Source organism: Chionomys nivalis, chromosome 7, assembly GCF_950005125.1.
Source record: "Chionomys nivalis chromosome 7, mChiNiv1.1, whole genome shotgun sequence".
Lineage (NCBI taxonomy): Eukaryota > Metazoa > Chordata > Mammalia > Rodentia > Cricetidae > Chionomys > Chionomys nivalis.
The window spans coordinates 11,779,645-11,840,592 of NC_080092.1; the positions used below are offsets into that span (position 1 = coordinate 11,779,645).

The following is a 60,948-nucleotide window of genomic DNA, read 5'->3' on the forward strand; positions in this document are numbered from 1 at the left end:
TTCCAATGGTAAAAGGAGACATCAGAATACCAAATGTTTTAATTGTGGCAAAATGGGTCATATGAAAAGGAATTGTAGACAACGGATTTTCAGAAATAATAATAATGCATCTTCTAGAAATAACAGAAATAGGAGGACTCAGCCTTCAGGTTTGTGTAGAAGATGTGGAAAGGGCAGACATTGGACAAATGAGTGCAGGTCTACAAGAGATAGACAAGGCAACCTGATACAGACGGGAAACGTGAGAGGGGGGCCTCACAGGCCCCCATGGCAAACATGGTTCAGTCATTTCCAGTTGCTACAGAGAATGTGACTCGTCAGGACAATTAGAAAGCCCCATGCCTACTGTTACAAGCAATAATGATCAGAAAGATGAGTTCCGTGTGTTTTGGCAAACTTCTATAAATGATCAAAGACCAAAGCTGAGAGTGTGTGTAAATGGCATTTTTATTACTGGCCTGCTGGACACAGGTGCGGATGTAAGTATCATTACCCCAGAATCTTGGCATCCGTATTGGCCTCTTCAGAATGTAAATATTCAGCTCCTGGGAATTGGAACCCTATCTCAAGTAAGGCAGAGCACGATATGGGTTGAATGTATAGGACCAAAGGGACAAATAGGAAAATTAAGGCCATATGTAGCCAATATTGCAATGAATTTATGGGGTCGTGACCTATTACAACAATGGAATACCCAAATTAACATTCCTGCTACTTCTAGAGCCTATATTTCTGGGGATAATATTAAAAGATATTACAAATGGGGAAAACCGGCCATTCGGGCTGTACAAGAACAAGCAATTGATGTCCCTTCAGAGATACCAACAGCCTTGCCTTTAAAATGGTTGACTGAGAAACCAATATGGACAAAGCAATGGCCTTTAGCTGAGGAAAAGTTACAGGCTTTAGAACAGTTGGTACAAGAGCAATTAGATGCTGGACATATAGAAGAATCTACCAGCCCTTGGAATTCTCCTGTATTTGTGGTTAAGAAAAAATCAGGTAAATGGAGAATGGTGACAGATCTCAGGGCTATCAACAAGGTTATTCAACCTATGGGCCCTCTGCAATCTGGAATTCCTTTGCCCTCTTTATTGCCAAAAGGATGGCCTCTCATAGTTATTGATTTAAAGGATTGATTTTTCACTATACCTTTACAAAAAGAAGATAGAGAAAAATTTGCCTTCACAGTGCCTACTTATAATAATTCTCAACCTTCGAGGAGGTACCACTGGGCCGTCCTCCCCCAGGGTATGTTAAATAGCCCCTCCCTGTGCCAATATTTTGTGAATCAACCATTGCAAATAATACACAAGAAATTTCCCAAATCAATAGTATATCATTACATGGATGACATTTTGTTATCCAATTCAAACATGGATACCTTGAACAGACTGTTTGAAGAAATAAAAATACTTTTACCTAAATGGGGATTGCAAATTGCTCCTGAAAAGATTCAGAAGGGAGATTCTGTTAATTATTTAGGTTATAAAATAGTTTGGAAAAAATTAAGACACAAAAGGCACAAATTCGGAGAGATCGCCTACGGATTCTTAATGACTTTCAAAGACTATTAGGGGACATTTCCAGTCTACGGCCAGCTATTGGGATAACACTTGATCTAATAATTCATTTGAACAAAACCTTGGATGGTGACAAAGATTTAAACAGTCCCCCCAGAGAATTAACAGCTCAAGCAGAAAAGGAACTGACGATGATTGAGGAAAAATTACAACAGGCACATGTGGACAGGGTAAATCCAGAGCTCGATTGTATTCTCGTCATACTACCATCAAAAATTTCCCCTACAGGAATTTTAATGCAGAGATATGATATTATCTTGGAATGGATCTTTTTACCACATAAACCAAGTAAGAAACTGAAAACTTATGTGGAAAAAGTCTCTGAGTTAATTATAAAAGGCAAGTTGAGACTTCGTCAACTAGCAGGCATAGACCCAGCAGAAATTATAGTGCCTTTCACTGCTGATGAACTAAAGAAATTATGGGAAGATAATGAACCATGGCAAAGAGCTTGTGCTAAATTTTTGGGAGACATTAATAACAACTATCCAAAAAGCAAGAGGCTTAACTTCATAAAGAGAACTTCTTGGATCCTTCCTCGAATCGTCCGTGATACTCCAATAACTGGAGCCCATACATTCTATACTGACGCCAATAAATCAGGGAAGGCAGGTTACAAATCAGAAGACTTGGGTAAGGTGGAACAAAGTCCTTATGATTCTGTCCAGAAGGCAGAATTATATGCCATTCTTATGGTGATAAGGGATTTTAAAGAACCTATTAATATAGTTACTGATTCACAATATGCAGAAAGAGTTATTTTACATATTGAAACTGCTGAATTTATACCTGATGATACAGAACTAACCTCTTTGTTTATCCAGGTGCAAGATTTGATTAGGGACAGGCTTTGCCCTATGTACATAACACACATCCAATCCCATACGGGTCTGCCAGGCCCTCTAGCACAAGGTAACGCAGAAATTGATCAATTATTGATTGATAGTGTGCTACAAGCCTCTGAATTTTATAAAAAACATCATGTTAATAGCAAAGGTTTGAAGAAAGAGTTTTCTATTACATGGCAACAAGCTAGGGAGATTGTAAAGAAATGCCCTACTTGCTCTTTCTATAACCAAACGCCACTGCCTGCATGGGCTAATCCAAAGGGCACCCAAAGGAATGAAATCTGGCAGATGGATGTGTTCCACTTTGCAGAATTTGGCAAATTAAAATATGTTCATCACACCATTGACACGTATTCAGGTTTTCAGTGGGCAACAGCTTTAAGTTCAGAAAAAGCTGATTCAGTTATCACTCATTTATTAGAAGTCATGGCTATCATGGGTATACCTACACAAATAAAGACGGATAATGGTCCTGCTTATGCCTCTAGGAAAATGAAACGGTTTTTTGATTATTACAATATCAAGCATGTTACAGGTATACCATACAATCCTACAGGTCAAGCAGACATAGAAAGATCAAATCGAACTATAAAGGATATGTTGAACAAACAGAAAGGGGTGGAAAACACCCCCAGAAATAGGTTACATAATGCTTTGTTAACCTTGAATTTTCTCAACGCTAATGAGAAGGGAACATTGGCTGCAGAAAGACATTGGATAATGGAAAAGTCTACTGAACTAAATCAACCAGTTTGTTTCAAGGATGTGCTGACCTCACAATGGAAGCCAGGAGATGTGCTGCGTTGGGGAAGGGGATTTGCTCTTGTCTCCACAGGTGAGGAAAAATTGTGGATACCGTCAAAATTGATAAAGCTTCGTTTTGATGAAGAGAAGCCAGTTGGGAAAGATAAATAACAATTCAATCACATGTATGGCAATCATACTGATGGTAAGTAATACAGATAGGTTGGGGGCAGGGTTCTCTTCTTATCTCCACAGGAAAATACCCATCTTCAAAGAATTTAAGGGACCCCGAATATTTAATTACTGATGGAGGGACATGGTCTGTAAGTATTAATTTTATATATATTTTAAACTTTCTTTGCTTTTCCTCATATCTGTGTCTTTCTTTATATGTCAGTATATGTCCTTGTTGTTAATGTTTAAATTTCCCATAACAAGCAACAAATTTTCCTACAGTAATCTTTGAAGTTTCCAGGATGAAGATGGGGCCCCACGACATCAACTCCATCTGGTTTTTATGACGTCATGAATTTTTTTTTTTAAAGCGCTAATATTAGACCTGTTTTTGGTACCAACTACATGAGACAATTTCGAATGGTGCACATTTTTGACAACGCTCTGGCCGGACCTTCTCAGAACGTTCTGAGACTAGTTACAATTTTCTTAGGTCAAAGGTTAATTTGGGAATTTTACATCATTTGCTTTCACAGGACCCCCTAAGAAGAACGTCGCCCCCATGTCAGCTAGAAGCAATCTTAGAGGACAACATCCCCTCTCCCAACAGAGTTTGCCCTCAGGGTTAGGGACATCTTTTAGTGGTTGGTTTAGGGTTGAGGGGATGGGGTGATATTTTTATGGACTTAGGGGTATTAAAAAAAAAAAGAAGAGAAAGAAGAAGGGGGATTAACTGGTTTTATGGGATGATTGGTATTTGTGAATTAGTGTTTATAGAAAATTGTATTGGTACTGTTTCTTGTATATTGATATATTGAATATTGAATGTGAGTGTTCCTACCTCTATTTTTGTATGAGTGTGCTTATAACTTTGTCTATATTGTATTGATACATCTACCATATTGCAATGTACATTTCTACCTCTGATACTATGACATTGTTTACAGTTGAAGATCATTGTCTTCATATATTGCACAGTTGTTTATTCTTTTAGTTTTCAAGTTAGATAGGTATTGAGAATTATATGTTTGTCATATTTATTTTTAAGTTAATCAGGTCTTTTAGTTACATAGAGATTATATTTAGTATAGATAGTATGATCTTCAGCCTCTTCAAAGAACTGTAGAAAATGGCCTTTAATCTAACCTAAAATTTCTGTGCCAACGAGACACAATTACTCCTGGCAATGCCACTCTACTCCCGAGAGAACGTTGAGCACCAAAGACACTCCACTGGGAGTTTGTCTTCTTGGCAGAACTGGCCTTTGGGTTAAGAAAAGCCCATACCTCAACTTCTGACAAAGATACAGAATATCCCTAGTGGATGAAACAGGATTGTCTTATCCTGCCAAGACAGGGTAGGATAGTTCTAAAAATGGTATGCCAGTTATATTAGGCCTTAGCCAAAGTTGGTTGACTCAACATTGCAAACGAGACTTTGGGTGATTGCCCAGGTAGTCAGTTGTCTCTGTCAATTGTTGCACATTTTGGATATCTCTCGTTTGTTAAGTAATATTTATTCCCTTCTCAGATCTTTGACGGAGTCAAAGATTATATAATTGTAGTTACTCTCTATGTTATTTAGACTCCTTGAGATAGAATGTTTAGCAAAACTTTTGTTCTCAATATTGTTTGTTATATTTATTATTTGTTATTATTGTATATAGTTGTATTTGGTTTAGTTCTATCTTATTTAGACAAAAGGGGGAGATGTAGGGATATAGCCCCACCCATTGGGGGCGTGTTCGCCTTGGGCTAATGTTTACTGATAAATCTGCCAGGCGTGATCCCAGCAGCCCCTTTTTTTCTCTGCTTTTCCTGTTCTCCGCGGGAACCTGTGGTCCTGTAAGTCTATTTCCTTATTAAAGCTGTATATATCTTTATAATCTGTCTGCATTCATTTACGCCGCCACATACAGAGCTAGTTCCAGGACAGGCTCCAAAACCACAGAGAAACCCTGTCTCAAAAAACCAAAAAAAAAAAAAAAAAAAAAAAAGTCTGCGAGCCTGGCCTCAAACAAGCATAGGCAAGACCCAGCACACAAAGGTTGACCTCTGATCTTCACACAAGTGCCATGGTGACACACACGTGCCTACACACCTCACAACACACACACACACACACGAGCCAGGTGTGGCCACACTTGCCTGTAAAGTTGGCATGGGGGGGCATACAGATAAGAGGATCCTTGGGGCTTGCTGCCAGCCTAGCTCTAGGCTTAGTGAGAGATCCTGTTTAGCCTGTGTGTACATGTGCCCTTCCCTCTCAAAAAAGAAGACGACCATGGATGGACCTTTTCATTCTGTTCATCCATTTTACAGATAAAAATGAAAAACAAAATTTCAAAAATCCAGAGCAAGGGACTGGGGGATGCAGTTCACTCTGGAGAGTGTTTGTCCAGCAGCCATAAGGATGAGGGTCCAGATTCTACCCACATGAACTAGTCATGGTGGTGCATGTGATCGCATGTTTGTAATCTCAGCATCTGGAAGGAACAGACAGGAGTTCAATGTCATTTGTTAAACGGAGAATTCGAGGCCCACCTAAACAATAAATAAAGTGTGGCTTTAAAAAAACAACAAAACAAAAATCCTCAGAGCGGAAACACCCAGCCTCTGAGTCATCCAGTCAAAAGGAGATGTGAGGTGAGGCACAAGAAATGGCCAGGTGTTCGTTTCGAAACTGAAGCGAGATACAGTGAGGTCAGCGTTACCACGGTGCCAGCTCCCATGGTTTGCAAGGGGAGAACTTTTGTCCCGGGGAAGGGGCTGCCCTGTCAACAGCCCATGAGCTCACACCTTTCCTGCCTCCCCAGGAGCCCCAACTCACAGCTGCCTCACCCAGTTCCTCAGACTCCAAGTTATGTACTTTTTACTTCAACAGTTTGTGGGCACCAACCGATAAAGCAACCAGTCCCAGCAGAGGGTCGGAGGGACAGCGGAGCAGGTCTAGCCATGAATGAGTTGCAAACCTGCAATGACATCCAGCCAAAAGCTATGAACATACGGGTCAACTGGAACTGGGGTGTTACTCTGAATAAAGAGAGGGGCAGGCTTTTATTAATTGGGGGGAGGGGCTCTTATAATTTCCTGCTGGCCAAGGCGCAGTGGCAAAAGATGTTTTCCTTCTTGTGTGAGGCACGGGGGTCAGTTGGAAGAATGGTGAGCGCGTCGGAGAAACTGTTGCGTTCCTCTTGTTGCTGAGGCCGTTGTCCTTACAAACATCCTGGCCCTGTGGATCGTCTGGGCCTGATGACAGGTGAGAGACAGCTGAAGGATTACACACCAGGGCGGGGTAGAAGACACACACTAGCCCCGACCTGCAGTTGTGTGTCACACAGCCTTGAACAAAACATTCCACCAGTGATCCACACATCCACATACATTTAGGCTGGAAGGGAAAGACACGTCGTAGAGGTGGCCATGTCACCATCAGACCTCTGAAAAATAAACTGAAGTCTCTGCTGTCAGGAAAAAGTGACTTGGGTGGATGAGAAGTAGCCAAAGCCACGGTCACTGTAAGCCATTGGCAAAGTGGAGAGTTAGCAATGTGCTTCCTGGATGTGTGGCTTGCCGTTTTTTATAAGGTTTGAGACAGGGACTCACGTAACCTAAGCTGGCCTCAAACTTGCTGTGTAGCTAAGGCTGGCCTTGAACTTTAGCCCTCTCTCTCCACACCCTGAGTCTAGGGGTAACAGGCATGCTCGGCCACACCTGGCTTGGAATGAGAAGGGTTTTTAAGGTTGACGGAGGGCAAACGAAGCTAATAGGTTTTTTGGTTAATTTTTACCTTGGTAACGAACACCTGAGTTGATGTGTTTCTGGAGGGCCTTTTACAGGGTCGGGTATTTTTTAGTTGTAAGCAGACAGAGACCAGATACTGACCAAGATAGTGAAGCTGAACTAAAGGAAGAATAGCTCTGTGGGCTGAGCATGAAATGTACTCACAGGTTTACATTTCACTAGTTCTGTGTGTGTGTGTTCGCCTCTGTGTGTGTGTGCTTGTGTGTCTGTGTGTATCTGTGTGTCTGTGTATGTTTGTCTGTTTCTGTATATGTGTCTGCCTGTGTGTCTGTCTGCCTGTCTGTGTGTGTATGTGTGTCTGTGTGTGTATCTGTGTCAGTATATGTGTGTGTGTCTCTGTGTCTGTGCCTGTGTATGCCTGTGTGTCTCTGTGTCTCTGTGTTTGGATGTCTGTGTGTGTCTGTGTCTGTATATGTGTGTCTGCTTGTGTGTCTGTGTCTCTGTGTGTATCTGTGTGTCTGTGTCTCTGTGTCTGTGTGTCTATGTGTGTGTGTGTGTGTCTGTATGTGTCTCTGTATGTCTCTGTGTGTGTATCTGTGTCTGTGTGTCTGTGTGTATATCTGTGTGTCTATGTATGTTTGTATGTCTCTGTATGTGTGTCTGTGTGTGTCTGTATGTCTCTGTGTATGTATCTGTGTGTCTCTGTGTATGTCTGTCTGTCTCTGTGTGTGTCTGTCTGTGTATCTGTACATGTGTATTTCTGTCTGTCTGTGTCTGTTTGTTCCCGAGCACACATATGCCACAGTGTACACTAAAGGACAGAGAACATCAAGTGTCAGTTGAGCCTCGTGGGTCCCAGGGATCAGGTTAGCAGGCTTGTCAACAGATGCCTGGTGATTCTCCCCAGCTTTAGAATCTTAGGTGGTGGGGCTTAGATGGAGGGAGTAGGTCGCTAGGCGTGGGGTCCTTGGGGTGCACTGTCCTTAGCACCTTCCTGCCATGCTGTCTTAGCTTCCAAGATGAGTCTAGGCTACACGTTCCTGACACCGTGAACTGTGCCATGGAACTACGAACCAAAATAAGTCCTCGTCCCTTTCGGTGTTTCTGTCCAGTAGATTGTCATGGCAACAAGAAAGGTAACTGGTGCAGAAGGGTCTCCAGTTCCCACAGGGAACCCAGAATTGAGTCTCTGGACCCCGTCAGCCCTTGGAACACTTTTTGGATTCCTGGACAAAGTAGGGAGGTCTCAGCAGAAAACGAGTTTCTGATATCGGGTGAGAGAAAGTGAGGTTTGTTGTGGTAAAAGTAAAATGCCACAGGTCTCCGGGTGGTGGCAGCAGGCAGTGGGCACGAGACCATAGCAGGCCAGGAAGGTAGCCAGTCCCAGGCAGGGAGCTGCGCGGCAGGTGAGAGACAGAGATGCGCCATGCAGAGAAAGTGGGTATTTATTTAGTGGGTTAAAGGGGGAAAGGGATAGGGTGGAAGGGGAGAAGGGGAAAGAGCAGAGAGAGGTGGGAGAGGGGAGAAGTGGGGAGAAGGGAGCGAGGCAGAGGCTGTCTCTTCTGGGAGAGAGACTGAAAGGAAAGACTCAGGCTGGAAGCAGAAGGAAGATCTGTTTCCTCAGCAAGACTCGGGAGTGGGCAGGGCTTCTCTCTTAAAGGACAGGACAAACCATTACATTCCCATCTCTTTTTTTATAATAAAAAGGAGGGAGGGTTAGGCACAGCAGGTTAAAGGATTTGGGGCAGTGGATTCTCAAGACTGCTTCCTGCTCTTTTGTGGGTGTCATCTGAGGGGGGACTTGAAAAAGCTGGGTGCCAGCCACATCCTGGGGTAGCTGGTCTCTTTGCTCCCGTCCAGTGTTTGTGGTATGGAAATGTCTGGTGTTTCTTAGACCTGTTTAAGTTTTGGCAGAACAGAGGACAAAGTTAAGTTTAGGGAAAAAAATTAAGACCAGGGAATTGAGAGGGGTGTATCTGACCAGTTTAAGGTGGATGCTTCAATTCGGCTCCCTGGAACTCACAAGAATTTTTTGGGTTTGTGAAAACAGAAGTTTTAAACAGCAGCATATTTATATCAGAATGAAAGTATTTTTAAGACTATGAAAGGCAACATGAGAGAGAAATTTGATAAATTGTATCTGTCTTCACACCTTTATAACTTGCCCACACCTTAATAACTTGTATTTGTGTTTTGCTGAAATTTGTTTGGTGAGGTTGTCCTATTAGATTGACAGAACCTCTCAGCTGTCAAACTGCATCAGAGATCTTTGAGAAGGATAAAGTTTTACTTGAGTCATTGATTAAAAACGACAGAGAACTTACTTGGTTGGCACCCAGAGCTGCTCCTCAGCGTCCTCCATGGTTGCTGAGGGTCATATTCTTTTTTTGCTGTTTAGCACAGGGCCTGCCAGGCTCCAGAAGGTCCTGTGGGCTAAGAAATCTGTAGGAAGATAAACCTACCTTGACCTAAGCAGCTAGCCCGTCGATTCCAGCCATTCTGTCCACTGTCTGGAGATCTTCAGTTTAGATAAAAGGCAGTTTTACCCAGTGGTCAGTGCTTGGCGGTTGAAGCAAATTGCGGATAGACAATGTTCTGAGCCCATTTGTCTTCTGTCTTTTTTATTTTTTAAATACATTTATTTATTTATTATGTATACAATATTCTGTCTGTGTGTATGCCTGCAGGCCAGAAGAAGGCACCAGACCCCATTACAGGTGGTTGTGAGTCACCATGTGGTTGCTGGGAATTGAACTCAGAACCTTTGGAAGAGCAGGCAATGCTCTTAACCTCTGAGCCATCTCTCCAGCCGCTTCTGTCTTCTTTGGAGGAAACAATGCTGCTGCTTTGAGCCAACCTGTCTCTTTTTGTTATGAAAAGTTTTCTTTTTTTAATATTTAAGCATTTAAATGCCAGATTCCCCAGATCTCTGAGCAGTTGAGGGCTGTTTACCGGGTATAGAAAAGTTATAACTACAGTAGAGAATCTGCCTGGAGAGCCGGGTCTGAGCTTAACTGTACTGGCTCTCAACCTAACAGATAAGATTTACACTCATAAAAAGACAGAAAGAAGAAAAAAACTGCTTGCAGTGGAAGGTTAGCGGCAGAACTGACAGTAGTAGAGAACAGCTTAATATATTTAAGTCAGGGTTGGATTAAATATACTGTATTTTTGCAAGAGACTTAAAAGTACATACCAATTTAAAACACGAGACTTACTGTTTTTTTTAATCTGGAATGAGCTATAATGGACAGACAATTATAACCTTTAACAGTAAACATATATGTATTTAAGTCACATGTATGCAAACACACACAATGAACAAGAATTGTATGAAGTGGATGCTCTTAGTGTGCCCTTCCAAAGGCATGCCACTGCACAAAACACACAAGCAACAGAGTCAGCACCGGGGGACCAGTCAGGGAATACCTCAGTAAAGTAAAGGGACTTGGTCCTGACCTGGCCCTCAGTTAAGATGTTGGTGAGGTCACCTGACCTCAGCCAAAATGGCGGCAGTCACGTGTTGTATAGAGAAGCCTTTTTCTTTTTTGAATCATGGGAGTTTTAAATATAATAACAAGAGCACTGCCTGCTCTTCCAAAGGTCCTGAGTTCAATTCCCAGCAACCACATGGTGGCTCATAACCATCTGTAATGAGGTCTGGTGCCCTCTTCTGGCCTGCAGGCATACACACAGACAGAATATTGTATACATAATAAATATTTTTAAATAAATAAATAAATATAATAACAAGAGAGACATAAAGGCTGTATAGAACATACATTTAAAACAGAATTACATCTGTGTGGCCACACCATTCACACATTGCTGAGCCTCTGGGCCACCAGCCGCGGCTGGAACTGTAAAAAGCTGCCTGGTCCGACTAATCTTGCCGGTTTCTGCAGGACCAATGGTAGCCGTGGCAGGGATAGAATAGAAGGAATGGGAACAAGAGGAAAAGAGCACTTTTAGCCAGGTGGGGAAGCCCAGCGAAAGGAAAAGCAGAGCCGGCGGACACCGGCAGAGCTTTAGTTTGAGGGTTTATTCTCCGTAGCTGGAAACGTGAAAACCCATGAGAACAGCGACACCACAAGGCCTAGAGGAGAATGTCTTCTCTCTCAGTCGTGGTGTTAAGCCCACTGGCCCTGGTCCTGGGACTTGGAAGCCAGAGAGGTTGGAGGCTGCTCTGAATGGTCTCTCACAGTGGGGACCACTTATGGGTGGTCAAAAAAGAGAGAGAGAGCCAGGCAATGGTGGTGCATGCCTTTAATCCCAGCACTCGGGAGGCAGAGGCAGGCGGATCTCTGTGAGTTCGAGACCAGCCTGGTCTACAGAGCTAGTTCCAGGACAGGCTCCAAAACCACAGAGAAACCCTGTCTCGAAAAACCAAGAGAGAGAGAGAGAGAGAGAGAGAGAGAGAGAGAGAGAGAGAGAGAGAGAGAGAGAGAGAGAGAGAAATCCGAGGGACCCCGGGCCCCAAAGCGAATCATTATGGGCTTCCCTTATGCCTTTTCCTTTGGGAAATTGTGTGCAGACTTTGAAGGTGAAGATGTATAAAATGGCAGCCTCTCTAATCAAACTTATTTTTTGGAAAAAATTCCTGCTACCGTGGAACCACATAGCATGAGGACTCTGTCTACTCCCACACGTTAACACCAAGTTGCTGAAAATTTTAGGTAAGTAACATATGCATAATACAATAAGGTATACTTGATAATCACGATTTATAAATCCCTAAAGTCTACTCATAGTCCCAGTAGTATGTGTTATTCTTAAAACGTTCCCCGAGGCGGGCTGGCTAGAGGGCACGCGCTGCACGGCTGGTGGCAGCAGGTAACAGACACATAAACACAAAGATAGGCATAAAGCATTTTATTGAGGGAGAGAGGCAGAGAGAGAGAGAGAGAGAAGAGATAAAGGAGAAAGAGAGAGAGACAGAGAAAACATGTACGCACGACAAGCAAAGCACAACAGTATGTGTCTAGTTTGTCTTTGCTCACTTTGAGCTTTAGCTATTTGAATAAACTAAGTCATATTTAAAAAAAAAAAAAAAACCACAATATTCTATAATGGAGTATCTGACCAGGCCAGAGAAAGTCCTTTTCCCTGAAAGACCATACAGACCCCCTCCTCAGAACCCACAGCTAGCAGGCTCCCCGGGAGAACGTCCTGTTTGCTTGAAAGATTCTCAAGATCAGCAGCTAGCCTGCTCTCGTGAGAGGAAAACAGGATATCTATAAGATAGGACATCTACAAAGCAAGATGACTGCACAGTAGGATATCTATAAGATAAGAGCAGGATGTCTGCTGCCAGACATCCATGCTGGGAGAAGAAAACCATTCATGCCCCCCCCCCCCCCCCCCCGCCTCATTCCGATAACCACGCTTCTGCTTCTGTAAATTGCTTTTTGCTGCCCTCTTTCCTATAAAAAGTCCTCCTCCCAGTCTGCAGGTGCGCAAGTCCTCCGAAAGACTTTGCCGCCCGCAGGTACTTGTGTCTACCTAATAAACCTCTTGCAGTTTGCATCCGACTCGTGGTCTCGGCCTGGTCTGTGGGTCCGGGGTCTCCACCTGAGGGAAGGTCCCTACCGGGGGTCTTTCATTCCCAAGGTCAGCATTGCTACAAAAGCCCCCATTCCCTCGGGGCTTGAAGAAAGGTCCTGCTTGCTCCAAAAGCCTTTTTTCCTCTGGCCAGAGGAACTTGTGGCCCTTCCATTAACGTGTGACTACTTTACATGAACTTATGACTGTGGTCAGTGCTGGCTTCCTCAATCCCTGATCCCAAGCTACAGCCCAGCTCACATTTAATCCTTTACGCATTATATTATATTATATTATATTATATTATATAGTATAATAACAGGTGTCACCTTTTCTCAATAAAATTGCAGCCATTCCAGTTCACCCTCGGACGGTGCCTGGCTCCTCCTTCCCTTCGCAGTCTCCACACCTCCTCTTTGGGACCTGAACCCCCTGGAACTGGTCCCCAGCACAGTCTTCTATTTTCTCTCTGCTCTGGCCTCTTTCAGATGCCGCTGACACGGCATGGCGCGGTCACTCTGTTTATACACCAGCACCTGGGGGTCGCCTAAGGAAAGGAAGGCAGGGAGCAGGGAGCACAAGGGCGAAGGCTGCACACAACTGTGTCCTTTCGCCCGCGGCTTTGGAGTCTTTGTTCACTGCCCTGGGTTGTAGCAGCCACTTTCCTCTTTGTGGCAAATTACCTGATCAAAGAAATTCAAGGGGGGGAGGGCTTATTTTCCGTCCTGGTTTGTGTTGGCAATCTCTGCTCCAGTCTTATCCCACCCCCCATTCCAAACCTCCCCCGGATGTTCATCTGGGAAACCGCTCCTCCCATTCCAGACCCTGCACCTCAGAAAGCACACTGAGGCTCAGCTCCTCCCTGGGAGCTGCTCAAGATCACGCCTTCAGGGTATTTAAGACCTGGTTGCAGAACCTGCCACGTGATTTCTCTCCTGCCTTTCAAGACTAGCCTGGGAGTTGCTTTACTTTGTTTATTAAATCTAGATTTATTTATTTGGTCCGATTTGGCGTATTGCATTGGTGGAGAAACATCCCAATGGCCGGGGATCGGACACTTACTAGTTTAAGACTACAGTCCTTCTTGGTGGGGGGAGTCACGACAGGGGGCGCTTGAATTAACTGGTCACATGGTAAGGAGCACACAGCAACAAATGTCTGGGCTCCACTCATTTGCTCCACTTGCAGGGTCCAGGGGCCCAACCCGGGGAACAGGGGGACCTGCAACCAGGCCTTCCCACCTCGGTTAGCCCAAGATACTGCCCAGACACAGCTCAGAGGCCATCTCCGAGGGCATTCTAGAGCCGTCAAAGTCACATTAACTGTCACAGATGTCAGTTTGTAACCTCAGGGTCATCAGATGAGTGCTGACATTTGGCACTCCATCTGCATCCGTGACTAATGGTAAGCTGGTGGCAATGGGTGTCTCCAGCTGAGTGTGTCCCTTTCATCAGAGAAAAACAGTCTTACTAAGAAGCCACTCACCTCATTGGTCAACAGGCCCATAGAACACGTGACCTAGTGATCGTGAGAGATGTTTGAAAAATACCATGTCTGGGGCGGGAGAAGCATTGGGAGAAGTGTTGACTTAGCAGCAATAGAGACATCCTGTGGCTCAGTGTGCACTTTAAAACCCTTGTTCTGTTTGTGGGGTGGAGGACAGCTGAGGGCCTGGTGAAAGAAAGGTTCCTGAGAGATTAGAAGACAGACTCCCTGGCATACAGACAGGCAGACAGACAGACAGAGAGGACATGGCTAGGCAATAAAGACAGTGAACTCCAATGTAGCCAGCTTCTTCTTCACTCTCTGGACCCAAGACAAAAGCCTGGCACCTTGAAACAAAGGCCGGGTAGGCTTTTGTTTCTCCCCAGCAGGGCTCCTGCAGGCGGACTGACTGACCTCATTCAAGGATGTGCCAATCAACCACCTGTCTTTCCTTAAACTGGCCAGCCTTAAATTAGGGGAGGGAAACGCTATAGGAAGAGCTGGAGTTCTTTTCTTTCTGAGTCCCCACTCTGCTTTGCAGAGGGTCTTTCTCTGTGTGTCTGCTGCATGCGTGTGTCTGCTCATGCTACATGTGTGCTTCCTCACTCCTGGGATCTTCACTGCTGCTTCTGTCTCCGTCTCCTGGTTGCTGTACCCAAGAGTTCTCCTCTGTAGACAGATTTTTCTTTGGACCAGCTCACAAATAATGGCATGGAGACTTACCATTAATTTTGAAAGCTTGGCCTAAGCTTAGGCTTTTCCCAACTAGCTCTTATAATTTAATCAACCCACATTTTTAACCTACATTTTGCCTCGTGGCTCCATTACCCCTGATCTGTACTGTGAGTCTGACTTCTTTAGAGTCTTGTAGACCGAGGCTCTCATTTGTTTCCCGCTGCCCAGACCCGAATAATCACACAGAAACTATATTAATGACAACACTGCTTGGCCAATAGCTTAGGTGTATTCCTACCTAGCTCTTATATCTTAAACTAACCCGTTTCTATTAGTCTGTGTATCACCATGAGGCTGTGGCTTACTGGAAAGGTTTTGACGGAGGCATCTTTCTCCTTTGGCAGCTACATGGCATCTTCTTGACTCCACCCACTCTCTATATATCTCTGTTTGGATTTCCTGCCTGGCTTTACTCTGCTAAGCCATTGGCCAAAACAGCTTCTTTGTTAACCAACAGTAATAGAACATATTCACAGCATACAGAGGGGAATCCCACATCAGGTGTCTCCCTGCCTCTCTTCTTCCCAGAGTCCTCTCTGTCCCTGGAAATCCCGCCTAACTTCTTCTTGCCTAGTCATTGGCCATTTGACTCTTTATTAAACCAATCACAGCAATATCTCTTTATTCAGTGAACAAATATCCCACAACATTCTGCGGCCATCTGTTGTGCTCCAGATTTTTCCTGCTATTTCATCCTTTAACTGACGGAGAAAATTAACATTATCATGACCCTACCTAGACTAATATTTCCCATACTGGGTACAAGAGGGGTGCTGAGATAAATTGTGGGGAACTCATCCAGGATGTGTCCCCCTTAAACCTTGCTACCAAAACTTTGCATTGGGTTGGAGGGAAGGTCCCCTCAAGGGTTTATAATTTAAGGAAAGAGTGGGGGGGGACGACATCCAGACCTCAGGGACACAGCAGGTAGTGTCCTTACTGTGGTGACTTTTGTCACAGGCCAGGAAGTCCCCACCCAGTACTGGAGAAGATGCCAGAGCTTTGCAAGGGCTATGGAAGGCTGAAGGAACGGCACATTTGCTAGTCGGGGGTCAGTCCTCCAAGACGGCCCAGCAGCCCAAGGTCTCCATCTGCAGCCCCCAGCTCTTCAGCCCCCAGCGGTTTTATGGAACTTTGTCCTGAGCAGGATGTGTTCAGGGCCAGAGTTCCATGCGCACAATGAGGCCCCAAGATATGGCCTAGCGCAGCGCTCCGAGCTGGGCAGCCCCCGCTAGCAGGAGCCAGGGAACTGATGGACTGTATAGGACATGGACACTGCTAGGGAGTCCCCCGAGCAGGGAGGAATCAAGAAAACCCCAGTGCACTCAGGAACTGGCCACCAATTCCCCTCTTCACATCCCAGCCTTTCCTGGAGCCCTGGACTTCCAGGGCCCCTCCTGCTGTCACCAGCGTGACTGAAATGAAGATGTTCCAAAGAGAAACCTGCACCCTTCCCTTTGGCCAGCGGACTCCTGACACAATGGACTTGAGAAATGGGGATTTTGCCATGAATCTCAGGCTGGCAGAAGCAAAAGGCAAAAGCCTGGTGCCAGCCAGGGCATGACTCTAGAACAGAGAATTCGCTCACACAGCTTTTCCAGTTGGTCAGGCCATCTTGACGGAGAGGCTGGAACTGAGCTGGTGATGGGCAGGACTGAACGCACAGAAATCGTGGAGTTCATGAGGAGGGAGGGGAGCCCCTCAGCCTGGAACCTAGACGAAGCCTCTTGCCATCCAGAACACAAGAAACCAGCACAACTGAGAACTTCCTGCTTGAGTTCTTTCTGCCTTTCCAGCCGTAAACCTGCAAGTCCTCTAGGAATTTCTCCAGAACCATTCGGTGGAGGCCATGTCCCAAACGCCTAGGCCTTATCGTTTTTCTTCATTAGACTATAATCTCATCTGTGGCAGCACCAGAGCCCCCTATAATTCAATTATCAAGAGAGATTAAGAACACATATAGGGGCTTGGGGGTTTCTTAGCAACCTCTTGAGATTTAAGCTGAAAGGGGCCAAAGTTGAACATGTGGCCAACACTAAGACAGCCAATTGCAAGTGTCCCTCGGGAAGCCTGGACAGTCATTAGCATGTGACTTTTCTGAGCCTCTTCTCTGAGAAGCCTACATTCTTACTTTCTTCTGAGAAATTCTCTTTCTTAACACACATACTTAAAGTCTATATTAAACTATCTCTAATAAAATCCCTGGGACTAGAGAGATGGCTCACTAGTTAAGAGAACTTGTTTCTGGGCATCCACATTACAGTAGCTTGCAAGCGGCTGTTAACTCCAGTTCCAGAGGATTTAGTGCCCTCTTGTGGCTGCTGTCGGCACTGCATGCATGTGGTACACAGCATACACAAGCAAACACCAAACACATAAATAGATCTTTAAAATATAAAATCTCCAATTCTGTTTAATATCATCTAGTCCTGGACTTATTTTCAGCCTTGAAACCATGGATCCTGGTTTGGCATCAAGGTCCCTAAAAGATTAGGGAAAACAGGCCAATGAGATGGATTAGTTACTGTACCAGCCTGCTGACCTGAGTTTAAGGTGGAAAGAGAGCCTCAACACCCAGAAAATTGCCCTTTGACCTTCATGCCCCTACATATACACACACATTAATTAATTAGCTAGTTATCTAATTTTAAGAAAGAGTAGGGGACCTCCTCAGGCTGCTGAAGAAGACAATATGGGGCTGTGTTTGTGTCCCCTCACCACTGACAAGACCACATTTTGACCAGGCTATCATATCTCATGCCCTCTCTTTAAACCTAAACTTCATGTCAATGCCCCAAGGATGACCTTAAGGGCATCGGCTCTCCTTACCTATTCTTCGCAGTGTGGCCATATTGATAAGGATCCCTTATCTCCTGTTTGTTTACTTGACCTGTTAAAGATTGGCAGGGAAGCCTAGCCTGCTGGGGCCACTCAGGACTCTGGCATTATAAGCTATGGGAACAGTTGAAGACTGACTTCCCACAGACAAATGCCACCACCATTGCCCTGCCTAAGCATCTAGCCATTGATTGGGGACCCCAGGTTCAGTAAGGGTGATATCGGAGGGAGGACGCGAGGGATGAACACACAGGCCTGGGGAAAACAGGGTCAAGTAGGAAACTCAGGAAGGAGAAGAACAGAAGCGGCAAGAACCAAGGCAGGGCTGGGGTGAGGGCTCTGGCAGGAAGACAAACCCAGCTCTGCAGGGGGAGAGCAACTGAGGGGAGGAGAGGGACCAGCGAGGGAGGCTGGGGGATAAGCGTGGGGGAGGATATGGGGGACCACTACAGACAGAGGGCACTGCTGTGGGGACTCGACCAGCCATGTGCTGGCTCTGGGACACCTGAATCCCCAAGCACTCCCAGGCTCCATCCTTTACAAGCAGGTGGCCAGTCTGGCCTGTTTGTTTTTAAACAACATTTATTGCTTTCTAACAATAAAGGAAATCAAAACAGCACAGGGCAGGTGCAGCTCTGTGCGGATGGATGGAACAATGGGAACGGTGTTTCGGGGCTGCACTTTCTGCATGCAGCACACACAAAGCTGCACGGTGTTCTCTTAGGCTTCTCACCTCCGCCATTCCTGGTAGGAGACATTGTCTAGCAAAGTCGCCTTTATCACCTGTTGGAGCTGGCTGGTTTCCGGTTTTGTTTTGTTTGTTTGTTTGTTTGTTTTTGTGACTCTCAGGTATCAACCACTATAAAGACCACACTCATCCAGCCCCTGTGGCCTGGCCACCGCCCAGAGCCCTGAGAAATCCGAGCCCAGGCCTTGGGAGGGCTCCCACTGGGAAGAGGACTCCGGGGGCCTGGGCTGCAGAGCAAAGGGGCAACAGACTTTAACCAACAACGTTCTGGAAGCCCCAGACCCTCTCACAGCCTGAGTCATTGCTGTCATCCGTACTCCTCCCTCCTCCAAGGGGACAGGTGAGGTGACTCAAGCCTGCTGCCTCAATGTTTTGCAGCTCCTTGGTGGAGAGGAATTTATGGCCTCAGTGGAGAGTCATTGCTATTAATCAACCATGGCAGGGTGTAGCTGTTAAATCAGGGAGACAAAGCCTGGCTTCAAGTGCAGCTCACTCCGAGTCCTGCCATAGCAGCCCGGATCTGGCCTGAAGATGAGCCAAGCTCCATTCTCACAGAGATAAGGTTCTCGGAACCCTACTTTAGCTTTGGCGGGGATCCCAACCCTGAACTCCTCAGTATAGCACAGCCAAGTCCTTGCCACCTCAGAGAAAAGGCAAGCAAGAGCAAGGATAGGCCAGGGGTCCGAGATGGAGCTGTGCCCGGGCCCATGTGCAACTTCACATCAATATCCCAGCATTTTTGTCCCAACTGCATTCCCATATATAGGGGGGAAAAAACCAAGAACTGAGAATAAATAATTTATTGAAACTGGAATAAATATGTGGCATGGTTACAAATAACTGTAAAAAAAAACATTAACACACACACACACACACACACACACACACACACAGAGTCCTCAGTTGAGGGGCGGGGCCTCGCTGTGGGCGGGGCCGGGACTTCCCAGGTCTTCCTACAGGCCATTGGCGCCCCCCGGAGGTAGAAGACATATTTACAGCCGAGAGACCAGCAAGAGGCTGTTCTCTGGATCCCAACTTAGGAGCTCCTGGTGTCCCCAGGGTCCGCCAAGCGCCCGCGCAGCTGCACCCCTTGCACGATCCTCTGCACCCAGGGGCGGTGAGCTAGGAGGCTGGTGTAGACTCCGGGCCGGTTGCGCTCCGCGCAGCCTTCTCCCCAGCTGATAATGCCCGTCAGTAGCCAGGAGTCACCCACCTGGCACATCAGAGGACCCCCAGAGTCGCCCTGCAGAGAAGAAGGGAAGTCAGGCGCCCACACCGGCAGGCCATGTGCAGAGCCCAGGCGTGCTTAGAGGATGCAGTACTGAGCCAACCGGTCTGTGGTAGCCCTGGAAGAACAGGCCTTATGAACAGAACCACTTCTGATGGCAGGCATGACCTCCCCACAACCACAAGGAGCAGGAGATGAGGCCACTTTTCGTTTACAGGTTTAGAAAGTCTTTAGACCAATTGAAAATGTGGGCACCGAAGCCAGGCCATACGTGGCCACCTCAGTCACGGGACTGGCCACAGAGGACAAGGATTCTGAAGCACCGGACCCTACTCAGAATACCAGCTGCCAAGCTGAGGCATTACAGCTGAGGAGTTCTGTACACAGCCCGTGTGTGAACAAGAAAATGGGTGACCCAGCCAGGCTATAAAGGGGGCCCAGGCAGAGGTGGGAAAGGGTGTCCCTCAGGAAATAGACGTGATGGAGCTTTGGGGCCTCCCAGTTGGGGTGGGCAGAGGGTGGGCACTCACCAGACAAGCATCCCGCTCCCCTTCCAGGTAACCAGCACACAGCATGTCCTCAGTGATGGCCTCTTGCCCTGCACCCCGCCAGTACAAGCGTTTGCAGACTTCTGAGTCAATGATGGGCACCTTCAGCTTCTGAAGGGTCTGAGGGCGGGGCAGGGGCACTGGGAACAGGAGGACAGAGTCGGCCCAATGCCTGCATCTGGTCCCCTCTACCCTCCCAGCAGCCTTCCTCAAAGGTAAATGAATCCGCTCTACTGGGCTTTCCCAAGGTGTTTTCAGGAAACCCTAATCCCAGGCTCCCCACCCCTTGACCCAGTGAATTCAAACATGGATGTGCAGTCCTAGATTCTGTGCCCTCAATAAGCTCCCAGATGTCCACAGAGGGCTACACAGCAGAGTGGTGTTTCTAGACTCAGACTCTAGTTTTTCCTACAAAGGCAGCGAGTTTGGTATTCCCTGAATTTCACCAAGCCCTCACCTTCCCTGGAGTTAAGGTGTAGACCAAGGGAAGACTGCAGCTGCAGAGTTCCAGCATCGCCCGTGCCTGAGCAGTTCTTCTGGACCCAGGTTAAGGCTCTGCCTTTCTTCCCTGCTGTCTATACCCAGTTTCTCCCTCCTGGTCTCTGCTGCGTATTCTTTCATGGATCATTTCTGTTCATTTGGGCTTAACCCAGGCTCTGTCTCTCTAGTTACCATCTGCCTTTCTCTACCTCTATATTTCCTCTGGTTTGTGGTTATAGATGGTATTTTTCAAACCTCCATAACTCGTTTGAAAATTGTGGTTTTTGGTGATGAAAACTACATTACCTCCTGGGACTTTTGCTTGTAATTCATAGATGCTGCCACCAGGGGTTGACAATTCCCACTTGGAAGTCATAATGCTGATTATGTTTCCATCTTGTCCCCACTCCATGTCTACCCATTCTTGTGTCAAGAGCTTTGCAAATTCCCCCCACACACACACACACATAGGATCTTTCTATGTAATCCTGACTGTCCTGGAACTCACTCTGTAGACAGCTAACTCACAGAGGTCTGCCTGCCTCTGCCTCCCAAGTGCTGGTATTACAGGCATGGGCCACCATGCCTGCCTTTTTTCTTCATTCCTTCCTTTTGTTGTTGTTATTACTGCAAATCTCTATTGTTGCTTTAAAAGAGAGCCAGATTCCTTTCAGCTAGAGGTGACCTAAAACTGGCAGTTGAATTCTTGTGACTTCATTTCTCTAGTCCCCGACTAATCTTTCCTCGTCTCTATAATTGTACACATGGCCTCTACTCTCTCCTACCCTAGTATCTGTATCTGAGTGGCCTCCGCCCTCTGTCCCCAGCTATTCCTGACCTCTCTGAAGTTAGAAGGGAACCTCACCTCCATCACGGATGCTGCCCCAGCCTGCAATCCAGCAGTCAGTGTTGGGAGGGAGCTGGACGGAAGAGTCGGGCAGGCAGATGGGCAGGATCCGCTCAGAGAATTGGATAGAGTGTTCCAGGCGCACCAGGGCAATGTCTGCACGGGTTCCCTCCTTCCAAGAATACCTAGGGTGGGGCAGCACCCAAGCAATACCCACTCGCTGGGACCTTGGACCTGGGTTTTCCAGCTGCCAGGCCCCCAATAATACTGAGAACAGAGATGGCTTGTCCACACTGCTGTAAGGAAAGAGAAAGAAAGAGATGTCAAGGAGAGAATGCCTGGTACGATGGCAATCAGGATCCCTGAACAACTGGACAGCCTGGAGCCTGAGACAGGAAGGAAGGATGGGTACTGAAGAATCAAGATCAAACCTGAATGCACATACCTCTTGAAGCAGTGCGCAGCCGTGACCACCCAGCGGTTGGTAAGCAAGGAGCCTGCACAGTGGTGGGAGCCATTCTTGAGGATGCTAACAATCCAAGGCCACTGGGCATCCACGCTGTCCTCGCCACCCACAACACGGTTCAACTGCTGAGGCTTGCCACAGTCTGGAGACACTGGCAGGAGGGAGGAGTTTCCTGTCATCTCAGCAAACCCAACTGTCTTCGGACTTGCCTGTCAACCCACCTCCAGGCCCTCCAAGGTCTCAAGCCTGTGGCCCAGCACGGCATGTGTCCAGCAGTGTCTACGGCAGGTGAGTCCCTGCCCTGTCCCCGTCCCCTTCAGCTACCGGGGCGCTGGCCCTTTCATCCCTCTCTCCAGCCCGTTAGCTGGTCTTCCCTCCACTTCCCTTAACCTTGATTGCCTATGTTCTCTTGACTCTCATCCTTCTGTCCTTCCAGACCTTTCTCCTCCAGGTTCATCCTCTTTTCTATGCCCTCCCCACGCTCGTCATCCCTGTATCCCTTCCTCATCAGCTTCCTCTGAATGCAGATCCCACTTCTGACCTACCCCATAGAATGACATCTAGAGACCGCGCATCCCACCCCCCACCCCAGCCTACTCACACTCACCAGGGATGTGGGCAGCACCGAGGGTAGCTGAGGGCAAGAGAGTAAAGAGGGTCAGGCCCGGTGGTGGGGAGCCCTGATCCCCCCCTCTCACACAGACTCATCCTGGACCCTCAGCACCGTTCCCCACTCCTACCACCTCTCTCCCCCCCCACACACACACACACCACAGATACCTCCTGAAGCTCTGTTGGAACAAACATTTTCAGACCCCTGCCTCCCAGCTCACCAGTATTCTCTCCACCTTCCTAAGAGTAGGAAGAGAGCTTGGGACACATACCGCCAGCCCCCACCAAAGCCTGGGCAGCTGTCCCGTTCCAGAACAGAAGGAGTAGACCCAAGATGGAAACCATGGAGGGGGAAACAGAAGCCGGAGGACAAAAGGAAGCTGCACTGACAGGATGGGAGAAGAGCCCCTGAGCAAGCACGGCGACCAGGGCGTTCGCCCGCGTTCAGCTAGGGAAACTGAGGCACAGAGCAACGGCAGAGGCAGGGGACAGAGACAGAGGGAAATGAAAGGAGACAATGGGAAGGAGAGCCCACACTCACGGGAAGGTGCTGAATCAGGAGGCTGGCGAGGAGGAGGGACTGTGGGCAGGAAGGAGGAGTGGAGAGAGGAGGAGGCGAAGAGCAGCAGGCCCCGGAGGCTCACCTGTGGAAGTCAGCAGTGCCAGAAAGATTGTGATCCTGAACTGGTCCCCACCCAGTGCGGGGGGAGGTCTGGAAATCACCGCTAGGGGTGGAGCCGCAGCGAGGCTGCTGACCATCTCCAAGGACCTAAGGGCTGTGCTGGCTGGGACTGGCAGGGCAGGTGGCTGTAGTGTCGGGTTCCCTGCAGGTCGCCCCAGGTTTTATCCTGTGAGGAGGAATGCTGTTGGACCAGTCCCCCCAGCTGGTGACTGGGCCACCCAGACAGTGGGTCAGGGAGGAGGCGGGGCTACCAGGAGGAAGGAAGCAACTGGCTACTGGGGCTAGGGGCAGTCTAGGGGCAGTAAGTAGACGGGGGACTCAGGCTCAGGTTCAAGATGGGTGCCCAGGGTGCACCCTGTGAGGGGCAGTGGGGACCTGTTGACTGCCCGGAGCAAGGCTCTATCCTTGACTGTCTCGGGAAACAGAGATCCTGCCTGCGGCTTGCCTAGCTCTTGGGGTAGGAAGTGGCTCAGCCTGAAGTGGCTACAGCTGGGGCAGAGAATGTTGGAGCCCGTGGGACCTTAGGCTGGAGGTTGCCAGGGGGATCTTGCTCCTTAACGGCCCGTGCCCAGCGCCCTGGCTGCTTCCATGACTCAACCCAAACACTTGGGAGCCTGGAATCCCGTTAGCCCACTTCCCTGAAAGCTGTGACTCAGGCTCCAAGGGGGAGGGCATGATGGCCTCTTGGTCATTTGGCCAAGTTGTCCCTGGTACTTCCTCCCAGTTGTCACTGCAGGTGAACCTCAGTGACTCATTTCTTACCTGAACTCCAGGGAGCAGGCCAACTCTGAGCAGGAGCCGTGGTCTATGGCCCCCATACTTGGGAAGAATCACATCCTGGGACCCCATACACACAAAAGGCCATGGAACTAGGCTTGGGGAAGCTGGGGCACTGTGGGCTAATGTGAATCGTTATTGACTCAGTGTCCTGCCCTCCTCACCTCAAGCAAGAACCCGCAACACCCCCCTCCCCCAGACATACATGTCCCTCTGTCCAGTGTGAGTTTCTAGGGGCAGACCTGGTTGTGGGAAGAAGCAAGGCTGAATAAAAACAATACCACAGTCTGAGACTCTGTACCCTACATTGTGCTGTCCCCAAGTCCCCTAAGATTAAAAAAAAAAAAAAAAAAAAGCTAGCTCAGGGAAGTCAGTAGACTGGACACTGGGTCAACTTGAGAACTCGGTGTCCCCAGCAGGATCAGAGGTGCCTGACCCTCCCTGGCGCAGGTCACATGCTCTGAAGAAAAGAGAAGTGTGGGAACAGGAACAGTAACACTGCTCCTAGGGAAAGAAAGAGAAGTTGATCTCTTTCTGCCTCTGGGCCAGCCACAGCTCTCTTGGGAGCTCCCTGGCCTGTGTCTCCCAAGCTGTCCAGAGCTGGCCCTGCAGGGCCCTGTGCTGCCCATCTCAATTGTTTAGAACTACAGAGGTAGCAGGTCCAGTTTGCACATGGATGCCCCTCTCTGGCAAGGAGATGCAGGGCACTGTGGACTGGGGTGTGGACTATGGGCCATTGTGCGGGGAAGGAGGCACGAGGCAGGTCGGGGTTAACCTGCAGGCAAGATGAGGCAGAGAGCCCCTGCCCCACCCTGTTCCAAACACACAAAATGTGTGGCCTCAGGAACCCCAGTGGTTCATTCTTCTCCCTCCTGTGATTGTGGAGCAGCCAAGATGAGGCCAGCTTCTCTATGCACCCACCCCCCAAAGCTATAGAACAAATATGGAGGAGCACTTGCCTCATCCTGGGTCCCCCTCAGGGCCACTTCTGCACCTTCAGCTGCTCCCACACCTCCCTAACCCACCCCTGTTGTGACACAGAGGGCCTTAGCCACCTCAGTTCATTCCACTAGCCCTGTGCTAGGTCACTGGGACACTCAATGAGGAATGGGGTTCGGGTCCTTCACCCAGGAAACTCACATCTCTTAGGGGTGGGAAGCAAGAAGAGTAATTAGCAGCGAGGTGGGCAGTAGCATGGTCCTTGATTTGTGCTGTGACTCCCTGAGGGGAAGGAAGGGTGCCTCCCCCAGCCATTCTCAGATCCAAGTCTGTCGCCCGCTGCACACTGGGTTTCAGTAGATGTTTGTTGAATGAATAAGTGATTGTAGAAGATAAGAGAGGCTAGAGACCAATACCTGCAGCCTCCTGCCTCTGCATTTCCTGAGTCATTGCCCTGGGCAACTAAGAGGCATGTCCCCAGAATGTTGCCTTCTTTGAGATGGGTGGCCAGAAAAAAGCCCCAGCACAAGGGCTCTGTGGGAGTCAGAAGAAGTTTAAAAAGCTAGATGGAGATTTCCTGGTACAAGCTCTGGAAGAGACCCACTCCCTCCCCAAGGGCCAGCTCTCCAGTTCCTAGGATGTGAAGAGCCAGTCCCTGAAGAACAGGGATGGAGCCCCTGGCATGAGTCAACATTCAGCAAAATATTTACTGCGGGCCTCCATGTACCAGACTCACACCCAGCATCCCAGCTGGGCATCTTCATGCTATGCAAGAGATAGATCAGGTACCCAGCCCTGCCACCCACACGGCAGTCCCTGCCAGCGTGCTCAGGGATACCAGCCAATTCACACTGAGGTGTTGATGTCTGATAGGGCTGCAGGAGCATTTACATGCTAAGGGCAGCTGGAGCCGGCGATGCTGAAGCCAAAACCATTACTCATCAGCGGTGGCGGTTGGGACGTGGGTATGGGAGTCAGGGGACATATTCCGAGCAAGGTTATCCTGCAGGGCACCGCCTCCTCCTGCTGGGGCTCACACTATAAGTGCCAGGGTCATCGAAGGAAATAAACCACAGCCTAAAAGGTGAGTTAGCAGGCATTACCGAGCAGCAGGATTGGGGGTCACGGAGGGGGACCCTGACCTTAGTGACAAACTAAAATGATACCTGCCTTGATGGCTCAAATGGAATTGAAAAGTAAGCGAATCCTCCAGGGATGAGATCTCATGCCTGTAATCCCAGCACAGGGCAGGCGAAAGCCGGAACATCATCTCTGCTGATTGAGGCCAGCCTAGGCTACAAAGCGAGTTCTAGACAAGCCTGGGCTACAAAGGGAGAAGCTGTCTCCAAAAGGCGTGAAGTTGGAGATGTAGCTCAGTTAGTAGAATGTTTAGCTTGCACAAAGGCCCCCTTCAGTCCCCAGCACCACACGAAACAGGACACGGTGTCACATGCCTGTAATCCCAGCACTTGGGAGGATGGGAGAGACTCAGGGTGATCCTTGGCTACACGGTGAGTCCAAGGGCTACGTGAGAACCTGACTCAAAGAGCACAACAAAGCAAAATAACAAGTCGTTTGTTCTCGTGGATGCTGGGAACTTCCCGGTTGATTTAAGTACCATTATACCACCAACGTGAGCCAGTCCTGTGAAAGAATCTACCAGCAGCTTCATGGCCTCATGAGAAAAAGCTGAATGGGTAAGAAAGGCTGACGGCCTTGCAGGGTGTGATGGTTAGGAGACACGTCCCTGGGTAAGTCTGTGGGGCGGCTGGCCTGGAATCACTTAGGAGACACCCCTCTGGTAAGTCTGTGGGGCGGCTGGACTTGGAATCACCTAGGAGACACGTCCCTGGGTAAGTCTGTGGGGCGGCTGGCCTGGAATCACTTAGGAGACACCCCTCTGGTAAGTCTGTGGGGCGGCTGGCCTGGAATCGCTTAGGAGACACGTCCCTGGGTAAGTCTGTGGGGCAGCTGGCCTGGAATCGCTTAGGAGACACGTCCCTGGGTAAGTCTGTAGGGCGGCTAGCCTGGAATCGCCTAGGACACACATCCCTGGGTAAGTCTGTGGGGTGGCTGGCCTGGAATCACTTAGGAGACACCCCTCTAGTAAGTCTGTGGGGCGGCTGGACTTGGAATCACCTAGGAGACACGTCCCTGGGTAAGTCTGTGGGGCGGCTGGCCTGGAATCACTTAGGAGATACCCCTCTGGTAAGTCTGTGGGGCGGCTGGCCTGGAATCGCTTAGGAGACACGTCCCTGGGTAAGTCTGTGGGGCAGCTGGCCTGGAATCGCTTAGGAGACACGTCCCTGGGTAAGTCTGTGGGGCGGCTGGCCTGGAATCGCTTAGGAGACACGTCCCTGGGTAAGTCTGTGGGGCGGCTGGCCTGGAATCGCTTAGGAGACATCCCTCTGGTAAGTCTGTGGGGTGGCTGGACTTGGAATCACCTAGGAGACACGTCCCTGGGTAAGTCTGTGAGGGGTTTCCATAGTTTTTTAACTGATGTAGATGGCACCATCCCACAGGCTGCGGTCCTAGATTCCCTTGTTACTTCTTCATCGATGTGATACCCTGACAAAAGCAGACTTGAAGGAGAAAGGGTTGTTTTCCTTCACAACTCATCAGGGAGGGAAGTCAAGGCTGCGGGAGTGGGAGGAGGTCACATGACACCCACAGTCTGGAAAGAGAGGGACGGGGTGCACACTAGTGTTCAGCTTATAGAGTCCAGTCCCAGCTAAGATGGGTGTTCCCACATCCATTAATGTGATTGAGATAACTCCCCAAAAGCACGTTCAGAGGTACATTGCCCAAGTGATTCCAGATCCTGTCGGCCTGACAGCACAGATGGGATTAAAGGGGGAAAGGACGAAGTCGCTGATCATCAGTAGCCACCTCTGCTTCCTGGTTATGAGACCCGCCCAGCTGCCTTCCGCTCCTGCTGCCTGCCGTGCTTCCCCAGGCATGAAGGAAATCCAAATCATGTCTATCCCTCCTTATAGGGTTCCACTAGAATCCGAGCTGTGGAAGCAATGAGTTTACTGGGCTTCCTTACAGATCATGGGTGAGGGTTACTTCACAGGAGCGTGGATGAGTCCACAGCAGCCACACCTCCGGAAAGTCTCGGCCTGCATGGATGATGACCGCCTCCCAGCTTCATAGAAAGAACGCCCCCTCCTCATTAACCTTCCCACTCCAGCACCGAAGGCCACGGGCAATTAGGGCAGAGTCACATACAAATGGCCAGACAGTGCAGGAGAGCAGCCGGACATGTAGGTGAGGGTCTAACGACCCTGCCCACCCCCTCCTTCTATAAAGGAACATGGACAGCTGTCAAGCCTATGCTCAGAGCCTCTTACAAGTGGTCACCGCTGTGCTGACAAAGACGGTGGCAGTCATATCGGAAAATGGCATTCTGTAGTGTGAGTATTCTGTCACAGAAAGGGAAAAGGAACTAACACAGAAGATTGGTACCAGTGAGAGGGCCATCGCTGTCCGAATCTGCCCATGTGGTCTGCAGGCCTTTGCACTGGCTTGTGAGAGGAGTGTGTAAGATTTGGTGCTGTAACCTCGAGAACCCTTAGAATATCAGCAGCCTGATGGGCCGTTCTGCTAGGAGTCCAGACTGCCCAGAAAACCACGTGACTAGGAAAGGTTGGGCTCATGGAATTCAGAGGAGAATATGACTAGTCAGAACTGGACTGTAGGCCGCCATTCGTGCTATCCTCTGGCAGAGAAAGGCTTCATTCTTGACTTCAAAAGTAACAGACTAAGTTGTTCAGTAGAGTGAACATAGCTCTAAGCTGCAGCATGGCTGCTGCCCCTGCTTTTAATCAATTCCACCATGAGAACGTTCTAAATGCAAGGGAAATGTGCAGTTTGGTAAGGAGAGGAGGAGGAGTTTAAAGATGCAGGAAAGATGCCAGGCACAGAACTGCAGGGTGTTCCTTCAAAATCTTGACCTTGCTTTAATCCAGTTTTCCCTCACTACCCCTACATTCCATTCTTCCCTTATGGAGTGGAACTATTTACTCTTTATCATTTAGTAGGGTTTTTTTTTTTTTTGCAGATTTACATAAGCACAAATAAAAAAAAAAAGAACAGCATGTGAGCCTATGCATTTTCTTCACTGTGAGCCTGGTGTTGTTGGCCTTAGTGGCTCTAACCCCAGCTGTACGGCTCTACGGTGGCTCTGCGGTTCCTAGAGGAAAATGAATGACTGAGCACAGTAAGATCTGTTGCATTTCCAGCTCCCGATGAGGACCAGGAACTTCCTGAAGCCAATGGGCAGCGTGTGCTTGGTCTTCTTGCTGCTCCCATCATCAAATTTGGGCATCAGAATGTTGTTCGTGAGTCTTTTCTGCACCCCGTTGTTGATAATTCTGGGTTCCTGCCAGTTTTGCTTAATTGTGAGGTATCAGTCTGACTGGTGCGAGGAGAAGTGTTTGAGCCTCTTTTTGAGGATTTTGGGCTCCACCAGAGGTTGAAGGGCAGCCTTAATGCTTCACACAAGGAGGAAAGCCAAGGGGAAAACTACCCTGTGCCATTTTATATTGGAAATATATGACTTATATCTCTCTCTATTTTACAGTGCCTCACCAACATTGCTTTGAGTATCAGAAGAGATTTCAGCTTTTCAACAATATTAGAACTAGTAAGATTTTGGGGACCTAGCCAGACATGGTGGCACACACCTTTAAGCCCAGAACTCAGAAGGCAGAGGCAGGTATCTCTGAGTTTGAAGATAACCTCATCTATAGAGCAAGTTCCAGGATAGCCAGGGCTACACAGAGAAACCCTGTCTCAAAAACAAAAGATTTTGGGGCCTCCTACAAATGACCTAAATTCAAGCCTTGAGGGAAAGGGTAAAATCTTACAGATAAATTGATGAGTTTGGGTATCACATTGAGAAACAGAGGGCTTCCGGTCTGTGATAGTTGATCGAATTTGGAATCTTTGTGGCCTGCCAAGGGTATTTCCAGAGAAGTTTAGCTGAAGGTGGACCACATAGTCTGATTGTGGGCAGCACCATCCCCTGACCTGAGGGCCCAGGCTGAATAAAAGAGGAGACAGGAGAAAGCCCGCCCGATGGGCACCATCATTCTCTTCCCTCCACCTCCTGACTGCCAACTTGATGCAGCCAGCCTCCTCGCAGCCAAGGCCCGCCCTCCCCCCAGCTGTGAGCCTTCCTTCCGCTGCCTCTGACAGCTGTTTTACCACTGTGCCTAGACAAGAGAGGGACACACTGGTGAGTCCTCTGCCCCACTGGGCATGCATGCTTCTGAGGAGCCTGCTCTGGGTGGCCTGGGGATACTGGATTACTGAGGCAGCACTGCTCTCCGATGTCCTGCCTCCCACTTGATCACACTCCCAGCTGTCCTGGGAACCTGTTGCCTTGGAAACAGCAAGGCATTGGGCTTCTCTGCCTCTCAGAAATTCGGCTCCTTCAGTCCTGGGGTGTGGTCCCCCCTCAGAGCCCTCCCAAAGACCCCATGCCCTTAACCTCACATTTCTTTGCCTTCCTTCAGGCTCCTCTAGCCCTTCCCAGCTCTTCCCCAGAGCTCTGTCCCTCGCCCCTCTTATGAGAAGTCAACTGTCTTAGTCATGTTTCTAAGGCTGTGATGAGACACCATGCCCAAGACAACTTGCAGAAGAGTTTATTTAGGAATTACAGTTCCAGAGGGTCAGAGTCCAGGAGGCAGAGTGGAGGTAGCAGGCAAAAGGTGGCGGAATAGCGACTGAGAGCTCACACGCATGTTGATCCACAAACAGGAAGCAGAGAGAGCTCACTTGAAACTGTAGGAGTCTTTTTGAAACCTCAAAGCCCTCCCCAAGAAACATACTTCCTCCAGCCAGTACATACCTAACCCTTTTCAAACAACCGCTGACGACTGAGTGTTCAATGCTGGAGATTTACGGGAGCCCTCTCATCCAAACCAGCACACCAACCACGCCTGACTCCACACTGCCCCACAGCTCTCTGGTGACAAGGAAGTCAGGATGAGGCTGCATGGTGCAGACCCGTGATATCCTTTCTCCCATCTCCTCTTCCCGATGCTGAGCTCTGCAGTCTGGGAACTTCCCACCCCTGAGCCCAGAGAACAAAGCTTTCCTGTAAGGAAGTTCTCAGCATTTCCTACGGGTGGAGATCAAGAATCGCTCTCCCTGCTCAGCCTGCCTTCCTGTCCTCTCAGGGATCCCCAACATCTACCATCCCATGCCTTCTGAACACAAACAGGGCTTAACTATCTGACTCTGGATGCTAGGCTTCCTAGCTCCATGCTGGCCATGTGACTCCCAGAGCATCAGGCTGAGACTGTCTTCCTGGAATATGTAGCATGTCTGGCTCTTGGGTTCCACCAAGAGGCTCAGGTATTTTCCTCAGCTGCTTTATCCCTGCCTTTGGGGCTCCCTTATGTCCTTACTTTCTCTGTCTTCCTTTGGAGTTCTTCCCTTCCAGAAGCTGCCTTGAGGTGTGTTTTCAGCCTTTGTGTCCTCAGTGAGTTGGCTGGAGTCGGGTGTGACTAACCACACCTGCTGTCCCTGCACTTGGGAGGCTGAGGCAGAAGGATCTTGAGCTCCAGCCTGGGCTAAGTAGAGGAACCCTATCATGAGAAATAATAATAATAATTTTAACGATAAAATCAAAGCTTTATAAAAGAAAAGAGAAGTCAGCTGCTGGAGTTCTGAGTGTTAATCTCCTTCTCCACACTGACTTCACGGTGCTCATGGACAATGTCCACCAGCCTGGAAGGGGGCCTGGGGAAGAAGTGTCCAGCGCTCCCCCAGGAACAATACTGGGCTCCAGGACTCTCCCCCTATGCCCCATCCAAGCCTGTTCCCTCTGCTAGAGAGAGCAGCTTCTTTCTAGCACTTGAAGGTGACTCACGAGCTCTCCGGTGAGCCTGGAGCTCCCTTTGCACATTGTCCTTAAAATCGCTGGCTAATTCGAGGGACACTGCCTGAGGGTAGAGCCCAGTTACAGGTAACTTGCTTGCCACGAGGAAAGCCACAGATTCACGGCTCAGAACCACAACAAGATCAGATTTAAAAATAGGCAGATAGATGCGGTGGTAACCCCAGCACCCACGAGACCAAGACAAGAGGACGGTATCAAGTCGGAGGCAGCTGGGCTACACGAACAGTACCAGGCCAGTCAAGGCAGGACTAATGATGGACCAATAACATGGACTAGCGGTGCTGGTGATGGGCTTGCTAATGCTGGCTCTGCCCGCTGGCAGGACTGACGATATCCACACAATCTGCAGACTTAAAGTGGCTGTCATCACAGTGGCATCTTGATATCAGTTGGGCTCCATCAGGCAGCTGATGCCACAAAGCAGGTCATCCCCTGGACAGAGCCAGAGGGAGCCAGGCAGAGTCCAGCTGGGGACGTGGCCCAGAGAGAATGGGTTACAGGATACACAGGGGTGCCCTTGGTCAGGCTAAACTCTTCCTCACACTCCTGGTGACTCATCCTGACTCATGGACAAGAGGTCGGACCTCTGAGTTCTGACATAGAGGTATGGCTGGGGTTATCTCCTGGTCAGTGTCTCTCAGACTCACAGAGGGGTGAGAGACTGGCCACATGGGGCTTCAGCCTGGCTGGAGAGTGGAGGGTGGTGAAAGGCCATGGCCCTGCTTTAGTTCCAGGTGAGCTGAATACATGGCCGAAAGCTGCATGTCTCTGCCTTGCTGGGTGGGGGGGCACTTCTGAGCCATGGCCTAGCTGTCCCCCACCCCAGGTGTGACCTGGGCAGCCACGTCATGCCTGCCACAGAGGAAACATGGAGAAACCAGCTTGGGCCACCCCCGCAGGGTGGGAGCTACTTCCCAACCTGTTTCTCCTCCCCCTCTTCCCTCCAGGGAAATGAGTGGTTCTGCTAATTGCTGCTAATGAGCAACTTGGGGCCAGTCAGTGAGGCTGTTTCTGCAGCCAGGAGGCTGACGGCAAGGGTGGGGAGCTGCAGGTGTCTGAGAGGAGCAACAGCAGCCAAGAGTGCTCATCAGTGGTCATCCTATGTGCTGGGGTCACTGGCCCCCACACCCGCTTCCACGCCTGTCCCTTCAAGCCATGACTTGGGCACCAGAACCTGGACTTTGAGCAGGTTTCTCAAAGAGATGCATGCTCGGGTTTTCCTGGCTCAGAAATCGGCAGCTTGATTCTCCAGTTGCTCAAGACTTGGGCTGGGGAAACATCCTTGATTCATTTCTTCCCCTCCCCCCCACCTACATCTGCCTTCCACATTACATGAACACTAGGAAGGCCGAGAAGATGCCAGTGAATCTGGGCACTGTGCTCCATGGGTACAGGCCCCACAGCTAAGCCCAGACCCTGCAACAGCCGTTCTGATGGAGTGAGGATGAACATCACGAGAGAGAGCAGATGCAGAGACCCACAGCCAAACTTTGGGCAGAGCTCTGGAGCCCTACAGAACAAGAGAAGGAAAGATTGCAAGAGCCAGAGAGGTCAAAGGACACCAAGAGAACACGGCCCACAGAATCAGCTAAGCAGGGCTCACAGGGGCTCACAGAGACTGAAGTGACAACCACGGATCTTGCATTAGGTCCTCTGCATATGTGCTGTGGTTGTTTAGCTGGCTTTGGTTTTGTTTTTTGAGATAGGGTCTCCCCTGTGAAGTCTTGACTGTTCTGGAAATTACTCTGTAAACCAGGCTGGCCTCAAACTCACAGAAATCTGCCTGCCTCTGCCTCCTGAGTGCTGGGATTAAAGGTGTGTGCCACCACTGCTCAGTAAGGCAGGACAAGGCAACCCAGTAGGAGGAAAAGGGTCCCAAGAGCAGGCAAAAGAGTCAGAGTCACCACCATTCCCATTGTTAGGATTACTACAAAAACCCCAGCTAAAGCCAGGTGGTGGTGGTGCACACCTTTAATCCCAGCATTTGGGAGGCAGAGGCAGGCAGATCTCTGTGAGTTTGAGGCCAGCCTGTCTGCAGAGTGAGTTCCAGGACAGGCTCCAAAGGATAAAGAGAAGCCCTGTCTCGAAAGATTCCAAATACTGTATTTGATTGCTCTGTAAGATCATTATTAAGATTTATTTTTTATTTATATGTATATGTGTGTGTCTATGTGCACATATCCAAGGTATGTGTGGATACCCAAGGAGGAAAGAAGACAGTGTTGAATCCCCGGGTACTAGAATTAGAGATGGTTGCAAGCTGCCCAGTATGGATGCTGAGAACTGAATTTGAGTCCTCTGTAAGAGAAGCAAGCATCCTTAATCAAGCCCATGCCAGACCCAGTCTCTCTCAAGCTCCCAATAAATGCTTTCTGTTATAAGTGGCCTTGGTCACGGTGTCTCTTCACAGCAATAGAACAGTAACTAAGACAGACAAAATACTCATGCACATAAAAAGTAAAAAAAAAGTAAAAAAATTAAAAATCACTGATTAATTAAAAGTCTCAAAATTTTTACTTAATTAAACAAGTTATAGATGATATATTTTATTTTTATATTATTGTAATCATACTACTACACTAATTGGATTTTAAATTATAATATAGCCTGGCACCTTCGCATATCAGTAAGTCATTCATAACATGGTTATTAATGTCTACATAATATTCCATTGTAAAACGCAACAACACTTACTTAACCTCGTGTCTTCTCAGGCTGGACACTCATTGCTTTTACTGTTACACATAATGTCTCAATAAAACTTGCTTAAAACATCTTTGAAAGCATCTCCAATTACTTCCTCAAGTTAGATTCCTAGAAAGGAAATAGCTAGGTCAAAGGTTGTAAATCTATTTACAGCTGTCAATAATGTAACTTATCAGATCATGCTCGGAAAAGAATATGATCTCTCTTTCTCTCTCTCTCTCTCTCTCTCTCTCTCTCTCTCTCTCTCTCTCTCACACACACACACACACACACAAATAAATAAATAAATAAATAAATAAATAAATAAATAAATAAATCTTTAAAACATAAGAAAATAAAAAGAGCCACTTCCCTAACCTCACAGAGTCACTCGGTGCCCTCTGCTTTAGTTTCACACTAGGCTGTGCGCAGATTTGCCAGCAGGGTAAACGCAGCTGCCCTGCGTGGTACAAGCCTGAAATCCCAGCACTTGAGAGGCACTGACAAGAAGATAGAATTCTGCGAGTTCCAGGCCAGCCAGGATTACAGAGTGAGAGCCTGCCTCTAACAAACTAACTAGGAGATAGATAGATAGATAGATAGATAGATAGATAGATAGATAGATAGATAGATGATAGATAGATAGATAGACAGACAGATAGATAGATAGAGATAGGTAGATAGATAGATAGAGATAGGTAGATAGGTAGAGATAGGTAGATAGGTAGATAGACAGACAGACAGACAGACAGACAGACAGATGGATGCCTGGGGACTTCAAGGGTCTCCTGCAAACCTGAAAGCTCCAGGTATAGTTGATTGTTTTTACTCTTTACTCTTTTGGGGTGCCCACTACCCAGTTCCCAAATAAATCTCACAGAGGATATTCTTTCTTATAAATGCCCGGCCTTAGCTTGGCTTATTTCTACCAGCTTTTTTAAATTCAAATTACCCCCATTTACGTTTTGCCTCTGGCTTTTCACCTTTCTCTTCCTTCTGTATATTACTTTCTTCACTCTTTCTCTGGGGCTGGTTGTGTGACTGGGTGACTGGCCCCTTGTGTCCTCCTCTTCTTGTTCTCTTGCTCCTCCATCTTCTCCCCCCAGATTTCTCCTTCTACTTATTCTCTCTGCCTACCAGCCCCGCCTAGCCTTTCTCCTGTTTAGCTATTGGCCATTCAGCTTTTTATTAGCCCATCAGATGTTTTGGACAGGCAAAGCATCACAGCTTCACAAAGTTAAACAAATGCAACATAAACGAATGCAACGCATCTTTGTATCATTAAAACGAATATTCCACAGTATAAACAAATGTAGCACATCTTAAGATAATATTCCACAACATCCAAGCTGTAAAGAGCTGCTCGCTTGGCGGGCGGTGGTGGCGCACACCATTAATTCCAGCACTCGGGAGGCAGAGGCAGGCGGATCTCTGTGAGTTCAAGGCCAGCCTGGTCTACAGAGGGAGTTCCAGGACAGTCAACACTACACAGAGAAACCTGTCTCCAAAAACAAACAAACAAAATGAAAATAATAATAAAAAGAAAAATAACTGCTTGCTAAATACTGAGAACAAGAAGGGACTCAAAGGAGCCCCGGCATCCTGGGCTCAGTTAGTGCTTAGTTTTCTCATTTCTTCTGCTTCCTCTCAATCTGAGCAACGCCTACTCTTCCCAAAGGGCCTCCTTTGGACCACGACTTCTCACAATGTCTGTTGTCCTGGATTCACAGTTTGCAGGACTGAAGTGCCCCAAGAATCTTCTGGAACTTCGTTCAAAACAAGTCTGGCAGCTATGTTCAACGCAGCTCCCCCACTTCACTCTACTGCCCGTGTCCAAGGAGCCACCTTCCCCACTGTGTGCGTGAGGGCAGGAGCTCAGGAGAGAGCTGGCCCCCCTTACACAGCTTCCTAGTAGGCCAGAACTCAGATGTCGCAGGGCCTTTTTAAAGATCTTGACAAGTCTCAGCTGCATGGGGAACACGTGCCTGAGTCTCAGTTGTGTTGGGTACACGTGCCTGCATCTCAGCTGCATGGGGTACACACGCATGTGTCTCAGCTGCGTGGGGTACACGTGCCTGCATCTCTGCACCAGGCTTAAAATGGGCGTCTTAGTCACATGTCTCTTGCTGTGAAGAGACACCATGACCAAGGCAACTTATCAAAGAAAGCATTTATTTGGGGCTTACAGTTTCAAAGGGTCAGAATCCATGACCATCATGGCGGGGAGCAGGCAGCAGGCAAGCAGGCAGCAGGCAGGCAGGCATGGTGCTGGAGCAGAAGCTGAGGGCTTGAGATACAACCACTGTGGGGTGGGGCTGAGGGAGCTAACTGGGAATGGTATAGGCTTTTGAAACCCCACAGCCACCCCCAGTGGCACACCTCCTCCAGGAAGGGCACACCTCCTAATCCTTCCCCAAACAGTTCCACCAATTGGGGAGCAAGGATTCAAATAGGTAAGTCTATGGGACCATTCTCATTCATAACATCACCACACTGGACTACATAGCAAGTTTGAGGCTAACATGGGCTACACAAGACTGTTGAAAGAATAAAATAAAGCAAAGAATTCCAACTCACACCAGGTGACGCTTAATACTCTGCACGTATTGTGACTTGATTATGCCAGAAAAACTTGTCCAGGAAGGCAAACTTTGTAAATAACCTTGCCGTCGAGTTCAGGAAAGTCCACTGAATCACAGACTTTCCCAAGATTACGAGACTCTCCTACCATGACATACTAGAACAATCTTGACCTACTAGAGTTTAATCGTGTGCTAACATGATCCTAGCCAAACCTTACTTGGTCTTGCGGCAACGGGCCTACCTTAAAGCAGACACCCTCCCCCCAAATATCAGTACCCCGTTTGCCCCATTTCTGTCCTCTGTCTGCATTCTAGAATTCTTACAAGACAGAGTTCTTCCTTAAGCCAGTGCACAACAAACTCTACTGTTGTATCAGTGGTACTTTCTGGAAGCTAGGACAAGGAGGAAACAAGGCCTGGACACCAAGGAGCATCATCATGTCTGCTGATGAAGCGTTGGCCCAGCGAGCTAAATGATCTGTCCAAGGTCATGCTGTGGTGAACCCAGACTTCCTCTTCTTAACCTCTGGCCTCAGCTGAACAGGGAACAGGGCCCTAGCTGTGTGGTCCAGGTGCTGTCTGCCAGGGTGACTCAGGGGAACTGCTCCTCCCAGGGCCTTCTCAACAATCCAGCTGGGCGAAAATATAAACCAAGAGACGGGCAGTTAATTAACTCCAGCCAATTAGTGTCTGGACTTCTGCGGATGCCCAGACGGGGAAATATGAACACCACTCACCGGATGCCTGCAAGGTCTGTGGGATGACTTCCAGCAAGAGAGGCAGCCGGGTGCGGTTCAGTGGCTGTTGGGGTTTTCTCGAATGGCAGGGGCGCCTAGAAAAATGCTCATAGACAGCCTGGTGACTGCGAATGAGACCACGGTCGGCCTTTGGACGCACCGGGATCTCCGCCACTCTGGTTCATGAGCCGAGAACATGGGAAGGAGATCCTGCCACCTCTTCTTGGGTTTCCAGCTGCGAATCTGTGTCTGTTGCCCCCTAGTGGCCACGTGCAGAACCTCAGTCCTGATGACTGAATCCATGTGCACAGCTGAGCTAAATTTTAGTGAATTTTGCAAAATGGATATTAGAAACATTTTGTGAACATTAGCCTAGCATACTCAAGGCTCTGAGTTTAATTCCCAACACATACGCAACCTACATACACACACAACATTTGGGGGTTCGGGATATAGCTCACAAGGATAGCACTTGCCTAGAGCCTGCAGGAAGCCCTGGGATCCATCCTCATTACTACAGATATAATTGTGTGTGCTTATTAAATATTGAATTAGGAGGCCGGAGAGGCTCGGTGGTTAAGAGTACTGATTGCTCTTCCAGAGGACCTGGGTTCAATTTCCACCACCCACAAGGCTTTACCTGTAAGCCCCGAGGAGGAGTGCTGATGGCTCCTCTGGCTCTCTCAGCCTGCCTTCCCACAGCTCTGAGACACCTGCCTGCCTAGGAATGGCGCTGCCCACAATGGGCTGGGCCATCCACACCGACGGGAAACTGGGGAGATGCAGTACAGACTTGCCTGCGCCTGAATCTTACGAGGTGTGTTTTCAATTGAGACCCCCCTTCTGAAGAATCTTACAAGGTGTGTTTTCAATTGAGAACCCCCTTCTGAAATGACTCCAGCTCTTGCCAAGTGGACAGAAAACCAGTCAGGACAGCTGACCCCTTGTCAACTTGACCCATGAATACAATACTAACAACAGCCTTTCCTTCATCCCCAAGATCTCAGATTAATATCGCAATATAGACATAGTATAGACTTTAAATGTTTCAGTCTCTACAATTTCAATACTTTGAAAATTCAGTCTCTTTAAAATACCCAAAGTTTCTTTAAAAATGCAAAGTTCCATAAGGCATGGTGGCACACACCTTTAATAGAAGCACTGGGGAGGTTCCGCATTGGAGTGGAGCCTGATCTACATAGAATTCCATACCGCAAGCCGGGCGGTGGTGGCGCACACCTTTAATCCCAGCACTTGGGAGGCAGAGGCGGGCGGATCTCTGGGAGTTCGAAGCCAGCCTGGTCTACAAGAGCTAGTTCCAGGACAGGCACCAAAGCTACAGAGAAACCCTGTCTCGAAAAACCAAAAAAAAAAAAAAAAAAAAAAAAAAAAAAAAAAAAAAAGAATTCCATACAGCAAGAGCTACAGGGTGAGTTCCTGCCTCCCCCCCAAAATCCAAAGTCTCTCTGAAAATCTTTAAAGTCTCTCAACCATGAGGTCCTGCTTAAAAAGAAAAAAAAATCAGCTAAATAGAGAGAAGAAGCAGGGCACTGTTACCATCTGAACAAAGCAAATCCAAAGTCTGATAGCATAAATAAGCCGGTGCCCAGTGCTTGGGATCTGCTCACAGTCTTCTGGGCTCCTCTAAGGAACGAGCCACTTCTCTTTCCGCCTCTGCAGCGCACACAGCTTGTCTTCTAGGCTCAGCCTAGCTCCATTCCATGATGGCTACTGTCCTTGGTGGTCGTCCCATGGCACTGGCATCTCCCATATTCTGCTGCAACTGCGGTGTAAAAGGCCCCCAGCCGGCAGCGTGACTGACCAGGACAGAGAGTCATTCAGGCCATAAACTCAGCACGCAGACAGCACCACCCGCGGAAACTGGAACAAAGGCCTTGTTCATTGAAGTCCACAGTTCTGGGGAAGTTTCTAAATATGTCAACCTTGCTTTTTTGCTTCTGTAGTCCACTTCTGGTTAACTGTTCCTGATAACTGGAATATATCAACCCAGAACATGGGTTTTTGTGTTTAAAATCTCACTCTGAGCCAGGCAGTGGTGACACACATCTTTAAACCCAGTACTTGGGAGGCAGAGGTAGGTGGATCTGTGTGAGTTAGAGGCCAGCCTGGTCTACAGAGCGAGTTCCAGGACAGCCAGGACTGTTTCACAGAAAAACCCTGTCTTAAAGAAACAAAAGAAAAGAAAAAAAATCTCACACTGAGAAAGGCTCAATGCTACACTGAGATCCCACACACCCAGTGTGATCACGCACCAGCCCAGCTAACCCGGACCACATATTTTTAATTCAAAATATTGAATAAACCTAATAATCTTTAAGAAGTTCTCAAAATTTCCTCTGAAACTTCACAAGCCAGGCCTCCAGTTCCTCTCGATACTCCCATCTTCCAAAGCTCTCCCGGAGCAGTCCACGGAGCTCCAAGCAGCATGCAAGCAGAACAGGAACCTAGAGGCAAGAACTGATGCTTCCTGGCTTGCCATACCCCTTACTTGCTCAGCCTACTTTCTTATAGTACCCCAGGACTACCTGCCCAGGAATGACATCACCCACAATGGGCTGGGCCCTCACACATTCCCCCAATAATTAAGAAAATGCACTCTCAGATCTGCAAGCAGGCAAATCTTACAGAGGTTTTTTTTTTTGAAAAAAAAAAATGAGTGTCCCTCTTCTTAGCATGGCTCTCGCTTAGCTGTTCTCGACCTGGGTTTCAACCCACTTGAGGGTTCAAACAACCCTTTCACAGGGGGTGCCTAAGGTCATCCTACATATCAGATGCTTACATTATGGATCAAAACAGTGGCAAAATTACAGTTATGAAGTAGCAACAAAAATAGCTTTATGGTTGGGGTCAGCACAACATGAGGAACTGTATTTTTTTTTAATTTTTTTTATTTATTTATTATGTATACAATATTCTGTCTGTGTGTATGCCTGAAGGCCAGAAGAGGGCGCCAGACCTCTTTACAGATGGTTGTGAGCCACCATGTGGTTGCTGGGAATTGAACTCAGGACCTTTGGAAGACAGGCAATGCTCTAAACCACTAAGCCATCTCTCCAGCCCCTGAGGAACTGTATTAAAAGGTCACAGCGTTAGGAAGGCTGAGAACCACTATTCTAGCTGTATCCAGTTGACAGAAAACTGACCAGGACAAAGGCTGAGATCTAACCGACAGAGAGTGCCTTAGCAGAGAGGAGCGAGCTGTGGCCAGATGTCAGAGCAGGGTACAAGATGCCTACTGCAGGGGGAGGGCTGTGGGGTGATGTGCTCAAGAGACCTAAGGAGGCTAGGAAGGGGATGCAGAGACAGGGTGAGCCACAGCCCATAGCCCTGGGAGTGCCAACAGGAGAGGGTGATTGCTGTGTTTGATAAATATATTAGTTAAAAAAAGAGGAGGCCATCAAAAATTAAAAATTGTTATTTAAAAAAAAAAAAAAAGAAGGAGGCCAAGGGGCTAGAGAGATGGCTTAAAGATTAAGAGCACTGGCTGCTCTTCCAGAGGTCCTGAGTTCAATTCCCAGCAACCACATGGTGACTCACAACCGTCTGTAATGAGATCTGGTGCCGTCTTCTGGCATGCAGGCATATATGCAGTCAGAACACTATATACATACTAAATAAATCTTGGGGGGGGGGTGGAAGAGAAGGCCAAGTCTAGGAATGTCTCAGAGTGCTTAGCTATCATGTTCAAGGCCCTGAGTCCCAGCCCCAATGCCACAGAAGACTAGGACTGATATAGAGAAGAAACAGAAGGAGGAAATGGGGAAGGAGGAGGAGGAGGCTGCTAAGAAAGTGAAACCCTGGGTTGGAAGCTTCCCGGGGAAGCTGAGGGAGGGGACACTGGAAAGGCTGAGACCAGGCAGGACCAGCTGCAGGTCTGGCTAGTGAAGCAGAGGGTGGGCTTGCACTCCAGGGGTTTGAAACCCAAACTCTGATTCTCCCGCCTTTCTTCTGTGTTCTGGCCAGGAAAGGAACCTGAGTCTCCAGTATGGCTTAAGAGTCTGACTCTACATTAATAAACAGACAGACAAACTTTACCCAGGTACGGTAGCACACGCCTATAATCCTAGTACTAGAGAGACTGGAGGCAGAAGGAGCCAGAGTTTGAAGCCAGGCTAGACTATACAGAGAGACCCTGCCACGACAGAAAAGACACCCTTCTCCAATTAAATATGATCAACATAAGGCATCTCTGTGGGCATCTGTCTGTTGAGGTTTGGTCAGGGAAGTGAGCTGGAATAAGAGTTCTGTGTAGGGATTTGTTCTGATGTGACTTTGTCGGGGAAGAGAGAGGAGATGGTAGCCAAGAAGACTCACAAGGAAACATTTAGCTCGGTTCTGGTGCAGAGGAACTGGGACGACATAGAATTCCACGTCTCCAGCTTTGACATCATGGGTGACCCGAGGCAGAGCTGCTGACCCCCACCCTGCAAGTCCCACCCTTGCTGGGCCTGGACTCTGAGCAGCTCTAGTAAAAGAGACCTGGTGAAGACTAGAGACACACCTAACGAACAGTAAACTTGTTTTTTGTTTTTGTTTTTGTTTTTTGAGACAGGGTTTCACTGTAGTTTTAGAGCCTGTCCTGGAACTAGCTCTTGTAGACCAGGCTGGCCTCGAACTCACAGAGATCCGCCTGCCTCTGCCTCCCGAGTGCTGGGATTAAAGGTGTAAACATTTTTTTTTTTTTTTTTTTTTTGGTTTTTCGAGACAGGGTTTCTCTGTGGCTTTGGTGCCCGTCCTGGAACTCGCTCTTGTAGACCAGGCTGGTCTCGAACTCACAGAGATCCGCCTGCCTCTACCTCCCAAGTGCTGGGATTAAAGGCGTGCGCCACCACCGCCCGACAGGTGTAAACATTTTTAAAGGGGCTGGGGAGATGACTCAGTTGCTGACATGCCTAATTTACAAACTTGATGTGAGGATGTGAATTCAAATCTGTAGCACATAAAGTCTCTCATGTATGAGAGAGACAGAAAGAAAAAGAAGAGAGAGGGGGCTGGAGAGATGGCTCAGAGGTTAAGAGCACTGATTGCTCTTCCTGAGGTCCTGAGTTCAATTCCCAGCAACCACATGGTGGCTCACAACTATCTGTAATAAGATTTGGTGGCCCTCTTCTGGCAAGTAGGCATACATGCAGACAGAACACTGTATACACAATAAATAAAAATCGTAAAAAAAAAAAAAAAAAAGAAAAAAGAAAGAAAGAGAAGAGAGGGAGGCAGGATCACAGAAGACATCCAGTATCAATTTCTGGCTTCAGAGCATATACACATGCATGCACACACACATGCATGCACACACGAACACACACACAGACACATGTGCACGAATATATACCCTCCCAGCAAGTACACACACATTCACATATTCTTCTTTAATAGAAGAAAGAATGGAGCCGGGTGGTGGTGGCACACACCTTAATCCCAGCACTCAGGAGAAAAAGGCAGACCAACCTGGTCTACCGAGTGAGTTTGAGGACAGTCAGAGCTACACAGAAAATCCCTCTCTTGAAAAACAGAGAGGATGGAAGCAAGGAGAAGGGAAAAGATATTTACTCATCTGAAGCAAGCTACACCTTACAGAACTCAGAGCAGCTCTTGGGCTCTTCCCACTATGTTGACCGGGTTTCTGTCCTGCCCGGTTCCCACAGTTGTTCAGTCCCAAGAAATCACACAGAAGTCTATATCAATTATAAACTGACTAATTATAAACTGGCCTAGTATCTTAGGCTTCTTATTAAGTGATAGGTACAGACCATTGTCCCAAGGATTTCCCTCTTTTAACAAAAAAAAAACCAAGAACTCTGAATCGAGTCTCCTTTGTTTAGCTTTTTATCTAGATCATTTTTCATAACATCTTGTAACCAACATTCTAAACAAAGATAATCCATTTTTGGGGGAATGGGGGCATAGTTTTCCAGCATTTGTCCTGCTGATTGGGGGTGCTAATAATCTTATGGGGACCTAAAGGAAATTTAGAATTATGATCAAGTCCTGACTGGAGTATCCTGTGAGGCTTGATCATCTCAGGCAGCAGTCTTTGAACTGTTCTGAATGTAGAACTCTGACATCTGGGCCATTCCTCCTATAGGAGATTTCTCAGGGGGTCTTCCTTGGTCAAGCCTGATTTTTCTTAATGCAGAATGAATCCACAGTCTCTCATTTCCTGTGGAAACAAAGCAAAACCTCTTCTCCAAAGTAACATATCTTTTGACTTAAATTCTAAAGTCAAGTTCCAGGACAGGCTCCAAAACCACAGAGAAACCCTGTCTCGAAAAACCAAAAAAAAAAAAAAAAAAAAAAAAAAAAAAAATTTTTTTAAGTCAAAACATTGGATTAATCCAGCAGCTTTTATAAACAAATGTCTTTTAGCAGCTTTTGCTCCTTCCTCAGTCATCAAGCAATTTAAAGACAACCCAATAACATGCAGTATCCAGATTCTCTGTGCATCTCTAATCTTTACGTGGCTTTATTTTACCTCTACTTCTTTCATTGTTATTTTTAATTTTTGGCTTCTTGAGACAAGGTTTCTCTGTGTATCTTTGACTGTTCTGGAATTCACTCTGTAGACCAGGTTGTCCTTGAACTCACAGAGATTTGTCTACCTGCCTCTGCCTCCGAAGTGTTGGGATTAAAGGTGTGTGCAACCACACCCAACTACTCTCTTTTTTCTTTCTTTCTTTCTTTCTTTCTTTCTTTCTTTCTTTCTTTCTTTCTTTCTTTCTTTCTTTCTTTCCTGGAACTAGCTCTTGTAGACCAGTCTGGTTTCGAACTCACAGAGATTCACCTGCCTCTGCCTCCCAAGTGTTGGGATTAAAGGCGTGCACCACCACCGCCTGGCTTTTTTTTGGTTTTTCAAGACAGGGTTTCTCTGTAGCTTTAGAGGTTGTCCTGGAACTAGCTCATGTAGACCGTAGACCAGGCTGGCCCTGAACTCAAGAGATCCACCTACCTCTGCCTGGGATTAAAGGCGTGTGCCACCACCACAAGTCTTTCTTCTTTCTTTTAAGGATTTTTATCTTTTTTTTCTCCCAAGCCTACATATATTTTTAAACACACAGTAAACTGTTTAGAGGTTTTCTTTGTCTTTGAATCTATATTTACTGTATATCTCTCTTTTTCTGACTACATGAGTCTTTAATTTGCTAAGCAATATTGCTAAGATTAAAGTCATGGCTTTGATGGCTAGATCCAGTCCATTCCTTAGCTTTTTTCTGAGAGTCTAGCTTCATGGCATAAGTATTGGCTGGAGCCATGTTTATTGCCACAACTCTATGGAATTTCAAGGTCCCTGCCACCACCAAAAAGTATGAAGTCAGCTTTTAATCAACACCATTTAAGTGTTTCATAGCAGGACCTCTTAAAAGAGCTGAAAGGTTTTGTAGTTAAAGCTGAGTCAGGAAGCCTCTCTTAAATGAGAGTGCTTGCCTCTAGCAAGCAGAGTCCACCCAAGAAAGTGCTGATATCAAGAAGCCAAGCTTAACTCTGTTCTTTTTTAAAAAATTATTTATTATTCATACCAGTGTTTTTCCTGCATGTATATTTTGTGTAAAGGTGTTAGACCCTGGAGTTGTAGACAGTTGTGAGCTGCCATGTGGGTGCTGGGAATTGAACCCGGGTCTTCTGGAAGAGCAGTCAGTGCTCTTAACCTCTGAGCTATCTCTCCAGCCCAACTCTGTTCTTTTCTGTCTAGAATAACTTCCTTAGCTCTCTCAGACTTTTAAGTGAATTTGGTTAGCCCCACATTGGGCGCCATTTGTTGACCAAGTTTTCTGTCCCACCTGGTCCTGCCTGGTCAGGTAACCATTCAGTCACAAAGAAATCACACAGAGGTCTACATTAATTATTAACTGATTGGCTTAGTATCTGAGGCTTCTTATTAACTCTTACAACTTATGTTAACCCATAATTCTTGTCTGTGTTAGCCACACGGCTTGGTATCTTTTTCAGTGAGGCAGTCACATCTTGCTTGCTCTGTGTCTGGCTTCCTGTCTGGGTGATGACTGCAGACTGAAACTTCCCTCTTCCCAGAATTCTCATTGCCCTGCCTCTACTTCCTGCCTGGTCACCCTGCCTATACTTCCTGCCTGGCTACTGGTCAATCAGCATTTACTTAAAATACAAGTGACAGGGTGCAGGCCATTGTCCCACATCACCTCTAGGTGCTACTCTCACCACTGGGACCCTTTACCGTCCCCAGTGGTTTGGATTCCTTGCCTTGCATCTCAGGTTTTCCTCACCTGAAGCTTGCTGGGCTGGAACACAGCTTTTATAGTCCCCTCAGGCTAAAACGACAATGCAGAGGCCCAGTTCGTGATGATGCCAGCCTTGCATGCCAGGAACTCCTAAATCAGCATCCCAGCTGTGACCATTGCCCTCCAGAGTCCAGGATTTGCTACTCTGGAATTCCCCTCTGGAAACTTCTGCACCTCTGGTTAGGCTGTTTTCTATAGCCTTCCTCTTCTGCTTACTTTTTCCTCTTCGTTCCTTTGGTTGGAGACTGTCTTTCCTCAATAGTTCCAAGTTCAATGGCTGTCAAGAATAGCGTGTAGATGGTGGGGTAAAGGTGTGGGGAGCTTCATGCATGAAATGGTCTCATACGTGCCTGAGAGAGTGACTTCTCATTTCTCAGCACCCTCCTCTCTGTTCCATTAAAAACTCCTGCCCCAAGGGCCAATCAAGGATGCATGCCTTGGAATTGTCCACACCAATAGGGTGGAAGAGTGCTCCTCTAAAGCTGGGATTCCCTGAGGAGAGTCCAGGCAGCAGCATATTCACAACTGGGGATGGAGCAATCATCTCAGAGTCCTGAGCTTGCAGGCACTCCAGAGATAGGCAGTGACCCTGGAGGGAGGATGGGCACAGTCACTGTGTCCTGTAGCTGGAGGACCACAAGAAGTCCCCCACCATGACCACCCACCATACCCCCAAGTCTAGGCTGGATTCCTGTCACTTGCTCTTGAAAGGGAGTCACATGACTTCAGAACTGCTAGGCAAGGCCAGACACTGTGCAGCCTTTCCTTTGGGGTGCTTCTGCTACCACTGTTATGAAATCACATTTTCTTGGTCACGTGTGGTGGTGCACATCTGTAACCCTGGTACTCGAGAAGTTGAGGTGGGGGCTGCCATGAGTTTGAGGCCAATCTGGGCTACATAATGAGTACCAAGTCGGGACTACATAGTAAGATATTGTCAGTTGTGTGGGACGCACCTTTAAGCCCAGCACCCAGCACCCAGGAGACTGAGACAGGTGGATGGATCTCTGTGAGTTTAAGGCCAGCCTGGTTCTACAGAGAGAGAGTTCCAGGACAGCCAGGTCTACACAGCGAAATCCTGTGGAAGGGAAGAAGGAAGGAAGGAAGGAAGGAAGGAAGGAAGGAAGGAAGGAAGGGAGGGAGGGAGGGAGGGAGGGAGGGAGGGAGGGAGGGAGGGGAGGGAGGGAGGGAGGGGGGAGGGAGGGAGGGAGGAAGGAAAGAAGGGAGGAAGGGAGGGAGGGAGGGAGGGAGGGAGGAAGGAAGGAAGGGAGGAAGGAAAGAAGGGAGGAAGGGAGGGAGGGAGGGAGGGAGGGAGGAAGGAAGGAAGGAAGGAAGGAAGGAAGGAAGGAAGGAAGGAAGGAAGGAAGGAGAGAAGGAATGAAGCAAAGGGCTGGAGAAATGGCTTGGCACTTAAGAGTGCTTGTTGCTCTTTCAAAGGACCCAAGTTTGGTTCCCAGCACCCACATCTGATGTAACTGCCTGTAACTCCAGTTCCAGGAAATTCAACTCCCTCTTTTAGCCTGAGCACTTGCCCATGTGTGACACACACACAGACACACATATAAAATAAAAATAAATCTAATCTTTTTATGGTTGTACTTTTTTTTTTTTTTTTTTTTTGGTTTTTCGAGACAGGGTTTCTCTGTGGTTTTGGAGCCTGTCCTGGAACTAGCTCTTGTAGACCAGGCTGGTCTCGAACTCACAGAGATCCGCCTGCCTCTGCCTCCCGAGTGCTGGGATTAAAGGCGTGCGCCACAACCGCCCGGCTGGTTGTACTTTTTGTAATTCTGTTTTTCTTCCTTCATTCCTTTTTTCCTTTTTCTTTCTTTCCCTCCTTTTTGACTTTTTGTCAAAGGTAGGGTCTCTCTAGTCTCTCTATGTAGCCCTGGCTGTCCTGAAACTTGCTCTGTAGTCCAGGCTGACCTCAAACTCACAGAAATCCACCTGCCTCTGCCTTGCAAGTGCTGAGATTAAAGATGTGCTCTTCCACACCAAGTTTTGTTTTGTTTTGGAGATAGGGTTTCAGGTACCCATGGCTGGCCTTCAGCTCCGTGCTAGAGTTACCTTGAATGTCTAATCCTCCTGCTTCTGTCTCCCCAGTGCTGGAATTCCAGGTTTGCACTATCACACCTGATCTACGCCAGGGCTTTATGCATGCTCCTCAAAGACTCTACCAACCAAGCAGGGCGGTGGTGGCGCACGCCTTTAATCCCAGCACTCGGGAGGCAGAGGCAGGTGGATCTCTGTGAGTTCGAGGCCAGCCTGGTCTAGAAGAGCTAGTTCCAGGACAGGAACCAAAAACCAGCCACGCTCCCAGCTCTTTGCTTCTCATTTTCCCTGTATCACGAGTATTTGTGTTTATTCACTTTTCATAGAAATAGCATTTTTATAAATCTGATTCAGAGAGTGTACTTATCTTTTAAGATTTATTTTATGTATATAAGTGCTCTATTGACTTTATTCCAGAAGAGGACATCAGATACCAGTGTAGATGGTTGTGAGCCACCATGTGGTTGCTGGGAATTGAATTTAGGACTTCTGGAAGAGCAGCCAGTGTTCTTAACCAGTGAGTCATCTCTCCAATCCCTCAGAGGTTGTATTTAAAACAAAACAATTTGTTTTTTGTTTTGTCTGAGTCAGGGAAGGTCTCACTATATAGCCCCCAAAATCTTGGTTTTCTGATTCTTCTGCTTCAGCCTTCTGATTGCTATAATTACAGGCAGGTTTAGTTTTGCAAAAGTACTATCTTTTGTCAAAATATGTTTTCATAGCCGGGCGGTGGTGGCGCACGCCTTTAATCCCAGCACTCGGGAGGCAGAGACAGGCGGATCTCTGTGAGTTTGAGACCAGCCTGGTCTACAAGAGCTAGTTCCAGGACAGGCTCCAAAACCACAGAGAAACCCTGTCTCGAAAAACCAAAAAAAAAAAAAAAAACACATAACCCTTTCTCAAGATAAACAGCAGTTCCCCAAGGCCGGGCCGTGCTCACCCTCTGACCCACTTCCCCGCAGCCTTGCCTTGTAGCCGTCTTCCAGGCTTTGCTAGCCTGTAGGTGACAGCCGAGGTCCCTTTGCTATGGCTTTGATTTGCATCACCTTAATTACTAAGGCGAAGATTTCCCAGCACATGTGTTAGCCAAATTAGCTTCCTCCCCGTCACCTTGTCTATGTCCTTAACCTGTTCTACCTTTCAGATTCAGTGGGCTTTGTGTTGCTTGTTTTCTGACTCATTTCTCCGAGCGCTTTGAGTAACAAAGAAGTCATTACCCATATTTCCTATGTGGGCCATAGCTCTTTTCTACCATAGCTACTTGACTTCTAACCTCAGAAGATGCCCTGGAGGACCAGTGAGCTGGCTCAGCAGAAAAGGGGGTTTTCTGCCAAGCCTGTGGCCTGAGTCTGTCCCTGGAATCCATATGGTGGAAGGAGCGAGCTGACTGCTGCAAGTTGTCCTGTGGCTGCCTCCTCCCCCAACCAACACGTGAGCACACACCCTTCTTGAACACACACTAAATTAATAAATGTAATGATTTAAAGAAAAAATTCAAAATGCCCCAAAGAGCTCTTAATATTAGGAGAGACTTGATTGGACCCCTTCACTTCCTCTGTGTGGGGAAGTGTGTAGGAGACATGTGGCTTTTTGCTGTTGCCCATGGTCACCGGCTATGTGCTCTCAGCCTCTGCTCCAGGACAGTCCACCCAAGGCTGCTCGGGTGTAGCCGGGGACTGGCTCACGCTCATTTCTGTTGCTCATTTCACTTCACGGCAGAGTTGTGTGGAAAGCAATTGCGTTTAGAAGAGAGAAGAGGGAGAAGAGAACTAGAAGCGCTCCAAGGGGAAGCCCTTAGCTTCAAAAGATCAGAGACGGCCTCAGAGGTAGGGTGGATTGATCGCTGTCTGTCTGTCTGATGTGAGGCCACCCAGTCGCTGTGAAACACTTAACACAACTTACGATTAGAAGTTCCCTCAAACTTAAGGGTCTTCCTGACATGTCCATGGTGCAGGGTGAGCCCTTTCTTCTCCTCTGCACCCTGTTCCTAAAACTCTTGGGCATCTGTGTGCTCTCATCCAATCCTTTCAGGACAAACGCTGGAAAGAACGAGCAAATCAATAGTGACACATGACTTTAATCCTAGCACTAGGGAGGCAGAAGCAGTGGAACCTCCATGAGTTCTAGGCTAACCTGGTCTACCCAGTGAGTTCCAGCCTGGCCTGTCTCAAAAACAAAACAAAAACAAACAAACAAGGAATGAACGAACGAACGAACAAATGGATGTGTGAACTCAGAGTCCTCTCTTCTCACGGCTTGGTCTTTCAGTATCAGAGGAGCCCCATGCCTGAGCACCCACCCGGGGACTGCGGGAACATGATTGTATAGGAGTTGTAGAGAAGGTGGCAGCCTCTGGGGAAGTCCTGCATGTGAATTCCGCCACCTCCAGGGAACAGGGGCCCTGGAAGAGCAGACACTTGTGGCTTAGGGACAGGCACAGCGGAAGGGACCGCGCAGGAGTGGCGACAGCCACCAGAGGGCAGCACTGCACAGCAAGCCCGGCAGACCGAGACCACAGCACTCCGTGACCCTGCGCTACCCTTTTGATCCTCGGACCGCCCCTGGCTCACACCTACAGGGTGAATCGCTGCACACCCTCCTCACCAACGGGGAAACCGAGGCGGGGCTCGTCTGCCCCCCCACCACCACCACCACCGCTGTCCTGCTCCGTTCCCTGGTCTGGCGGGATCTGCTGTGAGACATCCAGAATCTGGTCCTGCACCCAGTCTGTGGTCTAGAGGGAGTGGCCTCCTGAACCTCGAATCCAGCTAGGTCTGATGTCAGTCTCGTGCCCCAAATAACTTCCTCCTAGGGACACTTCCGCCGCGGCCGCACGTCCCGGAGCCCGGCGGACGCACCCAGGGCAGGAACCGGACAGCCATCCTACCAGTCACTATGCCGCCTTCCCAGAAGTGCTCTTGTCACGCCCTGAAGGTGCACCTCCAGACTTGGGGGATGGGGGGATCCTATGCCCTGAGCCAATCCGCAGATGGGTGTGCTGGTCCAGGAGCGTGGGTGGGGGGCGCAGGGGCTCAGTCGAGGTCCCCCTTTCTTAGTTGAACTAGCAACCTGACCTTGGTCCTTCAATGTCAATGTTTATTACCCAACAGTGTAAACCCCACTCACCTTATAAACCCCAACCACCTTAGGTCACTGATGTCAGATAAAAAGTAGGTGCTCAACAGATATCAAAGGAATGAATGAATGAATTAATGAATGAATGAAATGGAAGGCCTCTGGATAGAGTAGACTTTGCCAGCTTAAGTGGGCCCTACGGTCACTTGAGGGGGCAGCTAATAGTGGGGCCTTTCGGTCAGCTCGTGTAGGAGAGGGATATCTTGCTACCAGAATCCTGAAGTGTCCAGAGTAAGGGGTCTGGCCCCTGGGGTTCAGGGCCGGGTCATGGAGTTGGTGTTCTGGGCACCTCCTTCCTCCTGAAGAGGCACTGGGCAGGCAGGGTTGACAGGTTGGGTTGCATAGCCGAGCTGACACTCATCTCCAGCATAAAACCTCACTTCATGGAGCCTGCACCTCCGTAGCACTAGGGAGAGCTCCTGCCACCGCTGACCAGGGCTCTACCAACCACCCAGCCAGAGAACATGAGGCAGCCCCACATCCCTGCCCTGCTGCTGCTGCCGCTGCTGCTGAGATCTGGTGAGTTGCATCCAAGGGCAGGCAGTCCCCCAGCCACAGCTCTGGAGGGGCCCCTCTGTGCTGCTCTGAGCACCAACTGAGCGCCCCCCCCCCAACTCCTGGGCCTGCCTGAGTCTAAAAGAAACCTCCTCATCTCAGTGACGGGCTTCCCAGAGAATATACTCCGGTTCCAGATATTCCACCTGGGGGACCTGGCTGGGGGCCTGTGGGAAGGCATGACAGAGCATGTAGCCATGGCCCCTCAGGGCCTCTCAAGGACCCCAAGGCTAGAGCCACCACCCTCATCTTCCTGGGGCTCTCGGTGTGCCATGCTCTGATTTGGGGGCTCCCCTAGAGGCCTATCTTCCTGTTCTACAAAGGAAGAGACAAAGACTCCATGCCTCTAGGACTTGAACCCAAGCCTGCGGGCTTTCATGTCCCTGGGCTTATGTGAACTGGGGTTGCCATCTGAGCCAGGGAGTCTTCAGAGTCTGAGGCTCAGCAGAGAGCTGGGGACAAGGGCTGCAGACTGCAGAGGGGCCCAGCCTATAGAGGCAAAAGCGGTGCCCTACCCATCCTGAGCAGGGGTCAGCAAGTTCTAGCCAGGTGCTCCGCCAGGCAGGTCCTTCCCTGTGGGCCGGGCTTCTCTCTACCAGGGAAACTCTCCCACATTCCTAGGCCAGATGGGCCAGCCCAGCAGCCGCCACACTTCCCTGTCCTCAGTTCACCTCCCTGGGACAAACCAAGTCACCTCAAATCATGCTTCAGCCCGGGCTCAAGAGATAGGAGGACATTTGGTGGGCATCTCTGCAGTGATGCCCTCCCTCCCCAACGTCACCGAACGTTTCTGTCCATGGTCTCTAGCAGCAAGGACAATGGCACCGAAAGCCCATTTCCACTGGGTGTGACATGTTAGCAGCTCCCGTGGGTGGATCAATCGAGGTCACTGCCAGAGTAGAAACGGCAGTCTGCCTTTGGCTCGCATACAGCTGCAACCGAGGCTGGACCCCTGAGTGACTTACTCACGTCAGCCCAGGGTAACCAGCATCCCAGTAGTCCTCTGACTGGTCCTGCCTAGTTTCTTAGACCTCAGTGGCTCTGTATCAGCTGCAGGGACCTGGAGCCCAGGGGGGGCATAGACTAACACCCTGGCTGAACCCCTACCACTGACAGGGTGTTTCTCTATCCCTGCACAGTTTCTGTGCTCGGGTCCCTAGAGGTAAATTTTACCTCCATAGAGCTCCAGGGCCTGAGCTCTGGGTGCGATCAGATGCCCTAGTGAAGGGCAGAGAGCTCAGAGGGGCAGTGAGGGTTCCAAGACACACAATACAACTGGGGGCAGCTTCCATTGGAGTCGACCCTTGAGTGGACCTCAGTCTACACTAGGACTGCGGAGACGGGGAGCCTCAGCCTGCAAGGACTAAGCTGCGGCAGAGACAGAGGGGTACAGGTCAGGAGACTGGCAGGAGGGAAAATGCACAGAAGGTTCTTGTGAGCTCCTTGCGGGACGAGACGGGAGAGTTTTGCAGTGCGTGTGTCCTTGAGGACAGAGGGCAGCGAGGCTAGGCAGCATTGCAAGCTGACTCTTCAGGCCTGGAGAGCAGGTCCAGCAGAGTTCTAATAAGTGTGTGTGTGGGGGGGGGAGTCTCTGGTCACATTTGCATTTTATTTTTTATTTTTATTTTGGTTTTTCAAGACAAGGTTTCTCTGTGTAGAACTCTCCGTAGACCAGGCTGGCTTCAAACTCACAGAGATCCGCCTGCCACTGCCTCTTAAGTGCTGGGATTAAAGGCGTGCGCCACCACCACCCGGCTTTATTATATTTGTATGTATTGCTTTGTCTGTCTTTTCCTCTCTGTCTGTCTCTCCGCCTGTCTCTCTGTCTGTCTGTCTGTCTGTCTGTCTATCTCTCTCTCTCTCTCTCTCTCTCACACACACACACACACACATACTCTCTCTGTGTGTGTTAAGTGTACGCAGTTATCTTTGGAGACCAGAAGGGGTTGTTGGATCCCCTGGGTACTGGGAACTGAACTGGAATCCTCTATAAAAGCAGCAAATGTTCTTATCCAATGAGACATCTCTCCAGTCTCCAGCCCTTTGTTTATTTATTTATTTAATATAGTTTTTATTTTACTTGTATAAATGTTTTATTTGCATGTATGCATGTGCACATAATGCCAAGGGAGGTCAGAAAAGTGTGTTGAATTCGCTGGAACTGGAATTACAGGCTAGGAACTGAACCCAGGTCCTCTGCAGGAACACCAAGTGCTCTCAGTCGCTGAGCCATTTTATTTGAGACAACACAGAGAGCCTCAACTGACCAGGTCGTCATTGTACAGCTCAGTCTGGCCTTAGACTCCATGCAATCCTCCTGCCTCGGCCTCTTGTGTGGGACATGCTGGGATAACAGCTATGAGCCACTACACCTTATACATTTGCACCCTGTGAAAACAGCTCACAGGTCAGAAGTCCCGAGCACAGTCTGTCTCCTGTGACCACTGCAGACGCCCCTGTGAGAAGAACCTGGTCCTGTCCTGAGCAGTAACTACCTCCCGTCCCCCTATGTCCTGGTTACATTTCTGGCACCTTGATAAAATATCAAGACAAAAAGTAACTCAGGGGAGACAGGGCTTATTTTAGCTCACTACTGCAGGTGACAATCCATCATTTCAGGGCAACAGGAACTTGAAACGGCTGATCACATCCAGAGCCAAGAGTAGGAGGAATGGATGGATGGATGCGTACTCCTTGTATGTAGCTTAGTTTCTTCACTCTTAATCAGTTCAGGACTAACCTACCCCCGTGCCTAGGGAATGGTGCCGCCCACCATGGGCTGGGGCTTCACACATCAATTAATTAAGACAATTCCCCATGATGTATCCACATGCCAGCCCAAGTAGATTATTGAGACTCTGTTTCCAGGTGACTCCAGCTTCTATCATCTAACCACACACACAGCCAACAGACAGCTGCACCCTTCCCCATTGTCAAGGCCACACTCTGGATTTTGTCCCCCAGTAGCATTGAGAATTGCACAACTGGGAGCTACACAAGGAAGCGTCCTGTGACATTAAGGGCTCTGGGCGCCGCTGGCCATGTGTGGCTCAGCCTGGCCATTTGCTGTCCCTGTGACATTTAGCATCCTGAAGTGGGTTTCCTTTTCATCCTTTCCTCTGGGCTCAATTGCTGGGGCTTAGAAAAATGTGGCCATCAAGGTGGAGACCTCACCCAGTTCTGACAGACCTGCCCACAGGAGCAACAACCAGGAGAGTAAGCTAAAGCTAAAAGTCGGGTTGCCTGAGCTTGAACCCGAGTCTGAAATGGAGCCAATGGGGATTGGGTGAAAAGCTGAGCAGTACGTAGGTGTGGGTGCTGGAGCCCTCAGACCTGCCCTATCCTCCTCCCTGTTTGTCCCCTCACTTTGATGGTGGTGCAGTAGAGGGTCATGGTTAGCAAGAGGGCCCAGTCCTCAGGAATATAGAGTATTGGGAGGTTGCCCCCTGATCTTTGCCAGGCCAACTCAACCCCCTTGAGAGCAGAGAGTGGCCATGAGTGTCTGGACCTCAGTTGGACTTGGGGAGAAGTTGAAGGAGACCTGCTCATTCTGAAAGACTGCAAGGAGGGCCCTGATGTATCCATGTGTGGAAGCGGCCTCCAGGGTTTCTTGCCATCCAGAGCTGAGGCACTAGTGGGTGAAGAGGGGGAGGGAGACCCCACGGCTCTAGAATTTGAGGTTCATGCACTGTTCCCATTCCATACTGTAAGGCAAGAACAAGGGTGCGGGGTGGAGGAAGGGATCCCCATGTGGACAAGGAGAGTGGAGGCCTGGACCAAGCAGGGAGGTCAACCCATTCAGCCATAGTGCTAGCTTTCCTGGTTGTTCTCCTTGTCCTCAGAGGACTCTGATAAGGCAAGAAGCAGGGAGGAACAGACGTTGGCTTGGCAAAGTTGCCTGATGCCCCCTTTTCCCCACTTCCAGGGACTGAAGGGGTCAGAGCTCTGAGAGGTAAGAGGGGTCAACTGAGATGGAGGAGGGGCTGGACACAGAAGGAGAGGAGAGGAGGGGAGGGAGGGCGAGAGGGCAGGAGAGAGGGAGGGAGAGAGAGGGAGGGAGAAAGGGAGGAAGGGAGAGCAGGGAGGAAGGGAGAGAGGAAGGGAGAGAGGAAGGGAGGAGGGAGGGAGGGAGGGAGGGAGGGAGGGAGGGAGGGAGGGAGGGAGGGAGGGAGGGAGGGAGGGACAGCAGAAAAGCCAGACGGAAGTGGCGGAGCAGAACTCCAAGAGGCAGTGGAGGAAGAAATCTCCCATATATCAGCAAAACAAGACATGGTGGAAATACCAGGATGGGGACACCTTATCTGCTGTACCATGACTGTACCCCTGTCCCATCAGCCTGTAGAAGACATGATATGTGACCATCCTTCAGGAACCCATGCGTCCAGCTCTGGGATGGGAATTTTCCATGTCATTTCAACCTTTCTGACCCCAACTTGGGTCTTGTCACCTCGTCATAAATGAGAAGACCAAGGTCTATGGGAAGTGAGAACCAGAAAGGGTCAGGCTGAATCAAAAGTCAGCTGTACTGGGGCCTCTTATCTACTAATGTTCTGAGTGGCCCAGGGGCCAGAAAGGCCTGGACACTGACAGAAAGTGAGAGCTGGCATGTGGGTTGGGGATGGAGTTGAAGCCATGGCAGGCCCTTCCCTCAGAGAGTGCTTCCATGTTCCCCCAGCCTGCGGGCACCCAAGGATGTTCAACCGGATGGTTGGTGGGGAGGACGCCTTAGAAGGCGAGTGGCCCTGGCAGGTCAGCATCCAGCGCAATGGGACCCACTTCTGTGGGGGCAGTCTCATCGCACCAACATGGGTCCTCACCGCTGCACACTGCTTCTCCAAGTAAGTGACCCCGGCCCTTTCGGCTTCTCACCAATGGCAGGGACAAGACAAGCTGCACATAACTGTTCAGTGCCACAGACAGCGCTGGCATCAGCCTCCCACCCCCATCCCCCCACCTCAGCCTTGTTCAATAACACCCAGTCTTCCAAAATTTTCCTTCAGGGACCTGCAGAGAAACCCAGTGGTTAAGAGCATTGACTATTCTTGCGGAGGAGCAAGGTTCAACTCCTCACACCCACATGGTGGCTCACAACTGTCTACATTTCAAGTTCCAGGAGAGCCAATATCCTCTTCTGGCCTCAGCAGGCTCCAGGCATGCACACGGTGCATTGACACACATGCAGGCAAAACATCCATGCACATAATATTAAACATTTTTCCTTAGGCCCAGCTCTAGGTCTTGATGCTGCAGCCACTGCCATAGCCCCTGCTCGACCAGCTGCTCTGCCCGTGCCACCTGGGGTCCTGTCCCTACAAATGCGACAGGCACTCGCGACACACCACACACCTCCCTTGTCTCATGCTCCCCGACCTCAAATCCAGATCTCTCTCTCTGGACCTTGGGTATCAGCTAAGCCCAGGATTTGGAAGAGACTGTCCCTCCTCCTCACCCTAAGATCACCTAAGAGGACTCCCAGCTCGCACATCCGTGTGAAACAGCCCTAGAATCTCAGGCTCCCCAAATCTCAGGACCTCCTTCTTCATACATCTGCAATCCCCTTTTCCCTTATTACTGTGTGCTGGGCGGCGCTTGCGTCATGATGGGCACGAGGACGTCAGAAGACGACTTTCAGGCTTCCCCTTTCACTACGGGTTTTGCTGACAGAACTCCGGCTTTTAGGCTTGTGTAGAAAGCACTTTCACCTGCCAAGCGAGCCTGCCTGCCTCTGCGATTATTTAAAAAATCCCATGCTTCTCTTAGAAACTCAGGCTCTGAGGTGGCCGACCTGGGGATCCAGAGGCAGGGCTCGGCCTCACTGTACTCCAAATGGATGTATGTACTAGAACAGGCTTTTCAGGTAGTCTGTGCTCCCATCTTATGAATGAGGAAACTGAGGACAGAAAACTTGTTAGGTCACTTAGCCAAGGTCACCCGGTAGCCAGGGAGAGCTGGGAATTAAAGGTGGGTGATCGTCGGTTTCTATAGTCTTTAACATGGAGATGACATGGTTGGGAATGCAGAGAGGTGTCAGATACTGCAGCAGACCAGAAAAACCTGCCCCTGTAGGGAGGAGGGTACTCACAAGTCTGCTCTTTCCATCAGCACTTCAGACATGTCCATATACCAAGTCCTGCTGGGGGCTCTGCAGCTGCAGCAGCCAGGACCACACGCCCTGTACGTCCGTGTGAAGCGGGTGGAAAGCAACCCCCAGTACCAAGGCATGGCCTCCAGTGCCGACGTGGCTCTGGTGGAGCTGCAGGTGCCTGTGACTTTCACCAATCACATCCTTCCTGTGTGTCTGCCCGACCCCTCCATCGTCTTTGAGCCGGGCATGAAGTGCTGGGTCACTGGCTGGGGCAGCCCCAGTGAACAAGGTGAGGGGACCGAGGAAGGGGAGGAGGAAAGGGGATGTGGCTGAAGAAAGGTCAGGACAGCTGGGCAGTCGTGACACATAATCCCAGCACTCGGGAGGCAGAGGCAGGGGGATCTCTGTGAGTTCGAGGTCTGGTCTACAGAGTGAGTTCCAGGACAGCCTTCCTGTTGACGGTGGTGTACACAGTCTCTGCTCACATGGTAGGGCAAGGCTAAATGGAGCAGGTGCTGTAGGACGAGCGGCTGTGCACGTGGGAGAGGGAAGGGGAGGCAAGCAGGGCTGGTGCTGATGAGGGAAGAAACGGTCTACGAAGTTCTGAGGAGACCCAGGGAGGGATAGAGCCAGCTGTGGTTCCTGAGAGCCCAGAACCTCAGGACTGTCCCCCCAAGCTGCAGGCTTCCTTTCCTCCCCAGACCGACTGCCCAACCCACGGATCCTGCAGAAACTTGCTGTGCCCATCATTGACACGCCCAGGTGCAACCTGCTGTACAGCAGAGATGCGGAGTCTGACTTCCAGCTCAAAACCATCAAGGATGACATGCTGTGTGCAGGCTTTGCAGAGGGCAAGAAGGACGCCTGTAAGGTAGGGTGGGAGGGCAAGCCACTGGAGCAGGGGCGCTCAACCATCCAACCACTTAATACAGTTCCTCATGTGGTGGTGACCCCACCACAAATTCTCCATTGCTCCTTCATAGCTGTAATTATGCTAGTAATGAACAGTAGTGTAAATATCTGAACTGCAGATGGTCTTAGGCGACCCCTGTGGAAGGGTTGTTCAACCCCCAAAGGGGTCGCCACCCACAGGCTGAGAACCACTGCACCAGAGGGAGCTAAGCCCAGGCAAAGGGCAGGCTGTGGTTCCGGTAGCTGAAATGAGACGAGTGAGTCTTGGATCTGAAATGGGGCCCCAAAAGCTACGTTTTTAGCATACGCCACACTGGGTATATGCCACGACAGGCAAGTTGGGGCATCACAGCAAGGGGAGAGCTTGCTGAAGAAGTCCTGGAAGGGGTTCTGTGATGAGCACATGAAGGCACCTTTGTGAGGCCAAGGTGGGTTCTGATTGGCCCTCTGCTTCCCCATAGGGTGACTCTGGAGGCCCCTTGGTGTGCCTTGTGGACCAGTCATGGGTGCAGGCTGGGGTGATCAGTTGGGGAGAAGGCTGTGCCCGCCGGAACCGCCCAGGTGTCTACATCCGTGTCACTTCCCATCACAAATGGATACACCACATCATTCCAGAACTGAAGTTTCAGGGCAGGGCCAGCAGTCAGCAGCAGCGAAGAGACCCTCGAGGTTTGCGGCACTGGGGGAGCTCTGCACCCTGCCTGGCTGCCCACGCAGTCATGCTAACCCTGGTAGTTATGCTCAGCATCCTCTGAGCTCGCCCAGGACTGGCAGGTGGCAACCTCCCCACTGGACATTTGTAAATAGCTCCCCCCCATCTAATATGTTAGCTACTTTTATTTATGCTCACTTCCAGAAAAAAAGTGTCACGGCCCATCCAGGGATCCCTGCATGGCACTAGGGGCTGACAAGCTCTGAACTGGGAAGATTTAGAGGAGACCCCGGCAGGCACACCCAGGCTACAACGTTCCTGACTGCTCACCACCCTGAATACCAATGGTTTTCCCGTTCCTGCACCGTGGACAGTTGACAAACACTGGTGGGAAGCAGGTCACAAGATGCCAAGCGCTTCAGTAGGAACCATGCGGATGATGGGGGGACATATGGGGGCACAGCCTCCTTCCCCAATCCCACTTCTCTATCACCATCACACAAATCTAAGGGCCACCTAGGACCTGTGCATTCTCGTAACACTCAAGAACCTTTACTTCATGTTCTTCCTTGATCTCTGAGAATCCTCTTCTACTGGTCCATCCCTTAACCTTAAACTTCCCACTCTCTAGTAAGAAGTAGGGAGTGGGAGGGGCCAGGCACACACAAACCATGCTCTCCTCACACCGAGTCACACATGTGTATTCTTTGCACATCCATCCACGTGCTCACACGGGCAAGCATGTCTCAGGCGGAGCAGGCACTGTTATGGACTGAATGGGTGACCCTCAGGTGTGACGATGTGTACCTTTGTCCCAACACTGGGGAGGCAGAGGCATGGGGAGTTCTATGAACTTGAGGCTAGCCAAGGCTACATTGTGAGATCCTGTCTCAGAGAAGAAAATAAAACATGGAATTGATCACTTAGCACTTGCTATATACCAAACAAACATTAGGAATCTCCTAGGGCTCCACTCCCTACTGGCCACTGGCTCTGAGGATGGGCTGTTTGCTGAGTTCCTTCTCTAGACCATGTTGAATATCTGGTCTAAGAATGGCTGGTTACTCTCCTACTCTAGAGAGGAAAACTAGAGTCCAGACAAGGGTGCAGGGCAGACTGTGGGGATGCTGAGGACACCCCAAGAGCAAGCTCTGGGCCATCATGGTTGGGAAGTGCTGGCCTGAGTCTCACAGGCATGAGACTAACCCCAGCATGACTGCCATCTACCTTAGGAAGCAGGGGTCTGCCCAAAGGTGCTGGGTGATGCTGTTGCTACCCATGCATTCAGACAGCTGACACCTGGGCCCATGGGCACCAGCCAACCAGAGGTGTGGTCATGCTCCAAGTGGCACTCT

The 60,948-nt window shown here is 49.1% G+C and overlaps 2 protein-coding genes across 3 annotated transcripts; one reads left to right on the forward strand and one right to left on the reverse strand.

The window, feature by feature from the left end:
• Window positions 1-19,224: 19,224 nt before the first annotated feature.
• Window positions 19,225-23,418, reverse strand: LOC130877712 (brain-specific serine protease 4). 2 transcript variants are annotated; one of them, XM_057775232.1, is made up of 6 exons: window positions 23,265-23,418; window positions 22,616-22,642; window positions 21,988-22,159; window positions 21,561-21,835; window positions 20,198-20,355; window positions 19,225-19,682 (listed from the first exon to the last, which is right to left on the reverse strand). In XM_057775232.1, exons 1-6 carry the CDS (start codon window positions 23,377-23,379, stop codon window positions 19,476-19,478), a joined length of 954 nt encoding a protein of 317 aa, XP_057631215.1. In that variant the 5' UTR covers window positions 23,380-23,418; the 3' UTR covers window positions 19,225-19,475. The 2 variants fall into 2 exon arrangements, with proteins under 2 accessions (XP_057631215.1, XP_057631214.1); XM_057775231.1 differs by having other exon boundaries at window positions 21,561-21,838.
• Window positions 23,419-51,853: 28,435 nt separating this feature from the next.
• Window positions 51,854-60,402, forward strand: LOC130877711 (serine protease 27). The gene is made up of 6 exons (XM_057775230.1): window positions 51,854-51,908; window positions 55,870-55,896; window positions 56,620-56,782; window positions 58,047-58,318; window positions 58,731-58,900; window positions 59,403-60,402. The coding sequence occupies exons 1-6, from the start codon at window positions 51,854-51,856 to the stop codon at window positions 59,694-59,696; spliced, it is 981 nt and encodes a 326-aa protein (XP_057631213.1). The 3' UTR covers window positions 59,697-60,402.
• Window positions 60,403-60,948: the final 546 nt, after the last annotated feature.

What these genes read in the sequence shown, in the direction of transcription:
- LOC130877712 (XM_057775231.1), bottom strand. Translation starts at nt 23,379, where the DNA reads ATGGTCAGCAGCCTCGCTGCGGCTCCACCCCTAGCGGTGATTTCCAGA. An exon ending in CGGTGCTGCCCACATCCCTG is followed by an intron (nt 22,160 to 22,615) that starts GTGAGTGTGAGT and finishes CCCTCCTGCCAG; the next exon opens with TGTCTCCAGACTGTGGCAAG. An exon ending in GGGAGCGGGATGCTTGTCTG is followed by an intron (nt 19,683 to 20,197) that starts GTGAGTGCCCAC and finishes TCTTCTCTGCAG; the next exon opens with GGCGACTCTGGGGGTCCTCT.
- LOC130877711 (XM_057775230.1), top strand. Translation starts at nt 51,854, where the DNA reads ATGAGGCAGCCCCACATCCCTGCCCTGCTGCTGCTGCCGCTGCTGCTG. An exon ending in GCCGCTGCTGCTGAGATCTG is followed by an intron (nt 51,909 to 55,869) that starts GTGAGTTGCATC and finishes CCCCACTTCCAG; the next exon opens with GGACTGAAGGGGTCAGAGCT. An exon ending in AGGGGTCAGAGCTCTGAGAG is followed by an intron (nt 55,897 to 56,619) that starts GTAAGAGGGGTC and finishes ATGTTCCCCCAG; the next exon opens with CCTGCGGGCACCCAAGGATG.